The sequence below is a fragment of the Bidens hawaiensis genome, unplaced genomic scaffold (assembly GCF_021521415.1).
Source record: "Bidens hawaiensis isolate Kalapana, Puna unplaced genomic scaffold, B.hawaiensis_p1.1 tig00000888_1, whole genome shotgun sequence".
NCBI lineage: Eukaryota > Viridiplantae > Streptophyta > Magnoliopsida > Asterales > Asteraceae > Bidens > Bidens hawaiensis.
Window position 1 is genome coordinate 3,798,351 of NW_027491051.1, and position 72,089 is coordinate 3,870,439.

Sequence of the window (72,089 nt, forward strand, 5' to 3'; positions counted from 1 at the left end):
TGCGCCCTGCGCGAGCGCACCATGTTAAGAACCAGCGTGAGCATATGTTATATGCGCCATGCGTGAACGTATTGGCCTTATGTTTTCATGTAACTTAAACGTTATGTTGTCTATGGGTTGACCATCCCGCATGATGCTAAGGCGGGTGCATCCTACATCGTTTATGCGCGTGCGGAAGGGAACTAACCTACCCGCATGGCGGGAACTTTGAGAGCTAGTTTGTCTGAAGCTCCAGGATGGAATTGACTTCAACATGACTGATCACTATGTTGAAATACCAAAACCACCTGGAGAATCTACAAATGAAACTCAAATGTCCCTAACTGCGAGAAGGTTACGCACCTACCCGCAGCAAAGAAATGTTCTACACGCAGAAAGCTATGCGCACCAAGTTATACGCGCAGAACACTTAGTCAAAATGTTCAGATTTAAGGAAATTGTCCCCGCCCAAAAGAGGGCGGTAGCGTGTTTCAGAAAACTTCTACTTTTTACTGTACACTGTCTAAAGCACTGAAAAAGCAAACTGTAAAAGTCAACTGCCAGCCACCCACTCTCACCAGCCACAGCCCTGCATGTCCTGTCCATATCAAATCAGAATCTTTAATCTACTTTTCTACTCTTTTTAATAAATAATAATAATTTCCATACTTTATCATCATTTCAAAAGATTACAATTCCCTAAAGCAAGGGATTATGTTCCCTTGAGTTTGCCTATAAATTTGTAGCCTAAATTATCACCCAAAACACACTTCAAAGAACTACAAACTTGCACTAATCTTTTCCCAAGCATCCGTTGTTTCCAGCTCCGATCCTGTTACTAGGTAAGCCGAGATTATAACCTTGAGATCTACTTTCCAACCCTTATATCTTGATCTTAATATATATATTTGTTATTTAATCGTATTCTAGACCTTCGATTCCGAGGCCAACACCAAGAAAACCCGAATCTCGATTAATCCCTTAACAAGAACCACAGGTGAGTCTCACAGCCCCCATTTCACTATTTTCACTGTTTTTAACCTGTTTTCGGGGCGAGGGACACGTGTTTAATTTACATTTTATCATGGTATACTTACAAGCTATGCAAGCGATTATGTGTTTAAATTATATTTCATGATGAGCAATGCGAACAGTTAACTTTGGTTTTCGATAAGAGTGCGCAAGAACGAGTAAGTGATCACTTTACCATTGGAACTCTAAGGGTAGGGACTGCTGGTTTGATCCACCCACTCGTAGGGGTCGCACCTCTTTGCATGGACGAGTGCCTAGTATGGTCATGGGGCAGTACTATGGGTTTGAGCCCGCTCGTAGGGGTCGCGCCTCTTTGCATGGACGAGCGCCTTGTTTTCCGGCACAACGTCCGCGCGTAACCCGCGGGACGGTAATACGTTATTTTAGCTCGTAGTGGCAGCGCCACTTACATAGACGAGCACGGTTTTTCAGAAATGTCCACGCGTAAACCGCGGGACGATAATACATTGTTTTAGCTCGTAGTGGCAGCGCCACTTTGCATGGACGAGCACATTTTCCTGAAACGTTCGCGCGTAACCCGCGGGACGGTATTACTTATTTTTAGCTCGTAGTGGCAGCGCCACTTTGCATAGACGAGCACAGTTCCCAGAAATGTTCGCGCGTAACCCGCGGAACGATTTTATCAGAATATGTTGATAGAGCTATGTTTTACCAAGCATGTGTTTTAATGATGCTAACAGAATTATGTTTCAGAATGATTATGATGCAATACGATTTATCAAGTTACTAAAACTTGTGAACTCACTCAGTTTATACTGATTCAAATATTTTTACGTGTCTTTCAGGAGATAATTAGGTAGCGCATGGAGTCACACTTAGAGCACCTCACGCTGAACATCTAAAACTAGCTTTTTGGAAGATTTTAGTTCTATCCCTTCGATGCGCGTGGTTGTACCCGCCGCGCAAAGGGGATATGGCGTGGAAATCTTCAACAGTTTATACTTGGATGTCTTTATGTAACTTTTAAACAATGTAATGTATTAAACATTTCTTAATGAAAATCTTTGAATGTTTGCAATGGCCCGTGCTTAATTATCAATCCCCACTCGCGCGCGCCCGGCTGTTTCCGCCGCTCAGGGCCGGGTGTGACACCATTGCATTCAGAGCACTGGTTATAGCGAACTAGGAAAAGAAGTTTTTAACCTAGACTATAACCTTTGGGGAATCGCATGAAATATTTTTCATAGAATATTTTCAAAAGAAAAATCACACACGCACTTAGGAACACGGGTCACAGTGTCTAGAGATAAGAACATTATGTGCTCTGAGTACATGCGCTAAGTTTGTTATATTTTCTTTTTATGAAAAGAATGCCTCCAACCAGAGCCAAGGGAATTACCATGACACCCGAGGAGCTCGCAGAAATAATCGCGCAGGCGATTGCAACGCATGAGGCCAGCAAGGCCGAATCTAGTCAGGGTCGCCAAGAGAACGAGACCCCAGAACCCGAATCAGGAGCCTTGGACAAAGGATGCTCCTATAAAACATTCATGGCCTGTAGGCCTTGGCCGTTCAAAGGCACCGAAGGAGCCATTGGGCTCTACAATTGGATTGACAAGATGGAGACAGTTCTCTCCATCAGCGGATGTAGTGAAAACCAGAAGGTCCTTTACGCGACCTGCATGTTCCAAGAAGCAGCTTCATCTTGGTGGAAGCTTCAAGTGAAAACATTGGGGAGAGAAGTTGCTCTCCACAAGACCTGGGAAGAATTGAAAGAAATGATGATGAGAAAGTTCTGCTCTCGCGCAGAAATTCAGAGCTTGCAACAAGAATTCTGGAACCACACCATGGTAGGAACGGATATCGATGCCTACACCAATCGTTTCAACGAGCTTTGCCAGTTGGTGCCAGACATGGCAAACACAGAAGAAAAGAAAATCGAGAGGTACATCTTTGGGTTACCTCCTGTCGTTAGAGTCCCGCTCAACGCCGCCGCACCTCCGACCTTTGACGAGGCGGTTGCGCGAGCCATCACCCTTACAAGGGATACGGTTCGTGCGGGTATGTTGACTGCTCGCTTGAACGAGCAGCGAACCTCTGACTCCAAGAGGAAATGGAACTCCCACCGAGGATCAGACTTCAAGCAGCCACCGCCCAAGAAGCAGGAAAGCACAAGGGTTTACGCGATTCAAGCCGCGGAACCATCAAGGAAAGGATACAGCGGGCCTCGCCCATGGTGCAGCAAATGCAAGTATCACCACGAAGGTGAATGCGCAAAAATCGAATGCGCCAAGTGTGGCAGACCAGGACACAAGGCGATGAATTGTCGCATCAGAGAAGCTGGATCGAGCGACAGCTGCTATGCATGCGGGAAGCCCGGACACTTCAGTCGGGATTGCCCACAGAAAGGAAACCAAGCTCGCGGGAGAGCTTTTGTGATCGGCGCGGGTGAGGCAAAGGAAGAGCCGAATGTGGTAACCGGTACGTTTTTGCTTAACGGTCATTATGCATCTGTCTTATTTGATACTGGCGCTGACCTAAGTTTTATATCCCATGAGTTTAAAAACTCCCTGGGCTTAGCGACCAGTAGGCTAGACAAACCTTATACTATAGAACTAGCCAATGGTAGGCAGTTATGCGCGAATGAAAGGACTGAACAATGTGTATTAGTCATGGGAGGTCATGAGTTCAATATAAACATGTTGTCAATAGATTTGGGAAGTTTCGATATTGTGGTAGGTATGGATTGGTTGGTCGAAAATCTCGCGGAGATTGTTTGTCATGAGAAGCAGGTTCGGATTCCACTGTTGAACGGAGAAACTTTGATGATTCAAGGGGAAAGAAGGGGAGTTGCGACGAAACTGATTTCGTGCCTAAAGGCGCGTAAGTGCCTAAGGAAAGGGTGCTACGCCTTCCTGGCGCATGTAGTAGAGAAAGGAGATGAGCGAAGAATTGAAGACTTACCAGTAGTGCGCGAATTTCCAGAAGTTTTTCCTGAAGATTTGCCCGGGTTACCGCCGCCGCGACAAGTCGAGTTTCGTATTGATTTGGTCCCAGGAGCTGCGCCAGTAGCTCGAGCGCCTTATCGCTTAGCTCCATCTGAGATGCAAGAGCTATCCAATCAGTTACAGGAACTATTGGATAAGGGTTTCATACGCCCAAGCTTTTCACCTTGGGGAGCTCCAGTACTGTTTGTAAAGAAGAAGGATGGTTCGTTCCGGATGTGTATTGACTACAGGGAGCTGAACAAGCTGACAGTCAAAAATCGGTACCCCTTACCGAGGATTGACGACTTATTTGACCAGTTGCAGGGATCCAGTTATTATTCGAAGATAGATCTACGGTCAGGATACCACCAACTTAGGGTCCATGAGGAAGACGCGCCAAAGACAGCCTTCCGAACCAGATATGGCCATTATGAGTTCTTAGTGATGCCTTTCGGGCTAACTAATGCGCCGGCTATATTCATGGATCTGATGAACCGTGTATGCAAACCATATTTGGACAAGTTTGTGATTGTGTTTATAGATGATATTTTGATTTACTCTCGAACCAAGGCCGAGCATGAGCAACACCTGAGAATGATTTTGGAATTGTTAAGGAAAGAAAAGTTGTATGCGAAGTTTTCCAAGTGCGAGTTTTGGCTTAGAGAAGTTCATTTTCTCGGTCACGTTGTAAACGAGAAAGGAATACACGTCGATCCTTCTAAGGTTAAAGCCATCGAAAACTGGGAAGCGCCAAAAACCCCAACTGAGGTGAGGCAATTCCTAGGACTAGCTGGCTACTATCGACGCTTCATTGAGAACTTCTCCAAGATAGCTCTACCTCTGACCGCGCTAACTCAGAAAGACAAGGCGTTTATTTGGGGCGAGAATCAGGAAGCGGCATTTCAAATGTTGAAACAGAAGTTATGTAGTGCGCCAATCTTATCCCTGCCCGAGGGGACAGATGACATCGTTGTTTACTGCGACGCTTCACATCAGGGACTTGGATGTGTCCTTATGCAGCGAGACAAAGTTATAGCGTATGCCTCGCGCCAACTTAAGACCAATGAGAAGAACTACACAACGCATGATTTAGAACTTGGAGCTGTTGTCTTCGCGCTAAAGATTTGGCGCCATTACCTCTACGGTACGAAATGTGTAATCTTTACGGATCATAAGAGCCTCCAACATATATTCGATCAGAAGGAATTAAACATGAGGCAACGAAGATGGGTTGAATTGTTGAATGATTATGATTGCGAGATCAAGTATCATCCGGGGAAAGCGAATGTGGTAGCAGACGCGCTAAGCAGAAAGGAGCGAATAAAAACGCTACGAGTCAAGGCTCTAAGGTTGACCATTCACGCAGAGCTCTCTACGCGCATCCGAGACGCTCAGCAAGAAGCCTTGAAACCAGAGTTTGTTAAAAACGAATGCCTTGGGGGTATGGTTAAAAGTTTGGAACTGAAAGAGAACGGCAATCTATATTTCGCTAACCGCATATGGGTCCCCCTCAAGGGAGGATTGCGCGAGCAAGTTTTAAACGAAACTCACAAGACGCGATATTCCGTACATCCTGGCGCAGACAAGATGTACCAAGATGTTAAAACGCTGTATTGGTGGCCCAATCTTAAAGGCGCCATCGCGACGTATGTCAGTAAGTGCCTGACGTGTTCGAAAGTAAAGGCTGAATACCAGAAACCATCGGGGTTGCTTCAGCAGCCAGAAATTCCCATGTGGAAGTGGGAACAAATCTCTATGGACTTCATCACCAAACTACCAAGGACACCTGGGGGTTATGACACGATATGGGTTATTGTAGATCGGCTAACTAAGTCAGCGCACTTCCTGCCGATTAAAGAAACTGATAAAATGGAAAAGTTAGCCCGACTATATATTCGAGAAGTAGTTTCAAAACATGGAGTCCCAGTGTCCATCATTTCTGATAGAGATAGTCGGTTCACCTCAAGGTTTTGGAGATCATTACAAGAGGGGTTAGGTACTCGTCTGGACATGAGTACGGCTTATCACCCCCAAACGGATGGACAAAGCGAACGAACGATCCAGACATTGGAAGATATGCTGCGCGCGTGCGCGATCGATTTTGGAGGTAGTTGGGATACCCACCTCCCGTTGGTTGAATTTTCTTACAATAACAGTTATCACACAAGTATCAAGGCTGCGCCGTTCGAAGCTTTGTATGGGCGCAAGTGTAGATCCCCACTGTGTTGGGCTGAAGTGGGCGACAAGCAAATGACTGGTCCAGAAGTGATCCAAGAAACAACAGACAAGATTTTTCAGATAAGGGATCGTCTTAAGGCAGCACGCGACAGACAGAAAAGTTATGCTGATATGAGAAGGAAACCGTTGGAGTTTCAAGTAGGGGATAAAGTACTTTTGAAAGTCTCTCCATGGAAGGGAGTCCCCCGTTTCGGTAAGCGAGGAAAGCTAAATCCGCGCTACATTGGACCTTTTGAGATCCTGGAGAGGATCGGTCCAGTTGCTTATAAACTCCGTCTACCCGCCGAACTCAGTGGAGTTCATGATACGTTTCATGTATCCAACCTCAAGAAATGTTTATCTGACGAAACGTTGATTTTACCGGTGGAAGAAATTCACATTGACAAACAGCTGCACTTCATAGAAGAACCTATAGCAGTAACCGATTGGAAAGAACAAAGGTTGCGCAGAAGCAGAATCAAGTTGGTAAAAGTTCAATGGAACTCAAGGCGTGGGCCTGAATTCACTTGGGAAAGAGAAGATCAGATGCGCATAAAATACCCACACCTCTTTCAGAATATGGCTTCTGCCAGCAACGTCTCTTAAATTTCGGGACGAAATTCGTTTAACGAGGGGAGAATGTGACACCCGGTAAATTCCCAACCCCTTAAACTAAGTAATCAACCTAATAATTAGGTGATTGTAAATATTATGCGCGCCATGTTAGTCAGCGCGTGCATTTGTTATGTGCGCCCTGCGCGAGCGCGCTATGTTAAGAATCAGCGCGGGCACATTATGTGCGCCCGGCGCGAGCATATGTTAGAATCAGCGCGGGCATTTATGTTTGCCCTGCGCGAGCGCGCCATGTTAGTCAGCGCGTGCATGTGTTATGTGCGCCCTGCGCGAGCGCACCATGTTAAGAACCAGCGTGAGCATATGTTATATGCGCCATGCGTGAACGTATTGGCCTTATGTTTTCATGTAACTTAAACGTTATGTTGTCTATGGGTTGACCATCCCGCATGATGCTAAGGCGGGTGCATCCTACATCGTTTATGCGCGTGCGGAAGGGAACTAACCTACCCGCATGGCGGGAACTTTGAGAGCTAGTTTGTCTGAAGCTCCAGGATGGAATTGACTTCAACATGACTGATCACTATGTTGAAATACCAAAACCACCTGGAGAATCTACAAATGAAACTCAAATGTCCCTAACTGCGAGAAGGTTACGCACCTACCCGCAGCAAAGAAATGTTCTACACGCAGAAAGCTATGCGCACCAAGTTATACGCGCAGAACACTTAGTCAAAATGTTCAGATTTAAGGAAATTGTCCCCGCCCAAAAGAGGGCGGTAGCGTGTTTCAGAAAACTTCTACTTTTTACTGTACACTGTCTAAAGCACTGAAAAAGCAAACTGTAAAAGTCAACTGCCAGCCACCCACTCTCACCAGCCACAGCCCTGCATGTCCTGTCCATATCAAATCAGAATCTTTAATCTACTTTTCTACTCTTTTTAATAAATAATAATAATTTCCATACTTTATCATCATTTCAAAAGATTACAATTCCCTAAAGCAAGGGATTATGTTCCCTTGAGTTTGCCTATAAATTTGTAGCCTAAATTATCACCCAAAACACACTTCAAAGAACTACAAACTTGCACTAATCTTTTCCCAAGCATCCGTTGTTTCCAGCTCCGATCCTGTTACTAGGTAAGCCGAGATTATAACCTTGAGATCTACTTTCCAACCCTTATATCTTGATCTTAATATATATATTTGTTATTTAATCGTATTCTAGACCTTCGATTCCGAGGCCAACACCAAGAAAACCCGAATCTCGATTAATCCCTTAACAAGAACCACAGGTGAGTCTCACAGCCCCCATTTCACTATTTTCACTGTTTTTAACCTGTTTTCGGGGCGAGGGACACGTGTTTAATTTACATTTTATCATGGTATACTTACAAGCTATGCAAGCGATTATGTGTTTAAATTATATTTCATGATGAGCAATGCGAACAGTTAACTTTGGTTTTCGATAAGAGTGCGCAAGAACGAGTAAGTGATCACTTTACCATTGGAACTCTAAGGGTAGGGACTGCTGGTTTGATCCACCCACTCGTAGGGGTCGCACCTCTTTGCATGGACGAGTGCCTAGTATGGTCATGGGGCAGTACTATGGGTTTGAGCCCGCTCGTAGGGGTCGCGCCTCTTTGCATGGACGAGCGCCTTGTTTTCCGGCACAACGTCCGCGCGTAACCCGCGGGACGGTAATACGTTATTTTAGCTCGTAGTGGCAGCGCCACTTACATAGACGAGCACGGTTTTTCAGAAATGTCCACGCGTAAACCGCGGGACGATAATACATTGTTTTAGCTCGTAGTGGCAGCGCCACTTTGCATGGACGAGCACATTTTCCTGAAACGTTCGCGCGTAACCCGCGGGACGGTATTACTTATTTTTAGCTCGTAGTGGCAGCGCCACTTTGCATAGACGAGCACAGTTCCCAGAAATGTTCGCGCGTAACCCGCGGAACGATTTTATCAGAATATGTTGATAGAGCTATGTTTTACCAAGCATGTGTTTTAATGATGCTAACAGAATTATGTTTCAGAATGATTATGATGCAATACGATTTATCAAGTTACTAAAACTTGTGAACTCACTCAGTTTATACTGATTCAAATATTTTTACGTGTCTTTCAGGAGATAATTAGGTAGCGCATGGAGTCACACTTAGAGCACCTCACGCTGAACATCTAAAACTAGCTTTTTGGAAGATTTTAGTTCTATCCCTTCGATGCGCGTGGTTGTACCCGCCGCGCAAAGGGGATATGGCGTGGAAATCTTCAACAGTTTATACTTGGATGTCTTTATGTAACTTTTAAACAATGTAATGTATTAAACATTTCTTAATGAAAATCTTTGAATGTTTGCAATGGCCCGTGCTTAATTATCAATCCCCACTCGCGCGCGCCCGGCTGTTTCCGCCGCTCAGGGCCGGGTGTGACACCATTGCATCAAGTTCAGCCTCTAAAGTTGCCAATTGTTACTTGACGAACCTTCATTTGTGTTATCAGTCTCTTGTAATGGCTTAGTCATTCCATTTTGTATCAATTTTCTACGGATTATTTCCCCATCACTCTTTTGTGTTTTCACTTTGTATCAGAGCTACCACCAACTCCCGACTTGTGGTACACGAAAAGCACAAGTGCTTCTATTGTACGAATTTCCTTATTCAGTAAGGCCTTCCCGAATGAGAACACACGAGTATCTGGTAACATAGGTGCTATTTGTTTTTTCAGAGGTAAAATGTCTGCAGTCTGCGGACCACATCTGCAAACATCTGTAGTAGAAGAGGTGGACCAAAACTGTGCAGTCTGCAACAAGAAGATTGTTTGTTTTTTAACGTCTGCAGACTGCTAACAAGAAACAAAAATTCTATTAAAACAACAATTCATCAAGCCTAGACTTTTTACAAACTTTTTTCAACTACAAACTAATAACAATAATTCATCAAACCTAAACTTTTTATAAACTAATAATAATTTAACGAAATTAACAAAAAACTTTAACAATTAACAAAAAAATTACTATCTTTTTTTTTAACTACAAACTAATAACAATATTCATTAAACCTAAACTTTTTACAAACTAATAACAATTTAACGAAATTAACAAAAAAACTTTAACAATTAATAAAAAACTACAAACTAATAACAATTATCATCAAACCAAAACTTTTTACAAACTAATAACAATTTCACGAAATTAAAAAAAAAACTTTAACAGTTAACAAAAAACTACAAACTTTTTTCAGTCACAAACTAATAACAATAATTCATCAAACCTAAACTTTAACAATTAACAAAAAACTAATAACCAAATTGATGAAATAAATTTAACAAAAACCTAAAAACTAATAAAAAAACAAATTTAAAAAAATTAATTAACAATACCTGGAGATGGAGAAGGTGGTCGGAGCAGTAGATGGCGTGGCTAGCTAAGGCAGGAGTAAAAGGGGCGTCGGCTGAGGCAGGGGGAGGGGGAGGCGGCGATAGAAGGGGGAGGGGGAGAGGGAGGGGCGGCGGCGGGGTGGAGGGGAGGCTGGCGGGAGGGAGGTTAAGGGAAGAAGGGTAAAAGGAATAAGATATGAGAAGAGTTTAGAATATCTTAAAAGTGGTTGGTCCAGGTCTGCACCAAGAAGATGACGCACATACCTTTTTAATGAGATGTCTTATGAAAAACAAACACACTGCAGAACACACCGTCTGCGCGGCGCAGACAAAAGAGGTGGGGAAGAACTTTTAGAGAAAAACAAACACCCTCCCTCATAGTGTTTCATCACAAATAAGTAAATACGAGTTTAAAACATTTGATGCGCCTTATTGATATTCTTTGTGCAGATGTTACCTTTTAAAATGATTATATTTGTTAACTACCATATTTTATATTTTGAGCATGAGGAAACCTTGTGTCTGTAATTTGTTTGTTGAAAAGTCGATTATATCAACCCGAGCCATTTTGCTCGTATAAACTCCGGCCCCGAGTATGAGGCTTGAAGGTGATCATATGTTGCCTCGTATATGTTTTCACGCCCATCATTAATTTTCCATACAAAATCTAAAAAAAAAAGCTGTCTAACTCACCCCAGTCACGAATTAACTCGAGTTGAACTTCAAGCTTGGGTTACATGTTTTCGGTTAATCTTCTCAAACTCATTTTTTCATTAGCTCTAGAGTTATTGTTTCGAATGGAACAAGCTTAAGTTTATGAAAGTTAAATTTGTTTTCCAATTTACAATCACCCTTACAAACTCACGTGGTGAAAACTTAAACAACAAAACTTGAGGGTGTAATTCTTCAAATTTGTTGAACAAGAAGTAGAATGAGTGAAAACAAAGAAACAAACAGAATCCCAATGAGATCGAAGGGCAAAATGGGAAAGAAGGAATTAACACGAAGTCGTTAACAAAACACCCTGTTCGTTTTGGTCGTGTCTCGTTGGTACGTTGTTGTTGATGACAACGCAGAAAAGGAAACCCATAATTAATTAATTAATTAAGATTAAGAGGCCGATACAGATACAAAGAACAACAAATCGCACGTGAAAATCTTAATGCATGGGTCGCCGGAAACGTTGCCGGAGGTCATTGTTTCATAATCTCAGCCTCTGCAACATTTCCTTAATCTTTCACTATCTCCCTCCAATCCCACGTCTGCATTAATATTACTATTATCATTTCATTAAGATCTTTGTACATGATAATTAAAACATTGTTACAAATCTTTCATTTGAAGACGGAATATTATTATTAGGGTTTTGCTGCTGTGGATTATCAATAAATAATGGTAAGGGTTTTTAATATGTTATGTTGTTATTAATGTTAGGTTAATATTAATTAATGTTGGTTGATTATTACGTACGTACGCAGGCGGTTGCTACGAATATCATAGTAGGGTCTCAAGTTTGGGTGGAGGATCCTGAGATAGCTTGGATAGATGGTGATGTTTTGGAAATTAAAGGTGCAGATATTAAAATCAAGCTCTCATCTGGGAAAGAAGTAAGTTTGCACTTTAAGTCATTACTAGTTTATAACAAATTAGCATAAATATTAATATTTGGTAATTAAGGATTAGTTCCTTTAATTGATTCCTGATCATGCATTTATGTCCTATAGCTTGTCACAAAATCAGCCAATGCGTATCCTAAAGATCCCGAGGCTCCGTCATGTGGAGTGGATGATATGACAAAGCTAGCTTATCTCCATGAGCCCGGGGTTCTAGAGAATTTGAAAAGTCGGTATAATATGGATGAAATTTATGTGAGTATATATATGCTATTCTTATAATATTTGTGAACAGTATTAGTAAATTATATATGAGATAATTAAACTTAATTATGTACCTGTTATCCAGACTTACACAGGCAACATTTTGATAGCTGTGAACCCTTTCAAGAAAATACCTCATTTATATGACAAACATATGATGGGGCAATACAAAGGGGCATCCCTTGGAGAACTGAGTCCGCATCCTTATGCAATAGCTGATGCTTCATATAGGCATGTATTATTATACTCTTGTTGTTTGTCTTCAATCTATTATTGATTTTAAATATACTTGTTGTGTTTATCGTTTAAAGATCTGTGTTATTGCAGGCAGATGGTTAATGAAGGAATAAGCCAGTCAATTCTTGTTAGTGGAGAAAGTGGAGCCGGTAAAACAGAAAGCACCAAAAATCTTATGCAGTATCTTGCTTATATGGGAGGTCGACCCGGAGCTCAGGGACAGAGGAGCGTGGAACAACAAGTTCTAGAAGTATGAAGTTAATTATTATTTGAAACTTATTTAAGAGTATATTTGAATACCAAAATCTTCAGCTCAACTATGGATCATTCGCCGTTGATATACAATTCAAGAAATATATAATATTTGGTTTGGTTTGGTTTGGTTTGGTTTGGTTTAATTTACTTCCAACATTCTTTTTTGGCAGTCTAATCCGGTTCTAGAAGCATTTGGGAATGCAAAAACTGTCAGAAACAATAACTCAAGGTGCGTAGAGTTTCACATGTGTAACGCTCAATGCATCTTCTTATAGGTCAAGTACTTTTATTTTAACTGAATGTTGTTTTACTGCAGTCGTTTTGGTAAATTTGTCGAAATCCAGTTTAATGACCGGGGAAAGATCTCTGGTGCTGCTATAAGAACTTATTTGCTGGAGCGTTCGCGTGTTTGTCAACTTTCTGACCCTGAGAGAAATTATCATTGTTTTTATATGATATGTGCAGCACCTCAAGATGTAACATTCTTCTGCCATTTATCCTTTTTGTTTCTTTCTGGGTTTTTTATGTTTGGTTTTCGTTAAGGAGACAAGCAATTGCGATTAGTATTACTGCATAATTAAACAAAAAAATTATTTAATTTGATCTTATTTGTTCAAAGTAAAAGGTTGAACATATTAAGGAGTATCAGTCTAGTGATGTAACATTATACCATGCTTGACTAATAATTCTGTTTTATATGTAACTCTTGTTTGTTTTTCAGATTTGAGGTCATAACATCCACCACATTTGTAAATTATAACCAATATATTTTCTCATCACAGGTGGTTAAAAAGTACAAATTGGCTAAGCCTCAGACCTTTCATTACCTTAATCAAACAAATTGCTATGAGTTGAGTGGTGTGGATGAGTCTAAAGAATATCTTGCAACAAGAAAGGCTATGGATGTTGTTGGGATCACTTCTAATGAACAGGTATTATTATATGTGTATGTGTTTCTTTTACTTATGAACCACCAGGTTAAAACATCAACTAAACATTTTCCCTTTTACAGGAGGCAATATTTCGTATTGTGGCTGCAATTCTCCACCTAGGCAATATTGAATTTATCAAGGACAAGGAACCTGATTCATCTAAACCTAAGGATGATCAATCCAATTATCATCTAAAAACTGCTGCAGAGCTTTTCATGTAAATAAATAGTCTTCCCTTAATCTGACATTAGGGTGTTTTCTTATAAATATTTATGAACAAATGTAATCTTGTGATATGCATGCCATTTCTAGGTGTGATGAGGCGGCTCTTCTAGACTCCTTTTGTAAACGTGTTATTGTAACTCGTGACGAGAGCATCAAAAAGTCACTTGATCCGCAATCTGCAGCTTTGAATAGAGACGCTTTGGCGAAAATTGTTTATACAAGATTATTTGACTGGTATATTTGATCTGAATGGAAGTTCTTTTTCTTTTTTTTAGAATTTGGTTTGGTCTATATCTCATGTTCTTTATTGCGTGAATCAGGATTGTAGGTAGGATTAACGAATCTATTGGTCAAGATCCCGAGTCAAAATCTTTAATTGGAGTTCTCGACATCTATGGATTCGAAAGTTTCAAGACAAACAGGTGCTTAACTGGTACGCTTTTGTTTTCATCATATATCATAGGTTATTTCTTGCAGAATACTGCATGAAAAACCTTAATTGGTTTCTGAACCAATAGTTATTCCAATTTGACAGCTCTTAAGTTTAATGTGTTACACCCTATCATGTATATATCCCCTTCGGTTGTTCAGTTTATATTGGCTTAACATTAAACATATGACCATGTATGCAGTTTTGAGCAATTTTGTATCAATCTGACTAACGAAAAACTTCAGCAACATTTCAATCAGGTTTGTAAACAGGAATTATAAATTATTACTTAGCTGTTAACTGTTAAAGCAAGCATAACAGTCTGAGCTGATATCTGGCATATCAATTTCTTTTCATCAGCATGTTTTCAAAATGGAACAAGAAGAATATACTAAGGAGGAAATCGATTGGAGTTACATCGAGTTCGTGGACAATCAAGATATTCTAGATCTCATTGAAAAGGTATGTGCATATTAAAATTTTATTATTTCTTTTATTAATCTAACTGAGTTGCTTTATTGCTTCAGAAACCAGGAGGAATCCTTGCTCTTTTGGATGAAGCTTGGTACGTAGACAGTTACTTATGTTTAATGCGAAGTTTACAGTGTGTAATATGTTTTATGAAAATTTGAAAACTAAGATTATAGTCTATATCTTTCTAGTATTAACCTTAAGATCTGATTCCTATATTGTAGCATGTTTCCAAGATCTACACATGAAACCTTCGCGGAAAAGCTTTTCCAGACATTCAAAGATCACAAGCATTTTAGCAAGCCGAAGCTTTCCAACTCAGCATTTAACATTGATCATTATGCCGGAGAGGTACACATATATATTCCATATATATTAATTATTATGAATATGAATGGTAATATAACATTATAACCTGATATCATAATACAATGAAATGAGCTCAGGTTACATATCAAACCGAGTTTTTCTTGGATAAGAACAAGGACTATGTTGTTGCTGAACAACAAGCACTCTTGAATGCTTCAAAATGCTCTTTTGTGTCAAACTTATTCCCGCCTCCACCAGAAGAAACATCTAAAGCTTCAAAATTCACATCGCTTGGTACACGGTTCAAGGTACAATATTATACTGATACACCACATACATCAAATTTCAGCTTAATTTCAAATTCATCTTATTTACAGCAACAATTACAAGCATTGCTTGAGACACTCAGTCACACCGAGCCACATTACATCCGCTGTGTGAAACCAAACAATCTATTAAAGCCTTCTATCTTCGAGAACCAAAACATATTGCAACAACTTCGGTGTGGTGTAAGTTTGTACACCTTGGATTCATCATTATCATACATCTACTGTTACACACACACACACACATAAATATATGCGTTTAACACCATAAATTTATGCCATTCAGGGAGTTATGGAGGCGATTAGGATTAGTATGGCGGGATTTCCAACTCGTAAGCCTTTTAAAGAGTTCATTAGCCGCTTCAAGATCTTTGCACCTGATGAAGTGAAAAAAAGGTGTTTGTATGCACTTTTCATTACTGTTTGGAATCAGTTTTAACTTTTCTAATATTAATTGTAGTGATGATGAGATCAAGATTTCAAGGATGCTTATAGAAAAGGCAAACCTCCAAGGTTATCAGGTACCTTACCATGTGGATCGATCATTGGCTTGTGTTGCTCAGCTTCCATTTTGAGAATATTCTTACAGTTGCAATGTTTCTGATTTAAACTGTTTCAGATTGGTAAAACAAAAGTATTTCTAAGAGCTGGTCAGATGGCAGAACTAGATGCTCGCAGAAGTGAAGTTTTAGGAAGATCCGCTAGCAAAGTTCAGAGAAAATTTCTCACTTATTCTGCACGCAAGAAGTTTAACTCGTTAAAGTCTTCATCAATACAGATACAATCCATGTGTAGAGGTATGTGTATACTGGTATTATTATCATACTTTATGAACCTAACCTGATAACTTTTCTCATATTAAATGATTTCAGGGCAAGTTGGACGTCGTCATTTTGAGCGTCGAAAGAGAGAAGTGGCTTCTTTGAGAATTCAGAAAGACGGACGTATGTTTCTCAAGAGGAAAGCTTTCAAGCTTTTATCCTCTTCGGCTATCAATATTCAAAACGCACTGCGTGGAATGGCTGCACGAAATGATTTTCGATATAAAAAGCGTGAAACCGCTGCCGTCATTCTTCAGGTTACTAGAATTAGTAATAATTTTGGGAGTAATTTACAAATCATTATCCTTTTCTTGTCTAAAACAATTTTTTTATCGCAAAATATTGTTTAGAACATACAAATGGATCCATTCATGCTTCCTTGGAGATATATTCTAATCTGCTTCATTATTGTTAAAAACATTTTTAACATTTGAATATTGAAATTTACCAAGCTCTTCATAGTTTTTTTTAATGATATAGGTTAATTTGTAATTAACTTATACACTCTATGAAAAACTCTCAGACACAATGTCGACAATATCTGGCCGAGCATCGTTATCGTAAGCTGAAAAAAGCAACAATAACCAGTCAATCTTTCTGGAGAGCTAGATTGGCGCGCAAAGAACTGAAGAGCCTAAGAATTGTAAGTGCATCTTTCATATTTTTTTCACTTAATTTGTTTGGAAAAAAATCTTTGCTTGTATTAAACCTTTTCCAGATTGAAATTTCTGCAGTCATATTCAACATATCTTTTGATATTAATTTTAATCTGTGAATTACAAAATAATGTGAAAAGAACATACATCTTATTCTGCATTATTGGAATAGAATGAACATAGAATGAACAAGGTACTTTAATATGCAAAGCTAAAAAACATTTTTTGTTGTTCAGGCTGCAAAGGATACTGTTAATCTACAAGAAGCCAAATCTAAATTGGAAAAGGAAGTAGAAGAGCTGACCTGGCGATTGCAGCTGGAGAAGCGCATTAGAGTAAGTATCTTTATGCTGATTTAACTGAGATAAACCAGGAATTGTATTGTATGTTGATTGTGCATAATAAGGTTAATATTACATTTGAATACCTTCTAGATATTATAATTATAAAACTAGTCAAATAAGTTGTAGTCTCGTAATATGTGTTCATTTTGTTTAATTTTCCGCCTTGATTATTTATACTATCATTTGTATGCATGGTTCTACCCCTCTAAATTATGTAGGCTGGTTTGGAGGAAACAAAAAGTCAGGAAAATGAAAAATGGCAGACTATTATAAAAGAGATGCAAGACCAATCCGAGCAAACTAAAGAACAGTTTCAAAAGGAACGAGAGGCTGCAATGAAAGAACTTGAGGAAGCTCGTAAGAATAAAGACGCTTCAAGCAAGGAGATTGTTGATAAGCTTACTGCTGAAATTGGAGAACTTAAGGTAAAGTTTATTAGATCAACATATTTAATTGCTTATTTTGTGGTCGTTTACTCGCGCCCCAATTTGATTTTTGAAATACTTGCAGGATACGGTTAGTTCATTGGAACAGAAAGTTGATGAAACCGAAAAAAAATATGAAGAGAGCAATAAGTTGAGTGAAGAGAGGTTACAAAAGGTCAATGAAGCAGAATCAAAGATACACGAGATGACTTCCGAAATTACAAGGTTATATAAATTTACATTTGAACTATGTGGTAAACTTGTGTTTGGTTATGTTGTTAGGTCCCTCATGTTTTCATCATACTTTAGGCTTGAAGGCAAGATTAATGAATTGGTGAGCGAGGAACAGATTCTGAGACAACAAGTTATGCTGGGACCATCAGCTTCCAAAAGGCGTTTCTCGTTTTCTAAGGTTAAATATGTCACAATATATTTATTAATAAAGTCCTATTAAATTTCATGTATAAAGTTTATCTTATTATTATTATTATCATAATACCTTGCAGGCTGGTCCTGATCAAAACGGCCACCTCGTAAGTCAGCAGATTATATCATTGCAATTCCTAAAGTTCTTTAAATCTTTATTACTTTATTCGGTAATCTCAAGGACAATCCCGTAATTATACAGGAGAATAGCACATCTATGAAGAGATTTGATAGCTCATTGAGGCAATCAGCTATTGACAAACACCGTGTACGCATTTGAGCTTGAGTTAATTAATTTGCTTATCATTCTTTTTTCTCACTGTAAGATTAATATACATTTATAATGCAGGAAAATGTTGACAAACTTATCAAAGCATCTACAGAAGATCTCGGGTTCAACAACGGGAAACCAGTAGTTACATATGTTATATACAAAAGCCTTCTACACTGGAAAGTATTTGAACAAGAAAGAACTAATGTATTCGATCGTCTTATCACTGTGTTCGGTTCTGCAATACAGGTGAAAGATGTTACATTTAACACATAAACATGTTATCAACTTGTATGGTAACTGTACTTTGACTTTCTCAGAAAGAGGAAGACAATAAACACATGGCTTATTGGCTATCTTCAACATCTACATTGCTGTTTTTGCTTCAAAAAAGTTTAAGTTCTGGCTCAGGGAAACCGCCCCAACCGACATCTTTTTTAGGAAGAATGGCACAAGTATTGAGCTCTACTTAACTTCCACTAATTAATAACTGTTAAGATAATAGTAAAAGTTAAATGATAATACTAGTTATTAAGAGGTATTATATAGTCTTTTCATTTGTTAGGTTGTTAGTGGCTAGGTTGGAATACCCTCCAAATAACTATTGCTATTATCTTAACAATTACATCATTCTCATTTGTCAGTTTTGTTTATATTTGAAGTTTTTTTTATATATACCTGTAGAGCTTTCGCAAATCCCCATCGTATTCTAACCTTGAGATTGTGCGTCAAGTGGACGGAAAGTACCCGGCTTTGCTTTTCAAGCAGCAATTAACTGCTTATGTTGAAAAAATATATGGAATCGTGCGCGACAATTTGAAGAAGGAATTGACGCCACATATCTCTAACTGTATCCAGGTACACATGGTTTTTTATTCTTTTCTATGACTTTTCATCACGATTTTACATTTTATAGGGCACATTGTTGTATATATATTTTTTTAACAATTTAGGCAACAAGAGCAAAAGGTAACACTCCTCCATCAATATTCTGGCAAAACATCATTGATGCACTAAGTGCCATGCTCAAAACTTTGGAAGAATACCATGTATGTTATTTTACTTCATTTTACAATAAAGTTGATATCAAAATTCAGAAACCGAACGCTATTTGTTTTGAACTTATGAAACATGATTATTGATTTCAGGTGCCAACAAATCTTGATCAGAAAATCTTTGCTCAAGTTTTCTCTTACATTAATGTACAGCTATTTAACAGGTAGTTTGTAATTTTTTATCTTTTTATATGAAAATGTGACAAGTTTAATTATTCCATAAACTGATTACCTTTTTTTTACAACCACAGTCTTCTTCTACGTCGAGAATGCTGTTCATTTAGCCATGGGGAATATCTAAAATCAGGGTTATCTGAGTTAGAGCTATGGTGTAGTCATGCTACAGATGAGGTACTCCTTTCTGTTTTTAATTACTAATTAACGTGTTAGATGTAATCACAAAATAGTATTATCACAATGACCATTTTGAACTTCCTTTAATCGTGTAATCTATAAGTTTTGTTTACTTTTTATGCATTTGATTGCATTGTCAAATAACTTACAAAATATCAACCCGTTTGTCCCACTCCCATTTGGTCCATTTCCCTTTTAGTTAACCTATTTAACCAGTTAAAGATAAGCCATAATCCAAATCAATCAGTTTTAATTTGAATAGTTTTAACTAATTTCATTACATCAGTATGCAGACTCGTCATGGGATGAACTTAAACACACTAGGCAGGCAGTTGGATTTCTGGTATGCTTCTGTTATTTCTTTGAACCACTTTTGAGATACATACTTATTGCAAGTTTATCATATTTCTAGGCCTAAAAACAAACCGAGTTAAATGTTCGACAGGAAATTCATTTATGTTCGTTATTTAATAAACAAACCAACATGAACACTTTTGTTTGTTCATTTAGTTAAACGAATGAACATCAACACATGTCTGGTTCGCCCATTTACGACTGTGAACGTTCATTCACATTCGTTCACTTAAATTCGTTTACATTCATGAATATATTAATTTAAGTTTTTTAGGTCCATTACAGTTTAGTCTTGTTTCAGTAGAATTTTAGGTCTAACACAATGTTTTCCACATTTACGTTTTATTGGCTTTGGTTCAATTATGTTCGCTCATTTATATTCAGTCATGTTCGTTCTTTCGTTTGTTTACGTTCGCAAATGGCTAATCTATACTGTTAACAGATGAGCATTAACAAACACGAACATGCTCAGTTTCTTGACTAACACAAACAAGAAACCTTGTTCGTTTGGTTGTTCGTGTTCGGTCCTTTGTTTGATTAAAGTTAACAAACGAAGATAAACGTGCTCCGTTCGTGTTTGTTCGGCTCATTCACAGGCCAAAATATTTCTGTAATTTTATATGATTATTTGTGAAAAAAAACTCATACATGGTTAAATTATCATGGTATTTAAAATTTTCACAATTTATATTTTGCAGGTCATACACCAGAAGTCTAAAATTTCATATGAACACCTTGTAAATGAACTTTGTCCGGTAAGTCTCTTTATTCATGTATGTTTTTAACTACTATCCGGCCATATGCCATTTTGTTTATTGGTAGTAGTAACACAAGTGATGCATTTGTTTCAGATCCTAAATATTCAACAACTTTACAAAATTTGCACACATTACGCGGACGACATATACAAAACTCCAAGTGTAGCCCCAGCGGTAAGAGCAAAACTATAATTAATTATGAATTATTTATTATTCCCTATTTGTTGTACGTGTTAACTTTAATTTCTTTACTTATGAATGAATCGATTTGGGTTATGTTTTACTTGTTAATGTAATAATATTGTTTATGTAATCATAAATAACACATTTGTAACTTATATTTAGGTTATTACCGCTTTAAAAGAGCATACCAAAGGCTCGGAGGATTCTGATAACTCTTTTTTGCTGGATGACGATCCTTCGTAAGCAAATTATGAACGAATTTATAATAATGAAAAATCTTAAGTTGTTATTTTTTTTTTAATTTGTTATGATTCTTTTTTTGTTTTCAGCATTCCATTTTCAGTTGATGATCTGGTCAACTTCCTGCATGAAAAGGATTTTGCAGAGATGAAACCTACTTGTTCACTTGTAGAACATCCAGACTTCAAATTTCTAGTAGAGTAATGCAACTTTTTTAATGTTTTTTTTTCTTTTCAGTAGCTTAAGATAGATTCCTGATTGTTAAAGGTGTACAGCACCCTTTAAGCTAGATCTGTAAAATCTATAGGTGTTTCTTGTAGAGTATAGAAGGATTTTAACCTTCACCCCCTTTATTCGTTATATCAGATTAGTTTTGTTTAGCAATGTAGCATGAAGAACTACCATTTTGCTCTTTGTTGAACCGTTTATATTGTTCATAATCCGTAATTAGTTAAAACTAGAACGTGTAACATGAGAATCAAATATGATTACCATTTCTAGACTTGAGGTGAGTACATAGCCGAAAATGGAGAGATATATCATAATGTTTTCTAAACTATGCAATATGATAATTTATTCATCATATATATGAAGATTAGTGGTTAATCTTAGGGTTGTGGATGCATCAATCCTTCTGTACCATGTTAATCTACATTGAAGAAACACGGATCTACTTCCCTTGACGAGTCCTAGATCCAATGAGTCCACATGGTAGGATACAACAACAACCAACAACGATATGAGCTCAATCTCTCAAAGTCCAGTGACAGAAACCTGCAAAACAGACACCGTGAGCTCGTTACGGGAAGGACAAGAGGGGGTCTTCTTGTAACCACCCTTTGGCATGAAAATAAAGACCGTTCTTAAGGAGAGAAAGTACTTAAGTATTTAGAGTAGATAATTGAGAGTGAATGAGAGATTGTGATGGTATTTATAGCCGAAGAGTGTGGGAATATGATTGGGCCACCCCCACGGCGTGTTAACGATTTTATACGGCTCGTATAGGGGCTATACGAGTCGTATAACCCTCACATGACTAACTAATGTACGTATGACAGCTTTTCTAGTATATGCGGGTCGTATAGCCCCTATACAAGCCGTATATGCTTCAAACACCTGACACTCTCCATAATAAAAGGACAAAATTTTGCACCTATACGGCTCGTATACCCCCTGTACGAGCCGTATATGCACATATAGTGTCCAAATAACCTATATGTTGTGAGAATAACCTATGTCTTTCAAGAATACTTTTAAAGAAAACAAACCTTCTAAGGTTATTAGGTATCTTACCATGTGGATCAATCATTTTGTGTTTATCAGTTTCCAATATTCCATTATGAGAATATTCTTGCCTTGTAATGTTTGTGATTTTAATTGTTTTAGATTGGTAAACCAAAAGTCCAAAAGTATTTCTAAGAGCTAGTCAAATGTCAGAATTAGATGCTCGCAGAAATGAGATTTTAGGAAGATCCGCTAGCAAAGTTCAGAGAAAATTTCTCACCTATTATGTGCGCAAGAAGTTTAACTCGTGAAAGTCTTCATCAATACATATACAATCCATGTTTAGTGGTGTGTATATACTATTAAAAATATATTATTAGAGTTCGAGTATTATATTGTTACCATAATTAGGAGATTGTATTTGCTAATGTTTCATTGTATTTCTCACTGTACTCCTATATATAGTTGATCAATAATACATTACATCTTACAGGGTTTTCATTAGTCTACATGGTATCACACCCTTAGGGTTCTCGCATGTTTTTTTCTATTTTTCTTGTTCTTGTCCTGCCCGAGGACGTTTGTACTGACGTATGTATTACTTTCTTGTTGTGGTTCTATCTTAGATCTACATGGCTACTGGGCTACTGGCTGAAGTAAATCCCGCTAGCAATTTCCTTCTTTCTCCTTTGTTTTAGTCGGGTCAACTATGGTTTTCTTTAAGTTTATTTTCTTTTAGTGCTTCTTTTGATTCTCTTTGTTTTTCTTTTATTTCTCTATTTTCTTTTGTTTAGCTATGTTTCTTTTGCGTAATTTGATCTTAAAAAAAATAGTTAAAAAGGTTCCCAACCCTCATGTCCTGCCTCTCGATTGTTCTTAAGTTTTGTGTTATTTAATTTTTGGTTTTAACGATTGTAATTTTGAGTGTCGGGTATCGGTTGATAATCGGGAAACTCACTTTCATCGAGCATCATTAGCATACCAGATGCATCTCGTTGTTGTTGTACCCATTGGAATTGTGGAACTCGATGCCAAATAGGCGGCTCGAACCCCGATTGATAAAATTCGTTTCCGAATGGATGTTGTGAGTTGTTTGGATTCATCTTAGGTAATTTTGTTTAGAAATGGTTTGAATCAAGAGATCAGTTGGTTTAAATGGTTTAAATGAGGTTAAATAGTTTTGGGTTGAGAGTTAATTTTTTAACCCGTTGTACAACAGCTTGTAAAACATTAAATGGTGATGGCTGGTAGTTACATGAAAAACACATGCATTTCATCTTAATCTTTGGATCCGTTGAAACTTTATTTGTGTTAAAAGTAATTAATATAACTTAAATTCAAATTTGAATATAACTAACATAAAATTACACATTAAAAATAAATAACTTAAGGTAAATAAAAAAAACAACTAATTCATAGGTAGGTCGTAAATATGATCAACTAAATCTAACTTAAGGAGATGATGTGTTTGTACGTCACGGATTTTTACATCGTTTATTGTTCTTTGTTCATCGCTAGCTTCCTCTTGTTGATTATCCATTTTCATGTACGTACAAATCGCCCTACCTTTTTCTTCTATCATCATATTGTGTAATATGATACACACATACATAATAGTTGTTAGCCTTTTTTGGTTCCCAAGCTCGCGCCGGGTTTGCTATAATATGCCACTTTTAAGTACATCAAATGCTCACTCGATATCCTTTCTCGCTGCTTCTTGAGCTTTTGTGAATACCTTACGTTTTTCACCGACTGGAGCCGAATACGAGTCTATATACACGACATAATCATGGTAAATACCGTCAACAAGATAATAACCGTATTTATATTCTACTCAATCAATCTCAACCTGCTTTCAAATGGTGACTGTCCAAGAACGTTCAAGTCGTTATTCGAACCAGCAACACCAAAATACGCATGACATATCCATAAATCTTGTGAAGCTACCGCTTCCAAACCCATTGTTGGATGACGATGATCACCTCTCATGTACTGACCTCTCCAAGCAGTTGGACAATTAAACCACTCCCAATGCATACAATCTAAGCTACCAAGCATTCCCGGAAAACCGTGTTTAGATTCATGCACCGTATAGTTGTTGAATGTCATTCAAATTGGATTTTCCATGATATTGGTTTTCATAAATCTTAATGACGCGCTTACAAAATTTGTACATATTTTCTCGTGTGGTTCTCTAGGAGATTCTAAAATACACATCTCATGCGTCGGATGTTGTCCCGTACCCCATTTGACGTAATGCAGTAGTGCATTTTTGGTAAGTTGTAAAATCTCTACGTCCTCTCGCATCCATCGATTGTCTAAAATATGGGTGGTAGGCTTCTTTTAGCTATCTTTATGAAAAACTCTTTGCTCAAACGAAAACGTCTCTTAAATATTTTTTCATCATATACCGGATTGTCGCCAAAATAATTAGCTACAAGGCGCTCATGGTCCGCTTCACGATCTCTGTTCAAAGCAGCTCTTCTTGTTTTCGGTGTCGAATTTCCCCCCTCTTAGGTTACTATAGCGGCTACGGTAGACACAATCGTATGAAAAAAAAGCGGAACGACCGAACTCGGATCATCATCATCGAATGAAAAATTCATAACAAAACTGATTTAAAGGTTTGAGTTAAGAGATATTTGTAATTTTTTGTTTGGATAAAATAAGAAACAAAGGGTTTATTTATATCGTTTTACTAAATTATTTACTTAAAATAGCTAACTAATTGTTGGAATTGTCAAATCTTAACGGTTATATTACATAAAATATAGTTTTTGTTTGTTGAAATTTTCAAATCAAACATATTTATCCACAATATTATTCGGCGAATTGGGCGGCAATTTTTCCACATTATTTGCACCACTCACCCACCTTAATATGAAGGGGGTGGTGCACACCGTCGACACCGATAGCCACATATTCAATCTCAACGGTATATTGTGAACTATACCTAACTTCTTAGCCTCAAAATCCACCAGATATGGGTTAAAATCCTTTTTTGTCGGATCCTATTTAAACCTCAAATAATAATAATATTGATTTTCTTCCTAGGGTTGTTTTCTCCATTCAATCACTAATCTTTTCATCATCGTTACTTCCTTTTTTTTTTCTTTTTTTTTCAGGTAATGCAAATCCAATTCATCGCTTTATGTTTACAACTATCTTTGATTCTTCTTTTTCTTATTTATATATTGATTCTTTCTTTTTATCATTATCTAATATTATTATAATTACTGACAATTTACTTTTTAGGGTGTGCTCGTTTCACAGAATTCGTGATAATTTAAAGGAATTGGAACTAAAATCTCATGGCATGGCGTGTTGATTTCGTTGGAATTGGAATCTTAATTCAATTCCATTTTAATATGTTCGGTTCAAAGAATTGGAGTTGGAATTTGAATTTAATTCCTTCAAATTTCTTCAAATAAAGGAATTCTAAATCCTTCGAAAATATGGAGGAATTCAAGGAATTCATAGAAATCTTTTCTCAAAAGTGTTTTTTTTAAACAAAAAATATAATGCAAAATATAAATAAAAAAACAAAAAAATAAAAAAAAAACTAAAATGTTTTTGCCGTTACCTCTTTTAAAAGTACATTAAGAATGTAATTGGATTTTAATTCCCTCTTATTCCAATTCTTATTAGAATGTTCAGATTCCAAATCCAATTCATTCAAATTCCAAATCCTATGCAAATTGCAATTCCAATTCCATCGATCACGCCCTTATATGATTCTTAAGGTAATTTGATAAATATACAAATTCAAGTAATTTGTTAAAATGTTACCGAGTTTCTTGTTTTGCTATGAATTTCTTATATTACTTCTTTGACTAGCAATTTTCAATACAAAAATTATTGCATGTGAAATCTTTGACCGTAGGGTTTGTGTTCATTGACTCTTATATAATCATTATATGATATTACAATAGGTTCTCATAGGGTTTCAAAATTCATCTGCTCTTTCACGATTAATAACCTAGAGGTAATGAATAGGTTTAATTTGGGTGTTTCTAAAATTGAAAACTGACTCTGGTTATAACTTAATTAGATGGATCAGGGCTGTTCTTTTATCAGTTTATGTGATTTTTTTGAATAGGATTAAGACCAAGACTTATGTAATATTCTATATATGGCATTTTAATAGGATTAACACCACGATAAAACTTAGATAACCATATTTTGGTTCGTTTCTGATCGTTGGATGCCCAAATCTTTGAATATTGACCTACTATAATCATGGTTAGTAGAAAACTGTAATTATGAGCAAATATTTAGATTTTGTCCTACCGAACATATTTATTTAGGTCATAGTTATGTTTGAGTTACGTATAGTTTTTATTAGTGAGATCACACTTTAGAATAACACCTAGACACAATATTTCAATTAAAGTGATACTATTGTTTCTATTGAAAGCCAAGTCAAATTTTGAGTCAGTAATATAATACTGGTCAAATTTTTGGTTGATTTTAAATGACATTAACATGTTTAGAGATTTTGTATGACATTCGCTGATGCTTTACTAAACTATTTTGTGCAGCCGTGAATCAGATCTTCGTCTTCGCTATTCGTTTTCATTGCAGATTAGGGCATTGCTTATTAGTTTTTTGAGTTAGAAACAGGTAATTGTTAATTGCACCAGCATGCCATCATGTATGTTTTTTGATAATTTTTTTCAATTGATTAGTTGATAGTTGCACTGATCAACATTCACTTCAGTTCAAGTTGGAAATCAAATTTGGAAATTTGGTGTCCTTTTTATTAGAGGGATTTGATGCCATAGGATTCTGTGTTCATTGGAAGATCAACATCCATTTGAAATTAAACTATTAAAGTTGGGGTAATTGATTTGACCGTCTACACCAATGAGCGTTACTAATCAACCACGTTTCTCATATCCAATGCTTCTAATTGGTAGTATGTTTTTTTTCTTCTTCTTTTATCCTTTGTAGAAAATTTAAAATTTGTTTATTAACGTTTAATTGGATAAAATTGAGTTTATATTGACAATGATGCAGACACAGCCTTGCATTATCAGCCCTTTCCAATGATAACGGCTTATACAAATCTGGTAGGTCTTAACTCGGGGCTAACCCATGACTACAAAAACATTTTGATAATTAGTAAGAAAAAATGATTATAAACCATCTTGGTTGTTTAAAATGAGAATATTTTGCATTAGCTCTTTGTACATGAACAACCTTTCCCGTTGGAGATACCTTCGTTCTCAAAACTGTGGAATGTGGCCCTATTCCAGACCAGAACGCTAAGCAACAGCGACTGCAGTTGATAATTTGAGGCAAAAAAAGATTCTTATTCGAATATACCCAAATGCTATTAAAAATATTACACAGATGCAATCTATTTAATTGATATTTTGAGGCACCATATATTTGAAGATATTATATTCAGCTAGATTTAATTGCCTATGCTATGTAAAAGATACAAAAACTATGATAATTTTAAGATACAAACAATATATTTTGATAAATGATAAGGCTGTTTTAAGTTCAAAGAAAATGAAACTTGAAAAAACAATTCATTTTTCTTGAATTTAAGCCGCAATAGCGGGTTTGTTTCAGATCATTTGACATTTTAGTTTTATTTCTTAAAAAATAAGATTTTATAGGAAATTTGGGGTTTCTCATAAAGTCTACTAAACTTCAGATGGTTCTTATAATTCTTTTTAATACTTTTATACCAATTGTTACATTGACTCCTAACAAACAATTCATTTCGAATTTTAAAAGAGACGGTTTCTAATTGTCTTATCCTTTGCAATGACATTAAATGAGAGTCAAGTTGTTTCTTAGTTGCCATTATTCAAGGTAAAGAGCATACACGGCAAAAGCTTTTTTATTTATTTATTTTTAATTTTTAATTTTTCATGTTTCTAAATTGTGAATGCGACTAATGCATTTCCACATACATTATTTACTTATTGCTTAGATATGTGTTTTAAGTTTTATTATCTGAACTAACCCGTGTATTACATAGGTTCTAAAGCAGACACAACCCGAGTACCGTTAACCAGTCAATCTTTTTGAAGAGCTTGAGAACCTCAGAATTGTAAGTGATTGTTTGTTGGATGTGAAATTGGTGGAACACCAACTTCCAATATTAAAGGCGCAATTTTTTAGGCTAAATTGGTTTTTGATTTTTTTTCTAATTTTCCTTTATTTATTTGATTATTTTGATTTCATTTGCTATATCATTTAACGAATTTAAAAGATTTATCTAAAAATAATCGGACTTATTGAACTCCGATATAATGATCGACTTTTTGGTTCTTCATATCAGGAAGCAAGAACCATGTTATCAGAGACCGATAGTGAAGAGGTTAGTAACAAAAAGACATGCTTATTTGTTGATTTTTACAATGTTCGACAATAATCTGCTATGCATAGCATGTTTGTTTAAACTTTAAATATTTCAAGATGTTATTTTTGATTTTAACTTCTGAAATCAAGAACACCCTAATGAACTTTGATAACTATGGTTTTGAATAACTGTTTCTTCAACTTTCAAATGTCAGTTACTTTATAAACCTTTTGTTTTCAAGGATGAACATTTAGTACTTTATGTTGAAGATTATAGTATTGGATTATTTTGGTATTTGAAAAAAGTGTTATTATTTTTTTATTGAAGTGCACCTTTCTAATATGAAGCCTTCATTTTTTTCTACCTTGCACCTAGGCCTTTAGAGAGGCCTATGCACCATGAGTGCACTAACACATTTAACTATGATTGGTAAAAGCTTAGGGTTACTATGATTGCATATATAAACTTGGTATTTGGTATCGTTGTATATATTGATTGTATTATAATTGTGATAACAATGAGATTACATATAGGATATATATAGACTAGGATTACGATGATAAGGGCCGGCTATAATCAACTTAGGGTTGGGCCTATACTAAGACATTTATCAACTAATACCACCCCTCAAGCTAAAGCCGGGACCGGACTTTCAACTTTGACTTCAAGAAGAGGAAACGATCAGATAACTAAGGGTTTTGTGAAGACATAAGCAATTTGATCATGTGTAGAAATGAACTGAACAAATAACTTCTTGCTTGCAACTTTCTCACGAACAAAGTGAAAGTCTACTTCTACATGTTTTGTTCTGGCATGGAATATTGGACTGGCAGAAAGATATGTTGCTCCCAAATTATCATACCATAAAATCAGAGGTATCTTCATGGAAACACGAAGTTCAGCTAACAATGTTTTAAGCCAAGTTAATTCAGCAACTGTATTAGATAAGGCCTTGTATTCTGCTTCAGTGGATGACCGAGAGATGGTCTTTTGCTTCCTAGCTGACCAAGAGACAAGGTTTGACCCCAAATAGATGGCATATCCCCCCGTGGATCGATGGTCATCTGGACAACGAGCCCAGTCCGAATCAGAAAAGGCAATTAACTTGTGGGCATCAGTATAAGCATGCAAAATAGATGAAAAAGTGCTAGAGATCAAAAGGCCATGATCAGACGTTCTATGTGAATACCGTAGAATACGTTTAATAGCAGACCAATGATTTTCAGTGGGTGAGTGCATGAAATGGCAGACTTTGTTGACTGCATAGGTGATCTCAGGTCGAGAGAGAGTAATATACTGTGATGCTCCAACCATTTGTCTGTATTTAACTGGATCATTAAACATGGGACTGTCACCAAGAGAAAGTGAGATATTGGTAGTGCACAGTGAGGAAACCGGTTTAGAATGTGATAAGTTCGCTAAGATATTGGTAGTGCACAGTGAGGAAACCGGTTTAGAATGCGATAAGTTCGCCTGAGCAAGTAATTCAGTAATATATTTCTTTTGAAAGAGGAGAATATCATACCCAGTGTGTACGACTTCAAGCCCCAAGAAATAAGATAAGGATCCCATGTCTTGTATGGCAAAAGATTGGCTAAGACCCCCTGAAAACACGATCAATTTCACTGTTGTTATTACAAAAGTGTCCCGTAGTGTTACCTGTCAAAACAATGTCATCTACATAGACAAGCATATACAAAAGTGTCCCATTGTGTGAGTATATACAAAGAGAGGGATACGTTTTAGAACCCCCGGAAGCCAAGAGCAGTCAAAGCTGATGAGAGTCTTTCAAACCATGACCGAGGTGTTTGTTTGAGCCCATAAATGGACTTATGTAAGAGGTACACATGATTTGGTTTTTGAGGAAAAAACCCTGTGGTTGGTTCATATAAACTGTCTCCTTCAGGTCACCATGCAAGAAAGCATTCTGAACATCTAATTGACGTAAGGGCCAATGACGTGTAATTGCCAATGAAAGAACAACCCGTATAGTGGTAGATTTTACCACCGGACTGAAAGTATCAGTATAGTCAATACCCGCCTGCTAATTAAAGCTTTTAGCAACCAAACGTGTCTTGTGACGCTTAACAGTCCCATGTTAATCCCTTTTAACCTTATACACCCATTTTCAGTCAACTATATTTGTATTAGGAGCACGAGGAACCAAGGACCAAGTACCATTTTGAATAAGGGCACTATATTCATCTGTTATAGCCTGACACCAGTGAGATGCTTTCTTGGAAATGGCATGGGTGGTTAAAAAGGGTTGTATCATAAGTTTTCAATGGCCGTAATTTGTGGGGGATAGGGTAAAATTAACTCATGAGAGTTGTGTGATGTTTTGTCTCTTGTGGTAAAGGCAGTGATTTGATGAGCAGCCATCAGAAAAGCAGAGAAGGGATTGTTTGCGGCTATTGTAGGCGACAATTAGGGTTGGACCAGAAAATGCTCTATGCTCTGATACCAAGATAAACTGGGTATTTGGTATCGTTGTATATATTGATTGTATTATAATTGTGATAGAAATGAGATTACATATAGGATATATATAGACTAGGATTACAATGATTAGGGCCGGCTATAATCAACTAAAGGCTAAGCCTATGCTAAGACATTTATCAACTAATAGATAGAGACATCCAATTCACATATGTTCAAACCGGTATAGCCAAAGTCATCATCATCAACATCATCATCGTACTCGGTATATCCCACCAATAGCAAAGCTATGGTAGGGTCTGAGGAGGGTCGGTATATCCCACCAATAGCAAAGCTATGGTAGGGTCTGAGGAGGGTAAGATGTAGACAGTCTTACCTCTACCCTTTAGGAATAGAGAGGCTGCTTCCGGTATAGCCAAAATATAATATAATAATAAGAATAATAACTAACATAATAAGTTCTAGCTTAATTATATTTAACAAAATGTCACGCAAAGAACTAAAGAACCTTAGAATGGTAACAGTATCTTTCATAGTTCTGCTTCCACTTAAATTTGTTTGGAAAAAAATCTTGGCTTGTAAATTTTTTAATCTTGTTGTACATTATTGAGATAGAATGGACATAGAATGAACAAGGTACTTTAAAATGCAAAGCTTAAAAATGTATTGTGTTGTGCAGCCTGCAGAGGAAACTGTTGATCTACGAGAAGCAAAGTCTAAATTGGAAAAGGAAGTAGAAGAGCTGACCTGGCGATTGTAGCTGGAGAAGCGCATTAGAGTAAGTATCTTTATGCTGATTTAGCTGAGATAAACCAGGAATTGTATTGTATGCTGATTGTGCATAATAAGGTTAATATTACATTTGAATACCTTCTAGATATTATAATTATAAACAAGTAAAATAAACTGTAGTCTCGTAATAATGTATTCATTTTGTTTAATTTTCCGACTTGATTATATATACTATCATTTGAATGCATGGTTCTTACCCTTCTAAGTTATGTAGGCTGGTTTGGAGGAAACAAAAAATCACGAAAATGAAAAATGGCAGACTATTATAAAAGAGATGCAAGATCAATCCAAGCAAACTGAAGAAGCCAAATCTAAATTGGAAAAGGAAGTTGAAGAGCTGACCTAGCGATTGCAGCTGGAGAAGCGCATTAGAGTAAGTATCTTTATGCTGATTTAACTGAGATAAAAAACGAATTGTATTGTATGTTGATTGTGTTTAATAAGGTTAATATAACATTTGAATACCTTCTAGATATTGTAGTTACAAAACTAGTCAAATAAAATGTAGACTCGTAAATTTTGTTTATTTTTCCGGCCATCTTTGATTATTTATACTATCATTTGTATGCATGATTTTTTCCCTTCTAAATTTTGTAGGCTGGTTTGGAGGAAACAAAAAATCAGAGCAAGAAAACTAAAGAAAAGGAACGAGAGGCTGAAATGAAAAACCTTGAGGAAGCGCGTGTGAATAATGGCGTTTCAAGCAAGGAGATTGTTGATAAGCTTAATGCTAAAATTGAAAAACTTACGGTAACGTTTATAATATCAACCCTATTTAATTGCTATTTTGAAGTCATTTACTCGCGTCCAATCATAGTAATCAAAAGCGGTCGCTTTTGCCATCTAGACGATAATTTCTGGCGAATCGATGGAACAGCGACTTACAAGATTAATTAAAGGCGCAATTTTGGAAGGCTTAATTGTTTTTTTTTTCGATTTTCCTTATATATTGTGATTTTATCTGTTTTATCACTTAACCCATTTAAAAGATTTAGCTAAAAATAACCGGATTAAATTATTTAACCCCAACTTAATGATAGGCATTCTGGTTATACGTATCACGAAGCAAGAACCAGGTTAACAGTGACCAACAATTTAAAGGTTATTAACAGAAACACATGCTTATTTGTTGATTTTCCCAGCTTTAATAAGTAATAACCTCTGTTGCACGGAAACGGCTCTAACCAGCCATACCCCATCCCGGGAACTCGCCGGGGACAGAAACGCCTACGGGACACCGTCGGGACGTTTCTTGACCGTTTCCAATAATTTGGGGACGCTCATTGACCGTTTCGAAAAGTCAAAGGGCGTTTCCAGAATTTGGGGACGTTTTTTAAAGGTAATATACAGATTCCGGCGGCATATTCCGGTGTCGGAGCTGTAGTATATGCCAGAAATAAGGAAGAAGAAGAATATATGGTGGCTGTAACTTCCTTTTAGGTTATTTAGGTTTAAATAACTTTAGATATTTTAACATTTTACCCATTTAACTTTCAATTGTTTGTATCTAGTCCTCAAAACTTATAAGTTTTAACATAAAAAGTTTAAAATTAGTTTGTGTATTTCAATATTTAACCCTCTCTATTATTACTACTTTACATGTAGTCCTTAAACTTATAAATCTATACATAAAAGTTTAAAATTGACATTATATATATATATATATATATATATATATATATATATATAGATCAGGATGAGAGAAATTTTTTGAAATTGAGAACTATGAGAACCATTTTGGACCACAAAAAACCCAAAAATAAAAAAAATTATAAAATAAAAAAAACTAAAAAATCAAAAAACTAAAAAAAAACAAAATTCTTATTTTATCATCCCGATTTCATAAAAAAAACTCGGTTTAGTTAAATTATATACACATATGTATAATATATACATATATGTATATTTACATGCTTTTTTGTATACATGTGTATAATTTAAGATAATTGATATTGTACATATGTGTATATTACGTAACTAAAGATTATATAAAATTATACATATGTGTATAATACGAAGTATTTTTTTATTTTTTTAATGAAACCGGAATGAAATAAGAATTTTGGTTTTTTTACTTTTTTAAAAACTTTATTATTTTTTGTTTCATGATTTTTTTAAATATTTTTTAAAGGTGTTTTTAGTGGTTCAAAATGGTTCTCAAAGTTCTCAATTTGCAAAGAGTTCTCTTAGGATCGTTACCATATATATATATATATATAATATAAATAGTTATTTTTTATATGTATTTATTGCTGTACCCGTTTCTTGATTTTTTGAGTTTTGTCATTTCTCGTTCCCGTACCCGTGTCCGTTTCCTGTTCCCGTACCAGTTCCCGTGCAACATAGGTAATAACTATGGTTTTGAATAACGGTTTCTTAAACTGTCAAGTATGAACATTTTGTTTTTCAAGTATTTTGATATTTGAAATGATTTTGGTACTTTATGTAATTATGTTGAAGATTATAGTATCTGATATTATGATATTTGAAGAAAGTGTTTTTTTTTTTCATAACATAATACATTTTAATTTTTTTTCTATTTGAGTGCACTTTTCCTTTCTTAATCCCTCGCGTTTTTTCACCTTGCGCCTAGACCCTTAGAGAGGCCTATGCGCCTTGATTGTGCCTAATGCATTTGATAACTTTGTGTCCCAATTTGATTCTTGGTTAGCTCACTTGAACAGAAAATTGATGAAATAGAAAAAAATATAGACGGAGCAATAAGTTGATTGAAGAGAGGTTACAACAGGTTAATGAAGCAGAACCAAAGATGTTGATGAACGTCGAAATTAAAAGGTTATATAAATTTACCTTTTAAATGTGCAGTAAACTTGTTAGGTCCCTCATGTTTTCTTCATACTTTAGGCTTCTAGACAAGATCAATGAAATGATGACCGAGGAACAGTTTCTAAGACAACAAATCGTGCTGGCACCATCAGCTTCCAATAGGCGTTTCTCATTTTCTAAGGTTACAAATGTCACAATATATATATATTAATAAAGCCTTATCTAGATTTCTTGTATAATGTATATCTATTATCTTTATCATAATACCTTGCAGGCCTGTCCAGATCAAAACGGCCACCTAGTAAGTCAGAAGATTATGTTGTTGCAATGCCCAAAGTTCTTTAAATCTTTATTACTTTATTTGGGGTAATCTCAAGGACAATTATCCCGTAATTTTACAGGAGATTGTTGATAAGCTTACTGCTGACATTGAAGAACTTAAGGTAAAGTATCTTTATGTTGACTTAACTGAGATAAACCATGAATTGTATTATATGTTGATTGTGTATAATAAGGTTAATATTACACTTGAATACCTTCTAGATATTGTTATTTATGAAATTAGTTAAAAAAATGTAGTCTCGTAATAATGTGCTCATTTTGTTTATTTTTTCGTCTTGATTATTTATACTATCATTTGTATGTATGGTTCTTACCCTTCTAAATTTTGTAGGCTGGTTTTGAGGAAACAAAAGTTCAGATAAATGAAAAATGGCAGACGATTGTAAAAGAGATGAAAGATCAATCCAAGCAAACTGAAGAAGCCAAATCTAAATTGGAAAAGGAAGTTGTAGAGCTAACCTCGCGATTGCAGCTGGAGAAGCGCACTAGAGTAAGTATCTATATGCTGATTTAACTTAGATAAACCACAAATTGTATTGTATGTTGATTGTGTATAACAAAGTTAATATTACATTTGAATACCTTCTAGATATCGTTATTATAAAACTAGTCGAATAAAATGTTAACTCGTAAATTTTGTTTACTTTTCCGTCTTTAATTATTTATACTACTATTCGTATGCATGATTCTTACCCTTCTAAATTATGTAGGCTGGTTTGGAGGAAACAAAAAATTAGGTAAATATAAAATGGCGGACTATTGTAAAAGAAATGCATGATCAATCCAAGCAAACTAAAGAACAGTTTCAAAGGGAACGAGAGGCTGTAATGAAAGAACTTGAGGAAGCTTGTGCGAATAAAGACGCCCCAAGTAATGAGATTGTTGATAAGCTTACTGCTGAAAATGAAGAACTTAAGGTAAAGTTTATGAGACCAAACATATTTAATTGCTTATTTTGTAGTTGTTATCTCTCTCCCCAATTTGATTTTTGAAATACTTGCAGGATACAGTTAGTTCATTGGAACAGAAAGTTGATGAAACCGAAAAAAAATACGAAAATAAGTTGAGTGAAGAGAGGTTACAAAAGGTCAATGAAGCAGAATCAAAGATAAACGAGATGAATTCCGAAATTACAAGGTTATATAAATTTACTTTTAACTACGTAGTACACTTGTGTTTGGTTATGTTGTTAGGTCCCTTATGCTTTCTTCATACTTTAGGCTCCGTGACAAGATCAATGAAATGGTGAACGAGGAACAGATTCTGAGACAACAAGTTATGTTGGCACCATCAGGTTTCCAAAGGCGTTTTTCATTTTCTAAGGTAAAAATGTCACAACATATTTATTAATAAAGTCCTATTTAGATTTTATGTATAAAGTATATCTTATTATCTTTATCGTAATACCTTGTAGGTGGATCCAGATTAAAACGGCCACCTCGTAAGTTAGAAGATTCTATCATTACAACTCGAAAGTTCTTTTGTCGAAGCACGAGATGAATCTGACCTGATCCATGACGATGTTTCCACGGATTTCGAGATGAACGAACCACGTCTTGATCTTCTTCTCCGACTGGTTGGGATCTGCAATGGTTTTTGGGGGCGTGGAGGTGACTGCTAAGAAATCTCGAGGATCTCTTGTTTACAGACACAAAAATGGTTATGGTGGTGGCTCTTATTGAGAACAACCAACCCCTAATAAGGAGGTGGAGACCTCCTTATATAGGGAGCCTCATGGCCACCATCATGGTACCCTAATGGGCCTAGCCCAGTTAGGGTTACCTCCACAAAACCCCCTCAGCCCAATAACATTGTATTAGTCCATATAATAAAATAAGCCAAACATAATAAATTTAGGGTCGTAAAACCGGGTTTAGTACCATACCCCTACAAGCCCCCCAAGTCCAGCGTTGCTCCTGGGCGCGCAAGCGTTTAGGTGGAGCGCTGGACTTTATGAGGTGTGTTAGGGCGTGAGGCGGTTTTTTCCCTTTTCTTCGGCCTTATCTTTATTGTCTTTGAGTTTTGGGAGGTTTTTTTCATGATGGTGACGTGTTGTGGTTTTTATGATAATGATGGTGCACTAGCATGAATAAGATATAGCACGCCGAATAATAAAAGCCTGCGCGCGAGGCGACTTACGAGCTATGAGAATAATAAAGCTTGCGCGCGAGGCGACTTATGAGCTATGAGAATAATAAAAGCTTGCGCGCGAGGCGACTTACGAGCTATAAGAATAATAAAGCTTGCGCGCGTGAGGCGACTTACGAGCTGTAAAAATAATGAAGCCTGCGCGCGAGGCGACTTATGGATCTATGAGAATAATGAAGCCTGCGCGCGTGGCGTCTTACGAGCTATAAGAATAATAAAAGCTTGCGCGCGAGGCGTCTTACGAGCTACAAGAATAATAAAAGCTTGCGCGCAAGGCGTTTTACGAGCTATATGAATAATAAAGCCTGCGCGCGAGGCGACTTACGAGCTGTAAAAATAATAAAGCCTGCGCGCGTGGCGACTTACGGATCTATGAGAATAATGAAGCCTGCGCGCGTGGCGTCTTACGAGCTATAAGAATAATAAAAGCTTGCGCGCGAGGCGTCTTACGAGCTATAAGAATAATAAAAGCTTGCGCGCGAGGCGTCTTACGAGCTATAAAATGATGATAATGACTGGCCCACAAGGGCCTCCTCTGCGCAGGATGAATATCCCGGCCTGTTTTCAAAATAATAATGGAGGCACAAATGGCCAGATAATAATAATGATGTCATAGGTGTTTGTGCGGCTCGTAGCCGAACCTGCAAAAACATGTCAACTAAAAGTGGATGTATTGCATGGTTCCCATCCTCGGGCAAATTATGAGGTGTGCCCAACCTTTAAGCTTGGCGCGTGGCCTATGGGTTTATGAGGATTCCCAACCTTTAAGTTTGGCGCGTAGCCATATGGGATATTATGAGGATTCCCAACCTTTAAGTATGGCGCGTAGCCATATGGGATATTATGAGGATTCCCAACCTTTAAGTATGGCGCGTAGCCATATGGGATATTATGAGGATTCCCAACCTTTAAGTATGGCGCGTAGCCATATGGGATATTATGAGGATTCCCAACCTTTAAGTATGGCGCGTAGCCATATGGGATATTATGAGGATTCCCAACCTTTAAGTATGGCGCGTAGCCATATGGGATATTATGAGGATTCCCAACCTTTAAGTATGGCGCGTAGCCATATGGGATATTATGAGGATTCCCAACCTTTAACTATGGCGCGTAGCCATATGGGATATTATGAGGATTCCCAACCTTTAAGTATGGCGCGTAGCCATATGGGATATTATGAGGATTCCCAACCTTTAAGTATGGCGCGTAGCCATGTGAGTACAATCATGGTTGTTCTTATCCTGATTTGGATTAGACTGTTCATTTGTTATGTCGCTTACGCGCGGCCTGCGCAATGTCTCCTTTATTCTCACGCGCAGATGTGGTGCGCGAGCGTGCATAATGCGTGAGCATCTAATATGCATGAGCATACGTGAAGCCCAATAACATATGTGATGCGTGAGCATAAGTGATGCGTGAGCATGTGATATGCGTGAGCATACGTGATGCGTGAGCATACGTGATGCGTGAGCATATGTGGTATGCGTGAGCATACGTGATACGCGTGAGCATGCGTGATGCGTGAGCATGTGATATGCGTGAGCTGTGGCGTAGAGTAATCGCCGGGAGCGCGCAGGCGTAGAGTAATCGCCGGGAGCGCGCAGGCGTAGAGTAATCGCCGGGAGCGCGCAGGCGTAGAGTAATCGCCGGGAGCGCGCATGCGACCCGCTGTGGCGTAGAGTGATCGCCGGGAGCGCGCATGCGGCCCGCTGTGGCGTGTAGTGATCGCCGGGAGCGCGCATGCGGCCCGCTGTGGCGTGTAGTGATCGCCGGGAGCGCGCATGCGGCCCGCTGTGGCGTGTAGTGATCGCCGGGAGCGCGCATGCGACCCGCTGTGGCGTAGAGTGATCGCCGGGAGCGCGCATGCGGCCCGCTGTGGCGTGTAGTGATCGCCGGGAGCGCTCGTGCGCCCGCTGTGGCGTAGAGTGATCGCCGGAAGCGAGCATGCGGCCCGCTGTGGCGTGGAGTGATCGCCGGGAGCGCGCATGCGAAATCCGAAGTTGATCCACATGGAGCGATTTTGATCCGCGGTGGCGCGCACGATCTAGAGATTTTGAATATCCACACCAGGTAGGTTTTATGTAAAACCAAAAGATCTAATAGGATTTATAGATCTATGAATATGAAGTGTGACTGTTGCTCAAACGAACCCAGATCTGAAAAAATCATAACTAGATTTGGTATTTTTCACTTTGAAAAAACACAGATCTAAGGGTTTTCCCCAAAAGTTCGGTGGTATTTCTTCCTGTGTATTTCCAGATCTGGAAGTATTTTTTAGATCTACGGATTTTTGGATTTCCATAGAACATATCTGAAAGAAGAAACCGTAGACCCGAGATATTGATGAACAGATCGGAGGGCCGAGACGAGAAGCGAAGCGTGGTTCATTGCCGTCCCACGGATGGCGCCAATGTCGAAGCACGAGATGAATCTGACCTGATACATGACGATGATACGAACCACGTCTTGATCTTCTTCTCCGGCTGGTTGGGATCTGCAATGGTTTTTGGGGGTGTGGAGGTGACTGCTAAGAAATCTCGAGGATCTCTTGTTTACAGACACAAAAATGGTTATAGTGGTGGCTCTTATTGAGAACAACCAACCCCTAATAAGGAGGTGAATACCTCCTTATATAGGGAGCCTCATGGCCACCATCATGGCACCCTAATGGGCCTAGCCCAGTTAGGGTTACCTCCATCAAACCCCTTCAGCCCAATAACATTGTATTAGTCCATATAATAAAATAAGCCAAACATAAAAAAATTTATGGTCGTAAAACCGGGTTTAGTACCATACCCCTACATTTTTAAATTTCTATTACTTTTTCCTATGATCTAAAGGACAATTCCATAATTTTAGAGTATCAAAGGATTTTAACCTTCGCCCCTTTATTCGTTATATCAGATTAGTTTTGTTTAGCAATGTAGCATGAAGAACTACTATTTTGCTCTTTGTAGAACCAAATATATTCTTCATAACCGTAATTAGTTAAAACTAGAACGTGTAACATGAGAATCAAATAAAAAAAAAAAAGAGATATCAAAATGTTTTCTGAATTATGCAATATTCATCATACGTAGGCTTGTGTGGGAGAGGATTATTATAGGTTCTTAAGGTTGTGCATGCAACAATCCTTGATCAATTATAAGGTTATATATTCCAAGGAAGAATTATGAGTGTAAATGAAGAAACTGCAAATTTGATAAGGGAAACTTAAGAGTAATAATGTTCACCTCCTAAACCTTGAGGAAACGTCTACCACCTCCCTGATCTTACAAATTTCGTGACACCAATTTGAAAAAAAAAAGTTTATATGTGTGATACTTTATTAATAATTTATCTTTAAATGATATTCTTGACTTTGGTCTGTTATCTATTAGATTTTCAAGTGGATTTGAAGTCAAAACAATTAGCATGCGTCTAACAACTTATAAATATTTCGAGAATTTGATTAAGTATAATGGAAGTATGGCCATCTGTGATACAACTAATAAAGTGTAGTTAGTAAATAAACAAAAGGACTGATGTTACACAATTGACTAAGGCAGACCTTCTATTGTTGATTGCTATCAATGATAAATTGCTACTATTGTACATTTTTACCGATAGAGTTGCTAGCAACAGGAAATAGCTAGCGAAGAAGATTTTCTTATCTTTATTTGAAATTTATAACAATGGTTGTGATTTGTAGAAATCTTTTCTAATTTATAGGGATTTGTTAGCTATATTATAGCCCTTGAGGAATTTGTGGCTATGATAAAGGAGTCAAATTGTATCAAACTTTCTAGTCCAATAAAGGAGTTCACTTGCAAAACAAAGTAAAAGAAATTAATTACCAGTTTATTATAAGTTGAACTATGTAAATTTAACATGATTAACTTCATTCGTGATGTAAATACAGAATGGAATACAATAATGACTAATTGTGTTAAAACGTATGAAGGATCCGTAATCCTTGACAGTTAGACTTGCTTATGTGTTTAGATAGTTAGACTTGTTTTTTATTAGTGACTTGACATGACCCAAACCAATCCAAAAATTTTAACGCTAGATAGTTATAAATTAGAGCACTGAAAAGAATTAACGTCAAAAAAAAAAATAATAAAAAAATAAGAAGTTATGGCTCCAACTTCAAGGCTAATTACATTTTTAGAATATTTGTTGCTTCTCATCTAAAAAGAGTAGAGCAAAGTTAACCTACCACGTTCGAAGCAGTGCGAATTTGACGTTCAAACGAAACGAGTATGATTGAGTAATGTTAACTAATAAGGAAACGTGACGTAATTTTAATGTTTATATTTCGTTTGTAGTCCAACTAGTTTTTTACCCGGGGAGTTGTGCCGGCAGTTTAGTAAAACTCAGACAGTGGTAAAACCTAAGTGTTACCGGTCTCAAGCGTTGAGCCGGTAAGTCGACGTGAATTCGGTTGGTTTTAGTGACGTGCGTTATTGTACCGGAATTAAAACCTAATATAAAACAAAAAGGTATAAAAGTTGAGGTGGACCAATGAGGTGACGTCAGTTAGTAAAATTTGAGCGTTGGTAAAAGCCGATCATTTTCGATCCCGGAACTAAAACAAAAAAAAACACAAAAAAAATTGACGTTTGGTCGGTTTCGTTACGATGACTGAACTAAAGAAACAAAAACAAAATTTGCGGACCAGTTCGGTACCGCTAAATGTCCCAATAGGGCACTTGCAGCACCAAACTTTTTATTTGTTACATAGTAATAATTATGTATTTCGTTGGATTGTTTTTTCTTTAGCAAATAATAAAATCTAGTTATCAAAACATGTTGAGCTGAAACGACATAACAATGCGAATTCGGTAGGTATCGGTTAGGTATATTACAGACCGAAACTAAACTCAAAAAATAAATTGGCAAACACAAAAAAATAGCATTGACAGTCATATAGCTTATGCTTGAACAAAAAATATATTTAAGACGACGTGTTTTCGGTTACTAAAACCTGCTTGTTTTATATGCACACCGTCTCGTATTCGATTGGTATTGATTACGTTCGTGATGATACCCTAACAAAAGCCAAAACAAAACCTTCGTCAACATTCAAGTACCATAAATTTTCATATTAAAAAAAAGAATAAATTAGAAATGGCATCCGTGTTATACTTAAAAAATAATTCATCTCCGGTTGGTAAAACCCGCTCATTACAATTTCGAGTCATTGCGAATTCGATTGGTATCAGCTTGGTTGGTAATGGTACCATAACTAAAGCAAAAAAAAACTTTCATTAATGCACAAGTACAAAAGTTAACATATTAAAAAAGTATTTAACCGAAAACAGTATCAGAACTAAACCCGAAAAATAAATTCGTCAACATTTGTGACATTTGTTATTTTCTAAACCCAAAACCCGACTCGTTTTAAACTTTGGTATATTTCGGTTCCTTAAAAGAATGTTTTTCATGCTATAATCATGTCACATACTTGTCGTGTTGTTTTAGCATCTTTAATGATGTTTAATTCACTTATTTTATGCTTGAAACCAATCAAAACCAAAGTACAAGGACCGTTTTTGTCAAAAACCCAAATTTTTTCCCCATCTCTAAATAAGATATTATTTAATTAGTTATTTATTTAATTAACTATTTTATTTTAGTTTTAAATCAACCACATTGAATACAAAAGTGGTTGTAAGATGATTTAATACCCAACCATCCATGCAAACTTGTTCCCTTCTCTTTCCTATAAATACCAATACTTTTCAACATTTTTAGCTACTCGTATCGTCATTTCTCTCTAATATTCTGATTTGTGGAAGCAAATTAAAGTGTTCTTGCCTAAGTTGGATTTAAAAATCAAACATAACATTTGCTTGCTTTCAATCTGATTAGGGTATATTTTTGATGTATTTTCTATTTATTGACTTCGTATTACATTATAGAATAATTTCCTTGGTTCAACGTCAGTTGATTAAGGGGTTTCACCTTCTGTTAACGCATTTTAGTGTTACTAGTTTGAGAGCTCGCGCGTTGCTACGGAACGCATGTCTGTAGTTCATCTGTTCGTTACGGCACATAAAATGGTGTACGTTTATATGGTTTACTATATTAAATGGTGTACATTTATTGTTTCTTCAAGTAAACTGCACAAAGAGTATTTACATCCTATCAAATGTTATATAAAAATTATCAATAAAAAACACCATTTAGTCATAAATCTAATGATGCAAACTTGAATTAATAAAGACGCTGTTACATGGCTCATTTGGTTAAATGATGCAATATGCATATCAGAAGCAGGTTAAATTAAATAACATAATCTGTATAACCAAAAACTGGTTTTATGTTACACCAAAAAATAAACACCAAGACATTTATTAAAACTGATCATTTAGGCTTCTCTCTGTCGTTACACTCTCAACTCTCGTATTTAATGTAAGTTCTAAGAGGGTATAGTTGGTTCAGGCCCCAATTTAAAGTGTGTTTAGCGATTGGAAATAGATTAGCAGAACGAAGGTTTACTGCTAAGAGCAAAATCAAAGATAAAAATATAGTTGATTGCTAAAAGATTACCATTGTATTTCTACATGTAATATACACTGCCTTATACTATTTAATAATTTTATAATGTGAGTTTTAAAAAGTATCGCTGGTGGCTAATCACGAAGAACATCAATGAAGGTGGCAAAAGAGTTGGTCGTAGTAAAGGCAATGAGAGTGGTGTTGGCGCTAGTGCCTGTAGTAGAGGCAATGATTTGTGGACAACAATGGTGGTGTGTCGACAACAATCAACAGGTGACAACATCAACAGTTTCAGTGTAATCGATTACAGTGAAGATGACGCTCGTGGTGGCAGAGGTTTTTTTACCTTTTTTTACACAAAACCACCCACTTTGGTCTAAATACGTTATAATTTCTAACCCAAACCAAATGACTTTTATAAAACGAACCCGCTCTGACCCATTACCGCAGACAATTTACCAGGCATACGTTTATATTATATCTTTAAAAGGAGCTGCAACTGTTATTCAAACTCCAAAATCAGTTCTCTAAGCATCAAGGAAACTTCAAAGCAACTTAACATAGCTGTTAACACATACTAAACAATCTTAAAAGACCCAGCGAAGCACGGGGACATTGTCAAACATAAACATAAAACAAAGAAACATTATTCTTGAAGTGGTTTACCTAAAAACACCTCAAAACACAAAGCATCATATCACTTTCAGTGTTGACTTTGGGTAAGAACCGAAAAAAATCCAACATCTTAAATTAAGAAACCAATTCCCATCCCAACATAATTATGTTATTCCAAAAGCCTTCAACAAGACTGGATCCATGCCACTGCCACCTGTAAATAAAAACAACAAAAAAAGTAAATCAATAACTATGAACCTGTTATTATCAACTTACGAATATAATCTCAGTTTTATCCCCTTAACTTGGTTTTCTCCTATGATTACTAACCCATACCCGATTAGTAAAGCTCATCCCAAACCCGTCCCAAACCCGTCGGTTTTTTATCGGGTAATTACCCATCAGGTTTTGGGTTTTTTATCGGGTTTTAAAAAAATGTCCGTTGAGTATACCCAACTCAAAACACATCGGATTTTTATTGGTTTTGACAAAATATATAACTAATCTAAAAGTCGGACTTGGATAATATATTTAGAAATTATGATATAAATTTTAATATATATTGATGAGTTAATATAACGTACTGTATACTATATAACTTATATATACATACGTTATGAGCATTAATTACCGAATATTGTTACCATACCTGTATGGTACCGAAACAGTACCAACTTAACACAACCAGTACCAGTATTCATTTTTCAATGTTTTTAGTATTGGTACCGTTTGATTTCGGTATTTTCAATCGTACCAAACCAAGGAAATTGGTACGGTATTCGGTATACAATTTTCAGGTCCGTCTCCGAGCATTTAAATACCTTGACCGAACTGAAATAAAAAGGCACGTAGAGACCCTAACGAGTAACAAAATATATAAGCTATTTTTCTTAGACGACGATTAATGTGAAAATGTTTTAATGTTTCAATTAAGTTTGAGCCCAATATCTGAAATAAATTAAGGACAAAAAAATTATATTTGAAATGGTTAAGATTCATACATATTTTTATTTTTTTTATAAAAAAGAATAAAAATTTAACATATATCTAAAAAAAATTGGCCCCTAAAAATTACGTGCCTCGGCCAATCGCCCGGCTCGCCTTACCCAAGGGCCCGGCTCGCCTTTATCTCGGTTCCAAGTTCTTGTTCAATCCTATACCTGAGGAAAGAAGATAAAGCAAGTGAATAAGATAAAAGCAAGTGAATTTAATAAAAGTGAGTTAAAAATTTAAATCATAAACTCTTGCAAGTATAAAGGAACAGTATACGTTTATATTAAACTTAATTGAGTTGTGGTTCCAAAAGCTATTTAGTTTATGTTTAATTCATTCGTATAGTTTCACAATCAATGTTTTAGTTTAGTACGCAGATCTGTACGAATTGAGAAAACCGGTTGTTTTAGCTTATCTCAAGTCCTAATTTGTGAAAAGTTTTTAAATGAAAAATGTTCATGACATCATATTTTAGTATATTGGAGATTTTTATAGTATTTAGAAATGTTTTTATATTTTGTAAGTATTATTCAAATCAAGGACAAATTTTGTCCAAAAAATGATAAAATTCCATTTGTTTGTTTTTACACCTTAGATATAGTATATTATTTGTTTAACCATTCTTAGCTAATGTTTTATAATTATGTTTCATTTTAAAGGTAGATTGGAAACAGACTTGGTCAAATATCATGTTTCGGGCTAACGATACTGAGCACTCGTTTAAACCCGTTTTGAAGTCTACACTAAGCTGTATTCGGTTAAGACACGGGTTTCACTTAGAAGTTGATTTATATGAGTTTATTTTTTCTGTTTTAACAATTTGGATAAATCGTAACCGAACTCAATCTATTATTGAGTGTCGAACTGATAAACCGAACACTCGCTTAACTTACAAAGTCAGTGGTTTCTCTTTCGGATTCTTGCACCATGCAAGGAACCGAACCTAATACTCAATTAGTGTTATAAATATCAAAAGAAACCATTTAAACTACATAGTTAGCACCATATTTTTCGTTTTTTCGTTTTTATGATTTTATACATACATATATCTTTTCATTTTACAAATCAAACCCCTAAAACCCCAAATTTGAATTCAAGTTTAGTATATTTACTTTTATTTATTATGTACCTTTCCCAATCCTAAACTCACTTATTTCTCAGACTCACTTGTTAAAAATTGAACCTTCCAGTTCGCTTGCTTAAGGACCGGATCGTCTATTTCATCACTCACTTAATTTCCAAGTGAGTAATCACATATCCATTTTTACTTTTTTATACTTTTAGGGGTAGTATGGGTACCATATTCAAACTTACTTATTTAAGACCTCAATACCAAATCCACAATTCAACGTTATGTGTTTATATGAGTATTTGCTCGATCATTTGTTTATGCCTCATTATAATTGTGTGCTTAAGTGTTTAATTATTTTTTATGGTTTGGCATCATCATCATTCTCATTAAATATGATCATACGCTCCCCTAATTATTTTAGTTTTGTGCTAATAGAATACGGTCTAATCTATATATCAAAGTATTTTGGTTGTTACCAATTAGAAATGAGCCTCAGTTATTTACTTTACATTTACAATGGTTGTTGCGATATTGCATTTATACATATGAATTGTGCTTTTGCCTCATTATATACATATAACAAAAACTAGTGTATTGCTCACCAACATTCGTGTTGATCAAATCTATTTTTATGCATGCTACAAGTTTACTTTTAGGTTGTTTATGAAGATTGAAGATCCATCACTTAGATTATACATTTAGGATATTTCAATGAATTAGATATTGTTGTAATTGTTTGTGTTTTGATCTTTGAACAAGTTGTACTTGAGTTATTGAATGAAATGAATAAATTAATTATTGTCACTTAATAGTGTCATTGTGTTCATGTCCAATCAAACGACTCGTGCCAGCATGTTCAACCGCCTTTTGGTCAGGGTGTGGCAAATTGGTATCAGAGCCATAAATATAGTATAGGTAGTTAGACGTAATGACTTAATATAGTTTGTGCCTTAGGGTCCCGATATGGCCCGATTATGAGAACGGTTAAAAATTTTTGGGCCGAAGGCAATTTTTTTTTGGGCTTTAATGAAAAGAGGTATCTTGTTGGGTTTAAACAATTTATTTTCAAATAAGCCTTAAATTTTTGGGCCTTATGGTTTGGTTGTGTAAAAACCTTTTTTTCATAAAAATATGGTTAAAATGTCGCAGGTGAGGTTAGAACCTACGACATTTGAGTTGAAAGTCATATCCCTTTGCCACTAAAGCAAGCTAATGGTTGTATAATTAAATTTTATTATATATACATATTATATATATATATATATATATATACATAAATATTTTTTAAAAAAATGCCGGGCCTATTGGGGTGTCGGGCCGGGTCAGTCGACCACCAGACCCTCCCTTATAGTTGGCCCTAGTCCCCATATGTGATTGCCTTTGCGTGTTACATCCCTACTTTAATATTTGATTGTTCATGCACTTATTAATTGATTTGTTCATTTAATTATTTTCATGTATATAAAGACATACATAATAATCTAAGGTATCCTTATCTTTACCCAAATAAACTATTTTTATAGGTTCAAAAGTAAGTTTTGAATCTCGATATTTTTCATTTCCTTAAAGTATGATCATGTAAAAGCATTCTCAGCCTTTTTAATATATTTGTCTGAGGGAGTTTTGTAAATTTTATGGTATGGTTACGAGTGGTTGTGAGTAGAGGAGAGAGAAGATGTTATATGAGAAAGTTAAATTTGGAGTTTCACTGTTCATACCGTATAATATTTTAATTTTTTTTTAAAGTGATTAAGAGTGAAAGGGAGAAAAAAAGATAATGATAAAAATATAAAAAGTATTATTTAATTGAATAAGAGAGAGAAATGCATTGATTTTTAGTGTAGTTATATGATATATATGGATATATGGTAGGGAATTAAATGGGAATGCTCTAACGAGTTTGTAGTTATTGGAAGGGGGAGAACACCGAGATTGAACGTTTGACAAAAATATTCAAATAATCGAAGGGAATACTACTCTCCTAGGAGGTTTAAATCGAAGTGCTTTGATCCTACATGCCAGAGCGAACAATACTTTATACGAGTCAAAAGGTTTAAGCCATCATAGTAATCGTTTTGATTACACCTCAATTGTATTTTGATTGGGACATGTAAAACACGATGGGTCATGTTATATCTCAACTACCCTCCTCGATGTTATTTATTTCCATGAATTTATAGGATGAGTTTCGTGGTGGTTCACGAACGGTTCCAATATTCTCATATGTTTTCATTGGAAGATTTATTGATTGGAACAAGATTAATTCATACACGTTCCCACCTTTAAATTTCAATTTTTATGTTAAATGTTTATGGATGACTAATTTATTCAGGTATTTATTTAGTCATTTATTTATATTGATTTTTCATTATGAATTCTCATTTATATAATTTTTCGTTATGATTAATCCTCTTATATTTTGATTTCTCATAGTGAGTTAGTACACAAGTTTTCCTCATCTTGATTTCTCATAAAAACTCATTACATAATTTCATCTATTTTAACTTCTTCCATGTCATTTAGTACATTTTGAACTCTTATGACAACTTTCATTATAAACTTTTTGTTCATGATGACTTCCCATAACAAATTTTCATCGTACAAATTCGATCATTTTAAAGTTCTCATGATAATTTTACTTTGATTTCTCAAGTAATTCTCATTGTATAATTTTTAATTGCCTTTGATTTCCTCATACAAGATTTCGTAAAAATTCTATTACGATGACAATCTCTTTTATTTTGACTCCTCGTTTCACAATATTGTTTATTTTAATTTCTCATGACCATTTTCGTTACACGATATTATACAACCCTCATTTAGAATTTTCATGCTGCAATATTTGTTCTCATGACAACTTTCATTATTCATCACAATACCTCATAATAAATTTCACTATACAATATAATTATTTTGATCCCTCGTAATAATGCGCTGGGTATGTTAGATCTGTTTATGTACAACTTTGCATTGGCGCACTAATGTGGGTTTGGTTAATTAACATATAAAAATTAAAATATTTAAAACAATATTTATTCGGTCGGTAAATCTCAGACACTATTAAGACTCGATATTTTAAACCCGTAAAAATTTGGAGGTAAAATTTAAGCGTTACGGCGGCAAATCGACGTGAATTCGGTCAGTATTGATTACGTCCATTACGATATATGCAATGTTGGTAAAACTCAAGAGTTAAAACCTACAAAGCAAATTCATCAAATTAACATATTAAAAGACTAACACATAAACAAATAAAACACTTAAAACGACATGTATTTGGTCAGTAAGACCCGAATGTTGGTAAAATCCAAGTGTTGTTGGTCCTTGGCGTTGCGGCGATGAGTCGACGTGAATTCGAACAATATCTGTTACGTTCGTTACGGTAATATAATAACAACATAGGTAAAATCCAAGCGTTAAAACCCCAAAAGTAACTTCATCAATTAAAATATAAAAAATAAAAAATATTTAAAACGATGTTGATTTAGTCAGTAAAACCCAGGCGTTGATAAAACCCGACTGTTGAAAATCCCGAGCACTACGACGGTGAGTTGGTAAAACTAAGGTGTTGGTAAAAATTTAGCATCGCCACTCCTCGGCGTTGCGGTGGTGAGTCGACGCAAATGTGGTTGATTTTGATTACGTTTGTTACGATACCTAAAGTAAAAAAAACGTCGGTAAACCTGTACGTTGGTATAAACATAGCGTTGTCGATCCCGGTTGTTGTAGCAGCGAGTCGATACAAATAACCGTTTAATTATAAAAGTTATAAGAAAAAACAAACAAAAAGACAGACCATTAAAGTGTCGTTACTTAGCCCACTATGGACTTAGCGACACCGAAACTCCTAAGTATACTATGCTAATGTTTTACCCGGCGCGTAGCGTTGGGTCAGGTCAGTAAAATTCGGGCAATGGTAAGACATAAGTATTGTCAATCCATAGCATTGAGATGGTAAGTTGACGTGAATTCCATCGGTTTCGGTTACGTGCGTTATTGTACCGGTACTAAAACAAAAAATAAAACCAAAAAATTATAAAAATTGAGGTGGACCAATGCGGTGGCACTATCCAGTAAAACTCGAACGTTATTAAAATCTGACCATTTTCAATACACTACATAAATTCGGTCAGTTTCCATCACGTTTGTTACGGTACTGAAACTAAAACCAAATTAGCATTCGATCGGTTTTTGTTATGGTATTGGGTCTAAAACAAAACGTCGTGAGTCTATACGAATTCTGTCGGTTTCCGTCACGTTCATTACGGTACTGAGAACTAAAACAAATTTGATACCCGGTCGGTTTTCGTTACGTTAGTTACGGACCCGAACCAAAAAAATAAAAAATAAATAAAAAGTTCTATTAAAAAATTTTATTTCTATTAACTGTTCTTTACTAAAAAGTTCATCAGAAAATTCTAAGTCTGGATCATTCTAATCGAATGTCCACATTCTATTCGAATGGTTTATTCATTCGAATGGTTAGTTTGATTCGATAGACCCTTCAGACCAGTTTGATTCGAATGGTCAGTTTGATTCGAACGGGCTCTCCACATTATTCGAATGGATTACCATTCGAATGGGACCTCTTATTCGAATGGGAAATCCATTCGAATGAAACCCCTCATTCGAATGGGTTATCCATTCGAATGGAACCTCTTATTCGAATGGGATATCCATTCGAATGGGGCATTTATTTGCACACATCTCTGCTAGCTTTAGGACTCTGTTCGCATGGACCCACTTTACCTTATTTCTAATCAAATACACTTTATTCGAATGTTTGCTTCATTCGAATACACCCACTGTTGGGGGTATTATCACCTTTATTCTCATTTTTTCTTCATATTCTAACATCCATTCCCATAGTTTAGTGCCCTTTTATCTTTTAAATATGTTCCTTTATGTTCTAGGCCAAGATCTAGCTTACTTATCAATAAATTTTACACCTTTATTGGTTTCAAACCCGATTAAGCTAGATCTAGGGTTTTTACATGAACCATTCTTACTCACGGATTCATTAAGTCCACTTTTAACATCAAGTTTATATTTTTATGGTATAAAAATACCCGATTTGCCTTAGTACCAAGCCTTAGGGCAAACCATTCTTAAAAACACAACCTTTAAACGTAAAGCACGTACCTTTTTACGTTTTATAGGCTAAGGTTAGCTTCAACGTACAACTATGGACTTGTTCTTGCTTGCTTAGCTAAAGATCTATCGAGATCTAAGCTTGGTTCTTGGATCTTGAATCACGGCCGTAAGGGTGGAGAGTGTTTGTGTGTGTTTTTTGAGTGTGTAGGGAGTCTAGAGGATAAGAATGAGGGTTTTAGGGTTTTAGAGAGGTTTAAAGAGTATTATACTCTCTCAAGCCCATGGACCTATGACCCATCACCATCCCTTATTCCATTCTTTATTAACCAAGCCCACACTCTATTATTTTATGTAACTTAATTAAATATTAACACATCTTTAAGAAACAAATTTCCTTATATTTATTATCAAAAGTAGGATGTTACACTACCCCTAACTAGATAATATTCTAAGTGAAACCCCTAACGAACAAGGGTCCGGGGGCAACATGTAACATCCTAAAATTTTAATGATGAATAAAGGAAGTTATGTTTAGTGATTTCGCGTAATTGATTAATGTCGGGGAAGGAGCGGGTCTTGGACTTGGATTAATTGAGATGGGTTAAATGAGAATGGGATTTCAGGGATATAAATACCCCCAAAATCCCAAAATATCTTCATTTTCCCCCACTCTCCTAAACACACACATACACACACACCAAGCACACCCAAAACCGCCGCCGGCCGGGCCGAGAAAGAAGGAAGGATCGAGCGAGGTCCGGGTAAGAGAGAAAGATTAGTGGTGATACCAAGATAAACGAGATCCAAACAAGCTCAAAAGGTATGATTCTTGATCTTGGAAGTTTAAAGATCCGAGCTTTTAGTGTATAAACGACCGAAAATGGTCGGGAAGTATAGTGGGTGGTATTGAACCTTAACAAGGGTGTTAAAATCGCCCGAAATGTTGATCAGAAACCGAAACAGCGGACATTTGGGCAACTTCGCCTTCATCTGGGCAACTTCGCCTTCAAGCGATGAACTTCGCCTGCAAGCTAAGTTCGCCTGATGAACTTCGCCTGCAAGCTAAGTTCGCCTGATGATAAGTTCGCCTGAGGTTTAACTTCGCCTAAAGCCAAGTTCGCCTGAGGTTTAACTTCGCCTAAAGCTAAGTTCGCCTGAGGTTTAACTTCGCCTAAAGCCAAGTTCGCCTGAGGTTTAACTTCGCCTAAAGCTAAGTTCGCCTGAGGTTTAACTTCGCCTAAAGCTAAGTTCGCCTGAGGTTTAACTTTGCCTAAAGCCAAGTTCGATTAGAAAATAAATTAAAAACCTAATGAAAAATGTGTTAAGACAGTTAATGGAAATAAAATTTTTCCAAGCTGACCTGGCAGCTCGACCCCAGCCAGGGGCTCTGCCCCTTGGACCCTGCCAGGGGCTGCCGCCCCTAGACCCCGCTGGACCCCCGTTCGTTGTGGGTCATATAAAGATAGAAATACATTATGAGAAGTGATAGTTAATTAATACGTATACTTGTTATACAGTCAGCCGTGCACAACTGAAGAAAGGGATTACGATTAACGGTGAACGTAACCGTGTTCAGGTGAGTTTCTAGCCCCATTTATGTGTTATGTTTTCGGGGCTGTGTGCATACTCGATATGTTTGTTAATACGCTTATCCTAAGAGATAAGTGTATGCCTTATGTGAATGATGTGATATGTATGAATGATTGCTTGATGGTACGTGAACGATCTTCGGATATTGCACGTACTGTCAGGTTGTAACGTTATGTATAAGGTAATTATGTTATGTATGTTTACGTGTATAAACGTGATGAAGATAAGAAAAGAAAGAAATGATAATGTATGGTTGTATGGTTACGGAAAGGGTACCGAGCCCTAATAATACTCGAGGTATGAGGTATGGTTGTATGGTAACGAAGAGGGAATCGAACCCTACTAATATTCGAGAACTAGGGAACCGAACCCTACTAATATTCGAGGAAAGAGGGTACCGAGCCCTAATAATACTCGAGGAAGGAGGGTACCGAGCCCTAATAATACTCGAGGAAGGAGGGTACCGAGCCCTAATAATACTCGAGGAAGGAGGGTACCGAGCCCTAATAATACTCGAGGAAAGAGGGTACCGAGCCCTAATAATACTCGAGGAATGTAGGGCGTATTGCTCTTTATAACGTAAGATATGAAGGTAAGTTAATACAAAAGAAAGTAAGAAAGTATGAAAGTAAGAAAGTAAGAAAGTAAGATAGTATTAAAAGTATGAAAGTATGAATGAAAGAATATAATGTTATGTGAATGGTATGATTATGTGATTATCTAGAACTCACTCAGCATAGCTGACTTTTAGTATGCACGCAGGTGAGTAGGATGAGGCAGCTCGCTTGAGGAGACACATGGCACTGAACAAGAGTCTGGCATCTGAAGACTTATGATGTTTTAATTTTAATGTTTAAATGTGAAAGACAAAGGATGTTTTGAGACAAGTCATGAAATATTGTAATGTTTTATGAAAGTTTTATATTCCGCGTAAATGTTTTAAGTAACTCTGATATTTAGAACTGTGTTTATGAGTAAATTCAACACGAAAATAGGGTTACCGGTAACGGGGCCTTACACAACACCCATGACAGTGAGGTCCTATGGGCTGCAACCCCTAGCAGGGTACAAAAGGCGGGGCCCTGGCTAGGTTTAAGCTACACTAAAACTTCATTAGAAAAACGCATCTTTAAATGAATCGAGTTTCATTCTAATCAAATCGAGTTTTCATTCTAATCAAATCGAGTTTTCATTCTAATTGAATCGAGTTTTCATTCTAATTAAATCGAGTTTTAATTTGATTCGATTCAATTCGTTTCAATTCAAGTCGATTTGTTTCATTTTGATTCGATTCGTTTCATTTCAATTCGATTCGATTCGTTTCGTTTCATTTCGATTCGATTCATCTTTCCTCCAAACGAATCGAGTTTCTCAAGAACTCGATTCGAATATGGGTTTCCATGCCTTTTCATTCTAATCACTTTCTTACATCTCGTTATATCCATTTTACTGATGAAACGAGTTCTGGGCCGTAACAACTTCATTTTCTTACTTTAACTTGGTACGAACGTCACTAGTTCATCCCAACTCATCCCAAACAACTTGTTTATTACAAATATTATGTTTTTCTTACATGATATGACTCGATTTGCCTTAGTATCAAATCTTAAGACAAATCGACATCTAAACCTAAACTTTACCACAAGAACGTACATCTTTGGGTTCCGGTTTGGTTCGGATTTTGACTAACACGTGGATCTAGATGTGTTTCTTGTTTGTCTATGGAAATCGGCTGTAAATCACCCTCTTTCTTGCTCGGATCTGGATCCGGGATGAAGGAGGGTTTTTGTGTGTGTTTTTGTGTGTGTGAAGGCTAATGTGGAATTGAGGGTTTAGGGTTTTAGGGAGGTAAGGGTGTTTAAATACCCCTAAGTCCATGGACCTAATGCCTATTATCATTTCTTATTTCAACTTTAATTGTCCAAGCTCACACTCTATTATTTTTATTTAACTTAACGAAATAATAACACACCATTATGTAAGCGAAATTTTTTCATTTATTATTACCGAAAGTAGGATATTACAGATATTGATCGATATTTGACCGATATTGGACTGATATTTTGGCCGATATATCTCCTATATTCCCGATATCAGTGTTTTAAATCTTAATCAATTCTTACTTTCTACGATTGTTAGTGTTTTGCAATTTTCAAAAGGTTAATTTGTTAATGGTAGGAGACTATACTAAATTATTAATTTTAAATTGCTATATATATGAATTTTACTTGATATTAAAATTACTGATATTCCACTGATATCTCACTGCGATAACCTATATATCGGATATTGATCCTTGACTGATATCCGATATTTTTCCGCATCAACTGCTTAGCCAGAAGGTGAAAATGTATAAATGGTGACAATGTGAGAAGTGTTATAACCTAGGTTAGGTCAAAATACAAAGTAATAAAAAATGATAAGTGTGAGAAGTAATCTAGAGTATTAAATTTTAAATTTGAATGATTGTGATTAATTTGAGAAGATAAAAAATGATGGAAATGACAAATATGAAATAGTCTATATTGTTGACTTTCTCGCTCCCCATAAAATGCACATGTCAATTCCCCCAACATTTTAAACGTCAATAATTTTTTCATACGACAATTTTTGTTTAAGAAGATCACCATAATAACAAGCGATTTTTTATCTTTAATATGAGTACCATATTAATGTATAATATTAAAAAAAATTAGTTGGTTTTTATACATTGTGTTATTGGATTGTCATCGTGTTTTTTTAATTGAGTTTTTTAATTGTCTTATAGGTTATTGTCATTGTGTTTTTTAATCGTTACACTTATTAAAGATAAAATTTAAAACAAAACGTACATCATTGTGTCTTTTGTTCATCGTTGTGTCTTTATGCTCATAATTTTGTCTCTTGTTTGTTATTGTGGCTTTTTACTCATCATTTTGTTTTAGTCATTATGTATTATGTTCAGGTCATTGTGTATTATGTAATTACCATTGTGTTTTATGTTTCAAATCATTGTGTAATATGTATTCACCATCATGTTTTATGTCTTATGTTATTGTGTGATATGCATTAATCATTGTGTTTTATATTTTTATGTATTATATATAGTTGTTATTTTATCATTATATTTACATATTAGAATTACACAACGGTATCATTTCACTATTAGAATGTTCATATAAATCACTTACGAAGAAAAAACATAATGACAAGCATAAAGACACAATAATAAATAGAGAGACACCATGATGAACATAAGACACAATGACAAGCAGAAAGACACAATAACATATTTTTTATTTATTTTTATAAAACAAAATCATACTAATATTAAAGATAAAAATACGTTTGTTATTATGATGAACCTTTTTTTTTAAATGTCAAACAAAAAAGTTATAGACATTTTAAAATGATGAGAGAATTGACATGTACCTTGCATGTGACTACAGAAACCATGTGTTTTTCTCTTTAGGATTAATTTCATATATACCCTTATAAACAACATAAATATCATATATAGCCAAACAAAACTTGAAATATCATATATGTCCTTACAAAGTAACTAAAATATCATATATGTCTTTATAAACAGTTAAAGTATCATTTATACCCTTATTAATTAATAATAATTTAATAAATGACCATTTTATCGTTATTTTTCAAAAAATTTTAACTTTCATGCATGCTCATTTTTAACGAATAGATCATTCTACCCCTTCCAATTACATAATGTGTTTATACCATATGTTATTATTTTAATTTTAATCGATTTGTCTCACCTTTAACGACAAACAAATCGTCTCTAGCCACTACTTCAAAATTGCAAACTATTCGAAGATTTATCGCATTGAATGGTTTATATTATAAACCTTTTATCGCATATATCAAAGAGTAATATAGTCATTTTTAATTTTTTTTAATGAATTGGGTATATATGATATATTTATAACTTTGCAAGGGCGTATATGATATGTTTAGTTTTGCATGTGTATATATGATATTTTCAATATTTGTAAGGGTATATATGAAATTGCACATTCTATTTATGCCCTTCATTCTTTGGTCCCCACTTAACACATAATAATATATTATGACTTCTCATCCTTCTCAATTTTATTATCCTTTATAGAATAACTCAACCATCATATCATATAATTCATAGGTTACATAATATTATGTACAATTGGTGAATATTTTCCAAAATAATATATTTAATCTGGTTTACACTATAAAATGTAAATTGCAATGAATAACTAAAAGAGAGATTAGACACGAGTTTAACGTAGTTTCATTATTCGGATTGTTGTTGTGAAATAGCTGCTTGTTATTATGATAATAAAATTATGTATTTAACATTATATGCATATGTTGTTTCCTTTTTTTTTATTAAGAAATAAAAGAAGTGTAATAATCAAGGGTCTGTTTGGTATGTGATTATGGTATGAAAAGATAATAGAATAGATAAAAGAATGGAATTGATCATTATTATTCATTTTTCTTGTTTGATAAACCATTATAATTCAAACGAATTATTATATTATATTGTTTGGTAACAAAAAAAAAACATGAATGAAATACAATTGACAAAAATTCCCCAATCTCATAATAAAAAATACAAAAATAAAAAATGACAATGACGACGGTGGTGGTGGCGATAGTTATGGTCGTCAGACGGCGACGGTGGTGTGGCGGCGGCGGTGGTGATCAGATGGCGATGGTGGTGTGGTGGCGGTGATGGTGGTGGCGGAGGCGGCGACGAAGATAGTGGTGGTGATCATGTGGTTGGGATTCTCCGGTGGTTGTTTATCCGACAACCATTAGCCAATCTAGTTTTTCGAATCGTAAGATTAAGATGAGGCATCAAGTAATGGACCTTTCATTTTGACATTTGCTTTCACATGCTAAAGTAGATTTACTTTTTCACAACTAATTCCTATTTTTTTTCTTTTTATACTTTTATGTATCGTCATATGCATATTGTAAACCATCTTATAACTCTTAGCTCCGGTCATCTTCTACATGTCGTAGGAAAATTTCCAACAAGTCTAACTTCAGTTTTTTCTTTATATCTTACATTCGCACCAGTTTATAAGGGCGGGTAAAAGTTTCACAGGGGTCAATGAATATTTTATTGTATATATAATACTAACCAAAAAATAAATAAATAATCACATGATACGATCGACCCCTGTGAGCTCTAGCCCGCCCATGCTTATTTCTTACATGAGTTCCTAATTATTATCTAAAAGTACATGCTAAAAAGTGTCAACTTAAAACAATTGTTGAGTTCGCAAGTTTAAGACTTGATAAATAAAAGTGTTTACTTATACATCTTACCCTACGGGGTAGAGGTAGAGCTGTCTACATCTTACCCTCCTCAGACCCTACCATAGCTTTGCGATTGGTGGGATTTATAGAGTACGATGATGATGATGTAAGGTCCTTTTTGTTGTTAGTCTTTCATATTTGTAACTTGTGTTTTGTCTAATTTGTTTGTGTTTATTGAACAAGTTCTTATGTATGTTTGGGCCATAGGCCTTTGTATTTGAAGCCCATTGGGCCTTTTATATGAAATATATGTGCATGAGAACTCACACTATATATTGTGTGAGTCTCTCATACACACAACAACCTTTTTCAAATACATCATGTTACTACTACAAACTCTCTCTTTCTTTCTTTCTTTGTTCTCGGCCGTAAACTGTAACACTCCGTAACCGCAGCGGAAACGTACACGGGATGCAACAGACACATCTGATATCAACAGCATTGCTTATAAAGAAAATACCACTACATTAATTTATAACATATTACATTGTTGCGAGATTCATTACTGTCTAGGTGATACACGCATATTTTACCGATAAGACATTAATAAATTCATTACAAAACAAAGAGCAGCAAGCTTCCAACAGGTAGCACAGATAATTAAGCACACATCAATCAATCCAACTTGGGCATACCTAGAAAACATGTAAAGAAAACGGGTCAACTACGAATAGTTGGTGAGTTTCACTAATTTAAATAAACACTGACAAATCATTTTAATAATCATTTATTAACAATATAATCATGCTGGGAACTATGTTACCCCAGAACATTTCCAATAACTTTCTGGGAACTATGTTATCCCAGAACAATAATAACCCCTGGGAACTATGTTACCCCAGAACAATAACAACCCCTGGGAACTATGTTACCCCAGAATAATAATAACCCCTGGGAACTATGTTACCCCAGAACAACAATAACCCCTGGGAACTATGTTACCCCAGAACAATAATAACCCCTGGGAACTATGTTACCCCAGAACAATAACAACCCCTGGGAACTATGTTACCCCAGAACAATAACAACCCGTGGGAACTATGTTACCCCAGAACAATAACAACCCCTGGGAACTATGTTACCCCAGAATAATAATAACCCCTGGGAACTATGTTACCCCAGAACAACAATAACCCCTGGGAACTATGTTACCCCAGAACAATAATAACACCTGGGAACTATGTTACCCCAGAACAATAACACATTATAAACATTTTATATATTCTATGCATCAGTCCATATATATATAAATGTACAAGTATTTCCATACGATCGGTATGTACTTAAATAATTTAAATAAGACATGTTTTCCGCCCCGGGAAAATATAATTAAAACAATTCATTAAAAGGGGCTCGTGAAAACTCACCTTTTTGTGAGTCGGTGAGTAATATAAGGAACAGCTACGTGCCTGGATCTGTAATATAATATCTAGTCGTTACTATATAATTCCCATAACTTAAATACATATCAATCGGTACATCTGGGAACATTGTTATCCCAGTACTGTACTCGATTCGGGGACAATGTTAACCCCGTGACACTTCTAAGGACTCAGATTGACATTGCTTAGAGTTTGACAGTCAATTTAGTTAAGGTGATGAAATTATAGCTCGGTTTGACACCCCGTTTGGCCGCGGGGCCCGTTTCCGGTATTTCGGTGCCGGAAACGGTAACATCGGGTAAAATTACCCAAATCATCCGAATTATTTTCGGATGATTTATTTTTACTTAATTTACTTAGATTTATGAAATAGTCTATTTTTAGAGTTTTCATGTACCAGTCAGCTCGCTTATGCGAACTTTGCCGGTTTACACGTTTTAAGCTTTAAAAACTTGTTTTTATGTTCTTTTTAGCACAAATAATTACCCGATTAGTCTCGGGTCTTGAAATTTTGCACAAAACTTAATTTGACAGAAAGGAATTTTGTAAAAATTTTCCAGATTTATTTTCTTATATTATATTTATTTATCTATTTTTAAATCTTATTAAAATACTAAATATATCAAAAATACCAAAACACTTTAGAAAAATCCCAAGTTTTTCTGGGATGATCTTTATCATCCTCATAACTTTCTGGAATTTTCCCAGATTTATTTTCCTACATTTACATTTATTTATCTATTTTTAAATCTTGTTAAAACACTAAATATATCAAAAATACCAAAACACTTTAGAAAAATCCCAAATTTTTCTGGGATGATCTTTATCATCCTCATAACTTTCTGGAATTTTCCCAGATTTATTTTCCTACATTTACATTTATTTATCTATTTTTAAATCTTGTTAAAACACTAAATATATCAAAAATACCAAAACACTTTAGAAAAATCCCAAATTTTTCTGGGATGATCTTTATCATCCTCATAACTTTCTGGAATTTTCCCAGATTTATTTTCCTACATTTACATTTATTTATCTATTTTTAAATCTTGTTAAAACACTAAATATATCAAAAATACCAAAACACTTTAGAAAAATCCCAAATTTTTCTGGGATGATCTTTATCATCCTCATAACTTTCTGGAATTTTTCCAGAATTTAAAACTTATTTTTCAAGCCATTTTCACCCAAAACCGAGCTAGAAAGCCCTAGAATTCGTTTCACCGAAAAGCCTACTTAGACTTTTCCAACTGAGCTCAAATTTTGTGGGTGACTTTTATATGTTATAAAAAGCTTATCTTAAATTTTACGGAATTTTTCATCATGTTTTGCTATTTTTCACTATTTTTGGCCAAAACCGAGCATTAAATTCACCAAATATTCATCTTTTATCCAAAAATTACCAAAAATTCACAGATCTCATATTTTCATGTGTAGATCATCTCTGTGAAATTTCGTGACCCGACTCTAAGCACACGTAAATCTGTCCATTTTTTCATAACACACGAAAACCGAACTATTTTGTGTTTTCTAGCTTTAGATCGCAAGGATCTCGGTTTCTAGCCTTTGCTAGCCGCTAGATACAACACTTACAAGCACATCAACACCACACCAAGCAAACTATACCCACAATCAAGCCATTTCTTTCCTAGTGTCGGTTAAAACATCAAAACAACGATTTTGACCGTAAAAATTCATTCTAAACACTTTTAACTAATTACTTGGATCAAGATCCTTTGTATAACTTGTATACATCCCTTGATCACACGAGAACCGGTTCCATCTCGGGTTTTCACCCATATTTCACTTGGAACCTCTTGTTCTTGCAAAACAACTAAAAATAAAGAAATCAACACCAAAGATCATGTATTATAACATGTTTATACCTTGTGTTCTTGATTAGAGAGGATGGATTTGATGAATACTTGGAAAATTGGGAGAGTTTTGAGAGAGTTGTGAGATTTTGTGAAGTAAAAAGAAAAAATGAAATGTGTAAATGGGGTGGGGGGGGGGGGGTGGCCGGCCCTTTGTGTGGTGTGTGGGGGGGCCCACATCTCAAATATTGTCCACACATTTGGATTACACAATCCGGATAATGTTGTGGATAATCTGGTTCAGTTCGTTTCTCGTTTAAACTCGTAATTCGGCTTAAAACGAGCATAAAATGGTCGTTTTTCGGGTTAAAACAAAATTTACATGAAACTGATTTAAAAACTTTAAAAACTTAACCCATGACATTAAAACCTCATTTTATTAATAGTTACGCATCTTTTACGGCTTGATTGATCGTCTCTTGCTTGGTTTGGTGTTAAAGGTTTCGTTTAGCGTACCGACGTACCATTAAATCGAAATCCTTTTTCTGTGCTATAATTCACCTATCCCGAAGCATTAATACTTCGTAAACATCACTAAACATTATATACTTCGTCTATAATGTAATTCCCGATTCGTTCGGGTTTCAATAACCGATCATTGATTAATTGTAATTCCAATACGATTCACTATATAATTGAGTATGATTCGTACTGTGAACCATATATATTCGTATAAACGTACTATAACTCATATAATCAGTATTAAATAACACGTAAATAGTATATTCCGGCTAGGGTATACCTGGATTTGTCGGAATCGTTACATTCTCCCCCAGTTATAAAAATTTCGTCCTCGAAATTTTATGCGTCAACTACTTCCTTTTGGGGAAATAGGTGGGGGTATTTCTTCCGAAATTCGTCCTTTCGTTCCCAAGTAAATTCTGGGCCTCGTTGCGAATTCCATCTAACCTTGACCAACGAGATCTTATTGTGTCTAAGCTGCTTGATCTTACCGTCCACTATTTCGATGGGCTCCTCTACGAAGTTGAGCCTATCACTTATTTGAACACCCTCTAAGGGTAACACCGATGTCTCATCCGCCAGACATCTTTTCAAATTCGACACATGAAACACGTTATGAACTGCACTTAGTTCCTCAGGCAGTTCTAGTCGGTAAGCTACCGGACCGATCTTTGCAGTAATAATGAATGGTCCAATATATCTAGGGGCCAACTTCCCCGCCTTACCAAACCTGACCACTCCTTTCCAGGGTGATACTTTCAAATATACTTTTTCACCCTTCTCAAATGACAACGGTTTTCGACGGGTATCAGCATAACTCTTCTGCCGATCCCGCGCGGCTTTCAGGTTGTTCTTAATCTCAAGAATCTTGCTGGTCGTCTCCTGGACCAGATCCGATCTAATGACCTGCGGGTCACCCACTTCAGACCAGCAAAGTGGTGATCGGCACTTCCGCCCATACAATGCTTCATAAGGTGCTGCCTTTATACTGCTGTGATAACTGTTATTATAGGAAAATTCAACGAGCGGGAGATGTTGATCCCAATTTCCCTTAAAGTCCAGTACGCAGGCACGAAGCAAATCCTCCAAAGTTTGAATAGTCCTCTCAGACTGACCATCGGTCTGAGGGTGGTAAGCTGTGCTTAGGTCAATACGTGTTCCCAATGCTTCTTGGACAGCTTGCCAAAGTTTGGAGGTGAAATGGCTATCCCTATCGGAGATGATCGAGATGGGGATGCCATGACGAGACACTATTTCATTTATATAAATTTGCGCAAGTCTCTCAGTGTTATAATTATTCCTAATTGGAATAAAATGTGCCGATTTGGTTAATCGATCCACGATTACCCAAATCGCATCATGACCTCGGGGTGTCTTGGGGAGATGTGTCACAAAATCCATTGTGATCTGCTCCCACTTCCATTCGGGAATTTCCGGCTGTTGCAACATTCCCGAAGGTTTCTGGTGCTCCGCCTTAACTCTCGCACACGTCGTACACTTGCCGACGTATGTGGCTATATCCTTTTTCATCCCTGGCCACCAGTAAAATTCTTTCACATCCTTGTACATTTTATCTGATCCCGGATGTATGGAATATTTCGATTTATGAGATTCGTCCATGATTAAATCACGAAGGTCATGGAGGGTCGGGATCCAAATCCGATTTTTGAAATAAAGAATTTCGTCCACACGCTGTTCGAAATTCTTCTCATTCCCGTAAAGTCCTTCTTTAACCAATTGGCCCTCTTTCAACGCCTCGCGTTGAGCGACTCGAATTAAATCTGAAAGGTTCGACTGGACTATCATCCCCAACGCTCGCACACGTAGTGGCTTGACTCGATCCTTTCTACTCAAGGCATCGGCTACAACGTTAGCCTTGCCGGGGTGATATCGTATGTCACAGTCATAGTCACTCAGCAACTCGACCCATCTTCGTTGCCTCATATTCAGTTCTTTCTGATCGAATATGTGTTGCAAACTTTTATGATCAGTGAATATGGTGCACTTTGTACCGTAGAGATAGTGTCTCCAGATTTTAAGTGCAAAGATGACTGCTCCCAGTTCCAAGTCATGAGTAGTGTAGTTTTTCTCATGAACTTTTAACTGTCGAGACGCATAGGCTATGACCTTTTTATTTTGCATTAACACGCACCCTAACCCTTTACGGGATGCGTCACAATATACAACAAATCCATCGTCTCCGTCGGGGAGACTTAAGATTGGCGCTTGGCACAATCTTTGTTTTAGCGTTTGAAACGCCGTTTCCTGCTCTTCACCCCATTCATATTTCCGATCCTTTTGAGTCAGGAGGGTTAAAGGTTGGGCGATGCTGGAAAAGTTCTCTATAAATCGACGATAGTATCCAGCTAAGCCTAAGAATTGGCGGATTTCTTTCGGAGATTTAGGCGCTTGCCAATTCTTAATAGCTTCAACCTTACTCGGATCAACGTGTATTCCTTTGTGGTTTATAACATGACCGAGGAATTGCACCTCTTGTAACCAGAAGTTACACTTGGAGAATTTTGCATATAACTTCTCCTGATCCAGGAGCTCTAAAACTAACTTTAAGTGTTGCTCGTGCTCCTCTTTACTCTTCGAGTATATCAAAATATCGTCAATAAATACAATGACGAACTTGTCAAGATAGGGTTTACAGACTCGGTTCATGAGATCCATGAACACTGCTGGCGCATTTGTTAGCCCAAAAGGCATAACTAAAAATTCGTAGTGGCCGTAGCGAGTCCGAAACGCGGTTTTTGGGATATCCTCCTCTTGAATTCTAACTTGGTGGTATCCCGATCTAAGATCAATTTTTGAGAAATAGCTCGCACCTTGAAGTTGGTCGAACAAATCATCGATTCGGGGAAGAGGATATCTATTTTTGATGGTTAATTTGTTCAATTCCCTGTAGTCAATGCACATTCGAAGGCTTCCGTCCTTCTTTTTCACAAATAGTACAGGTGCACCCCACGGGGAATAACTGGGACGTATAAATCCCTTATCCAACAATTCCTGCAACTGGTTGGATAGTTCTTGCATCTCGGACGGTGCAAGTCTGTAAGGGGCCTTAGCAACAGGGCCGGCTTGAGGTAATAAGTCGATTCTGAATTCGACTTGTCGGGTTGGCGGTAATCCAGGAAGTTCCTCTGGAAAAACTTGTGGAAATTCGCGTACCACGGGAATATCGTCCACCCGTTTTTCCTCAGAATCAGCGGCCGTCAGGCTCGCTAGATACGCCACACATCCCTGACGTATAAATTTCAACACCTTGAGGTGGGATATAAATGGTATCATGGTGCCGGATTTTTCTCCCTGCACTAATACCTCCTCGTCATCCGACACCCGGATCTTGACGGTTTTCTTTTCACAGTTTATTTCTACCCTATTACGAGCCAACCAATCCATTCCCACTATCACGTCAAAACTACCCAATTCTACCGGTAGTAAGTCAATCAGGAAGGATTGTTCGCTTAGAATAAAAGGGCAATTCCGAACAATCCGATTAACTATCATGGTTTTACCGTTAGCGACCTCTACGGTGTAGGGTTCTATGGTTTCACCAGTAGGAAGGTTTGCTATCGAAAGGAATCTAACGGAGACAAAACTTCTATCGGCGCCTGTATCAAATAATACAGAAGCGTAATGATCAGAGACGAGGAAGGTACCTGTCACTACGCTGGGGTCCTGGCGCGCCTCGTTCGCTCCCATCACAAATGCCCGGCCTCGCGCCGGATTGGACGACGATGGCTGACCCGCGAGTTGTCTCCCGTTTCCTCCCTGATTCAGTTTCGGGCAGTTCCTTTTGAAGTGATCCGTGCTGCCGCATTCGTAGCAAGCACGGCTAGTGGTCACCATCTGGTTTCCTTGTGGGTTCTGCTGTCGGGCTGGTTGAGTTCTAAATGGTTGCGCCCGAATAGGTTGTGGTTGACGGTTCAGGTTGTTCAGATTTGTCTTACAATTTGGTGCGTAGTGTCCAACCCTGCTACACCGGTGGCACACCACCTCCTTGCACACACCACTATGGTGGTAACCACATTTCCCGCATTTAGGAAACGTTCCCCTCTGCGGTTCTTGCCTTCCGCCCGAACTAGTCATGGCATAGCTCTGGGCAGCGGGCCTAGCTCGTTTGTTTTGCTGCTTCTCTCGGATCCTATTGTCATACGTACCTCGCTTTCCCCCAGCCGACTCTCCCGTCGCCTTTATCGATCCGCTCCTCAAGAAATCATACGTGACAATACCAGCCTGTGTCACTGCACCCTCATACGTCTGGTGCCCTCCCGCGTTAACTATGCTCCTCACTACTGGAGTAAGTCCCCAAATATAACGTTCCACCCTTTTTGACTCTGGGGTGACCAACCACGGCACTAATCGTGACAGTTCATTAAACCGGTTGGTATATCCCAAGTGGTCCGCCCCATGCATCTCTAGGTTCCACAACTCATGTTCCAGTTTCTGCAATTCATTCTTTGGGCAGAAATGTTTCAAAACAAGATCCTTAAGCTCTGCCCAGGTCATGCGGTTTGTCGCCGCCTGACCTCGAGTCTGTACTATGGTGTTCCACCATGTCAAGGCATGGTCTGTGAACGTACAGGTGGCGTACTTAACGACACAATCCTCGGGACAGTTGCTGATATTTACCACTGATTCTATTTTCTCTAACCATTTCACTAACCCATTCGGTCCTTCCGACCCGTTAAATTCTAAAGGCTTGCATAACATGAAATCCTTGATTGAACAACCCCTGGATGGTCCAGTGCGGTTGGTCTCTACAGTAGGGATAGGGCCATTACTGTCGGTAGCGACCACCGTAGGCGGTGCGTCAGTACTCGGCATAGTGTTATCGGCAGGTGGAGGATTAGCATTATGTTCCCCGCCATTATTTATGGGCGTTTGATTGCTCGGAGGGGTTGGATTAGACGAATTATTAATGCTGGCGGCGATGCGCGATACTATATCCGGTATCGCCGCCTCCAACTGTTGAGCAATCAAACGGCTCACATCTACTTCCGATACTTTCGTTGATCGTTTCGGTGCCATTCTACACAATCATCAAAGAAATATATATAATCAATACCATCTCAAAATATAAAACACAATACATACTTCATTCATTAGTAAACATTGATTCATATTACACAAACATCAATTTACATACTTCCAGTCAACATTACATAACTACGTTTTAATACAAAGGGCCTATGTTGGTATCATCCTCGACATAACCCGCAATGGGTCAGTGCTTGAATGATACCCAAAAGTATCGATAATGATATGCCCTACAAGAGACCCCTTATGGGCCAGTGGTTGTACTATAACTAAACAAGATTCACTCCGTGTTAGTATCACCACTAACTACTTACACGGAGTATCAAAAAGCGGTTCAAGATTCTACCATCCAACACGTCTACACATGGTGGTAAACCAACCCCACCAACACCGCCACCAGCACCACCAGCACCGCCATCATAACCCGCATTCGGGTTTCCATCTGGTCGATCAACCAGTGGGAGTATGAGCACTCCCTTTTTAACTGGTTAATAGCATACTGGTGGTCCAGTATGCTGTCCCCGAGGTACGCCCGCCTCTGTACCCCCACGACCAGGGCGGCAGAGTGCTCGTTCACCTGCTCGGTGAGAACACGTAGCCAAGCCGCCAAGTCCCGCTCCTGCCTTGGCAGACCCCACACAGGTAGGGTTGCAGGCTCGGGTTGGGGGCGGGAAGACTCGCCCCGGTGGTATGTGGATCTGGGTGGGGTAGCAGTGGGCGGAACATACGGGGCACTGATCCGCGCCGTGAGGCGGGGACCGTGTCTGGGGGGAATCAGGGTGGTCTGTGGTGCGGGCGGGGTAGGAGACCTGGTAACCCTAGCAGGGGAGGGTACACTAGCACTCCTAGCTGGGGTGGTCTGTCTAGAAGTACTATGACTAGCCTCCGAAGGCTCGGAGCTGGGTGCTACACTTGGGCTTCCAGAGGCCCCGGAACTAGCCTCTTCCGGGTCCTCTTCCGTCGACACACTAGGTGTTCTTGCCATTATACCTGCACACAAGTTAACAAACATATAGTCCTTTTCGTAGTGTAATTCATAATTAAATTAATCATGCACTTACTTATACAATTTTGCCACATAATAGTATTATTATACATTTACACATATGTTGCCAATTTTACCTATTTAAGTCCCCCGTGACTTCCCCTGAATTCCCTCGTGCGGACAAGTCTGTTATTATGTTCCGGACCATAATAACCCACTTGTCCATCCAAGTTCATCCCGATCTCGTCACAATATATTATTAGTTGATATTCAGATCCTATAATACTTGAGCTACTGGTTATATTTTAGGTATCTTTTTCAGACATCCTAATTCTTTATAACCAATGGCTCTGATACCAAGTTCTGTAACACCCCGTAACCGCAGCGGAAACGTACACGGGATGCAACAGACACATCTGATATCAACAGCATTGCTTATAAAGAAAATACCACTACATTAATTTATAACATATTACATTGTTGCGAGATTCATTACTGTCTAGGTGATACACGCATATTTTACCGATAAGACATTAATAAATTCATTACAAAACAAAGAGCAGCAAGCTTCCAACAGGTAGCACAGATAATTAAGCACACATCAATCAATCCAACTTGGGCATACCTAGAAAACATGTAAAGAAAACGGGTCAACTACGAATAGTTGGTGAGTTTCACTAATTTAAATAAACACTGACAAATCATTTTAATAATCATTTATTAACAATATAATCATGCTGGGAACTATGTTACCCCAGAACATTTCCAATAACTTTCTGGGAACTATGTTATCCCAGAACAATAATAACCCCTGGGAACTATGTTACCCCAGAACAATAACAACCCCTGGGAACTATGTTACCCCAGAATAATAATAACCCCTGGGAACTATGTTACCCCAGAACAACAATAACCCCTGGGAACTATGTTACCCCAGAACAATAATAACCCCTGGGAACTATGTTACCCCAGAACAATAACAACCCCTGGGAACTATGTTACCCCAGAATAATAATAACCCCTGGGAACTATGTTACCCCAGAACAATAACAACCCCTGGGAACTATTTTACCCCAGAATAATAATAACCCCTGGGAACTATGTTACCCCAGAACAACAATAACCCCTGGGAACTATGTTACCCCAGAACAATAATAACACCTGGGAACTATGTTACCCCAGAACAATAACACATTATAAACATTTTATATATTCTATGCATCAGTCCATATATATATAAATGTACAAGTATTTCCATACGATCGGTATGTACTTAAATAATTTAAATAAGACATGTTTTCCGCCCCGGGAAAATATAATTAAAACAATTCATTAAAAGGGGCTCGTGAAAACTCACCTTTTTGTGAGTCGGTGAGTAATATAAGGAACAGCTACGTGCCTGGATCTGTAATATAATATCTAGTCGTTACTATATAATTCCCATAACTTAAATACATATCAATCGGTACATCTGGGAACATTGTTATCCCAGTACTGTACTCGATTCGGGGACAATGTTAACCCCGTGACACTTCTAAGGACTCAGATTGACATTGCTTAGAGTTTGACAGTCAATTTAGTTAAGGTGATGAAATTATAGCTCGGTTTGACACCCCGTTTGGCCGCGGGGCCCGTTTCCGGTATTTCGGTGCCGGAAACGGTAACATCGGGTAAAATTACCCAAATCATCCGAATTATTTTCGGATGATTTATTTTTACTTAATTTACTTAGATTTATGAAATAGTCTATTTTTAGAGTTTTCATGTACCAGTCAGCTCGCTTATGCGAACTTTGCCGGTTTACACGTTTTAAGCTTTAAAAACTTGTTTTTATGTTCTTTTTAGCACAAATAATTACCCGATTAGTCTCGGGTCTTGAAATTTTGCACAAAACTTAATTTGACAGAAAGGAATTTTGTAAAAATTTTCCAGATTTATTTTCTTATATTATATTTATTTATCTATTTTTAAATCTTATTAAAATACTAAATATATCAAAAATACCAAAACACTTTAGAAAAATCCCAAGTTTTTCTGGGATGATCTTTATCATCCTCATAACTTTCTGGAATTTTCCCAGATTTATTTTCCTACATTTACATTTATTTATCTATTTTTAAATCTTGTTAAAACACTAAATATATCAAAAATACCAAAACACTTTAGAAAAATCCCAAATTTTTCTGGGATGATCTTTATCATCCTCATAACTTTCTGGAATTTTCCCAGATTTATTTTCCTACATTTACATTTATTTATCTATTTTTAAATCTTGTTAAAACACTAAATATATCAAAAATACCAAAACACTTTAGAAAAATCCCAAATTTTTCTGGGCTGATCTTTATCATCCTCATAACTTTCTGGAATTTTCCCAGATTTATTTTCCTACATTTACATTTATTTATCTATTTTTAAATCTTGTTAAAACACTAAATATATCAAAAATACCAAAACACTTTAGAAAAATCCCAAATTTTTCTGGGATGATATTTATCATCCTCATAACTTTCTGGAATTTTTCCAGAATTTAAAACTTATTTTTCAAGCCATTTTCACCCAAAACCGAGCTAGAAAGCCCTAGAATTCGTTTCACCGAAAAGCCTACTTAGACTTTTCCAACTGAGCTCAAATTTTGTGGGTGACTTTTATATGTTATAAAAAGCTTATCTTAAATTTTCCGGAATTTTTCATCATGTTTTGCTATTTTTCACTATTTTTGGCCAAAACCGAGCATTAAATTCACCAAATATTCATCTTTTATCCAAAAATTACCAAAAATTCACAGATCTCATATTTTCATGTGTAGATCATCTCTGTGAAATTTCGTGACCCGACTCTAAGCACACGTAAATCTGTCCATTTTTTCATAACACACGAAAACCGAACTATTTTGTGTTTTCTAGCTTTAGATCGCAAGGATCTCGGTTTCTAGCCTTTGCTAGCCGCTAGATACAACACTTACAAGCACATCAACACCACACCAAGCAAACTATACCCACAATCAAGCCATTTCTTTCCTAGTGTCGGTTAAAACATCAAAACAACGATTTTGACCGTAAAAATTCATTCTAAACACTTTTAACTAATTACTTGGATCAAGATCCTTTGTATAACTTGTATACATCCCTTGATCACACGAGAACCGGTTCCATCTCGGGTTTTCACCCATATTTCACTTGGAACCTCTTGTTCTTGCAAAACAACTAAAAATAAAGAAATCAACACCAAAGATCATGTATTATAACATGTTTATACCTTGTGTTCTTGATTAGAGAGGATGGATTTGATGAATACTTGGAAAATTGGGAGAGTTTTGAGAGAGTTGTGAGATTTTGTGAAGTAAAAAGAAAAAATGAAATGTGTAAATGGGGTGGGGGGGGGGGGGGTGGCCGGCCCTTTGTGTGGTGTGTGGGGGGGCCCACATCTCAAATATTGTCCACACATTTGGATTACACAATCCGGATAATGTTGTGGATAATCTGGTTCAGTTCGTTTCTCGTTTAAACTCGTAATTCGGCTTAAAACGAGCATAAAATGGTCGTTTTTCGGGTTAAAACAAAATTTACATGAAACTGATTTAAAAACTTTAAAAACTTAACCCATGACATTAAAACCTCATTTTATTAATAGTTACGCATCTTTTACGGCTTGATTGATCGTCTCTTGCTTGGTTTGGTGTTAAAGGTTTCGTTTAGCGTACCGACGTACCATTAAATCGAAATCCTTTTTCTGTGCTATAATTCACCTATCCCGAAGCATTAATACTTCGTAAACATCACTAAACATTATATACTTCGTCTATAATGTAATTCCCGATTCGTTCGGGTTTCAATAACCGATCATTGATTAATTGTAATTCCAATACGATTCACTATATAATTGAGTATGATTCGTACTGTGAACCATATATATTCGTATAAACGTACTATAACTCATATAATCAGTATTAAATAACACGTAAATAGTATATTCCGGCTAGGGTATACCTGGATTTGTCGGAATCGTTACATAAACAAACAAACAAGATCCGAGATCTCGG

General features: G+C 36.6%; 1 protein-coding gene across 1 annotated transcript; it reads left to right on the top strand.

Annotated features, from left to right (window-relative positions):
- The first annotated feature begins 11,527 nt into the window (after window positions 1-11,527).
- On the top strand, window positions 11,528-21,288 carry LOC143543837 (myosin-6-like). Its single transcript, XM_077036068.1, has 38 exons — window positions 11,528-11,536; window positions 11,614-11,742; window positions 11,860-12,003; window positions 12,098-12,243; window positions 12,340-12,499; window positions 12,675-12,733; window positions 12,821-12,911; window positions 13,287-13,436; window positions 13,517-13,653; window positions 13,749-13,895; window positions 13,982-14,083; window positions 14,294-14,351; window positions 14,452-14,553; window positions 14,619-14,656; window positions 14,787-14,913; window positions 15,009-15,179; window positions 15,249-15,380; window positions 15,484-15,593; window positions 15,658-15,718; window positions 15,817-15,994; window positions 16,070-16,275; window positions 16,911-17,009; window positions 17,237-17,443; window positions 17,529-17,668; window positions 17,726-17,855; window positions 17,950-17,976; window positions 18,072-18,137; window positions 18,219-18,389; window positions 18,461-18,595; window positions 18,825-18,998; window positions 19,094-19,189; window positions 19,289-19,359; window positions 19,447-19,546; window positions 19,836-19,892; window positions 20,602-20,658; window positions 20,755-20,835; window positions 21,007-21,083; window positions 21,174-21,288. Exons 1-38 carry the CDS (start codon window positions 11,528-11,530, stop codon window positions 21,286-21,288), a joined length of 4,260 nt encoding a protein of 1,419 aa, XP_076892183.1.
- The last annotated feature ends 50,801 nt before the right edge of the window (window positions 21,289-72,089 follow it).

Coding starts and splice junctions, on each gene's coding strand:
- LOC143543837 (XM_077036068.1), top strand. Junction 12,244..12,339: donor ATAGCTGATGCTTCATATAG/GCATGTATTATT, acceptor GTGTTATTGCAG/GCAGATGGTTAATGAAGGAA. Junction 18,138..18,218: donor CAGCTATTGACAAACACCGT/GTACGCATTTGA, acceptor TTTATAATGCAG/GAAAATGTTGACAAACTTAT.